General features: G+C 35.9%; 3 protein-coding genes across 5 annotated transcripts; 1 reads left to right on the forward strand and 2 right to left on the reverse strand.

The window, feature by feature from the left end:
• Positions 1 to 9,447: 9,447 nt before the first annotated feature.
• LOC116164609 (muscle M-line assembly protein unc-89-like) lies at positions 9,448 to 25,615 on the reverse strand. 2 transcript variants are annotated; one of them, XM_031478802.1, is made up of 2 exons: positions 24,263 to 25,615; positions 9,448 to 9,502 (listed from the first exon to the last, which is right to left on the reverse strand). In XM_031478802.1, the coding sequence occupies exons 1-2, from the start codon at positions 25,531 to 25,533 to the stop codon at positions 9,463 to 9,465; spliced, it is 1,311 nt and encodes a 436-aa protein (XP_031334662.1). In that variant the 5' UTR covers positions 25,534 to 25,615; the 3' UTR covers positions 9,448 to 9,462. The 2 variants fall into 2 exon arrangements, with proteins under 2 accessions (XP_031334662.1, XP_031334663.1); XM_031478803.1 differs by lacking the exon at positions 9,448 to 9,502 and adding an exon at positions 17,673 to 18,602.
• Positions 25,616 to 29,555: 3,940 nt separating this feature from the next.
• Positions 29,556 to 33,579, forward strand: LOC116163477 (snurportin-1). 2 transcript variants are annotated; one of them, XM_031477414.1, is made up of 6 exons: positions 29,556 to 29,711; positions 29,766 to 29,879; positions 29,928 to 30,177; positions 30,227 to 30,415; positions 33,053 to 33,433; positions 33,483 to 33,579. In XM_031477414.1, the coding sequence occupies exons 1-6, from the start codon at positions 29,662 to 29,664 to the stop codon at positions 33,492 to 33,494; spliced, it is 996 nt and encodes a 331-aa protein (XP_031333274.1). In that variant the 5' UTR covers positions 29,556 to 29,661; the 3' UTR covers positions 33,495 to 33,579. The 2 variants fall into 2 exon arrangements, with proteins under 2 accessions (XP_031333274.1, XP_031333275.1); XM_031477415.1 differs by having other exon boundaries at positions 29,931 to 30,177.
• On the reverse strand, positions 33,562 to 52,164 carry LOC116163478 (muscle-specific protein 20). The gene is made up of 4 exons (XM_031477416.1): positions 51,960 to 52,164; positions 34,281 to 34,417; positions 34,024 to 34,228; positions 33,562 to 33,975 (listed from the first exon to the last, which is right to left on the reverse strand). The coding sequence occupies exons 1-4, from the start codon at positions 52,011 to 52,013 to the stop codon at positions 33,805 to 33,807; spliced, it is 567 nt and encodes a 188-aa protein (XP_031333276.1). The 5' UTR covers positions 52,014 to 52,164; the 3' UTR covers positions 33,562 to 33,804.
• Between the last annotated feature and the right edge of the window lie 19,925 nt (positions 52,165 to 72,089).

Raw genomic sequence — 72,089 nt, forward strand, 5'->3', positions numbered from 1 at the left:
TTTTAGAACTGCCATGTGTTCCATGCTCTCCAACGTATGATATTCTGAAAATTTCCACGAATTTATGTAATTATTGGCAATCACTGCACATCCCTTCGCTTTCTGGTCACTCCATGTCGCTACAAACAAATTATTTGTTTTCCCTTCTGCTTTTAGTTGTTCTTCTGAGGGCTTTAGCACGTCTGGTAATGTAAGTTCCCATGGCATTTTGTCCGGCACTAATTCCCAAAGTTCTAGTTCCATAAGATTCTCATTTCTCATTTCAGTGTGCATTTGTACTATCGATGGAATGGTCCTCGTCTGGTGCCAATCGTATTTGGTATGCCAGGTAGGGTTCATAATGTGATCAGGAAGTGATTTGGCTTAGCACATCGTTTCACCCCATGTTTAAATTTTTGTTGCTCAAATCTCAGTCGTAAAGGCAAAGAATTGCTTTCAACATTCAGACTGGGTATCGGAGATGTTCGGAAAGCCCCAGTGACTATGCGAAGTGCACTGTTCCACACGGACTCTATCTTGTTCATATAGGTTTTACTAGCGTTGGTATAGACTTCCGCTCCATATTGTAATCTACTTCCTATGAACGCGTTAATGACTTTAGATAGGGTTTCTCTATCTGCTCCCCATGTATAACTACCTATAACCCTAATTCTGTTAATTATAATCTTACATTTCGTTATCAAGTGGTTGATGTGTTTGGCCCATGTTAGCTTGCTGTCCAGAATTATGCCTAAAAACTTTATCTCTTGCGTGTTTGGTATTGGCGTTTCATTTAGATATAGGGTTGGAACTTCATGTTTATGCCTAAGTCGACAAAAGTGAAGACATCGGGTTTTCATGCCGGAAAAGGTAAAGCCTCGGGATTCTGCCTCTTCGGTTACCTTGTTTATGTCGTTTTGAAGGGTTTCTGTAATTTCATGCAAGTTTCTTCCTGCACGAATTATGCATAGGTCATCCACGTAAAGTAAAGCTTTAGTGTTTTCTGTAATACTGTCTGCTATGTTGTTCATAGAAATGGCAAATAGTGTCACGCTCAGCACGGAGCCCTGAGGGATTCCGTTCTGTTGAGAGACTATCCTAGATTTTGTTTTTCCCACTTTCACCTGCATTGTTCGATCATTAAGGAAACTATTAATAAATTTAGGTAGGTATCCTTTATAGTTCCACTTGTGCAGTTTTTCAAGTACTCCGTATCTCCAAACTGTATCATATGCCTTCTTTATGTCAAAGAAGATTGCTGTTGCATGTTGTACTTTTGTGAAAGCTTCTTTTATTATATAATCCAAGAACAATAACTGATCAGTTGTTGAATGGTTCTTTCTAAAACCTGCTTGATATTTGCTGAGGTGATTTTCTTTCTCTAGGACAGCGACTAGTCTACGGTTTACCATGGATTCTAGTACCTTTGACATACACGATGTAAGTGAGATTGGTCGGTAATTTTCAGGCTTGTTATGATCTTTGCCATCTTTAGGTAACGGTATTATTGTTGCTAACTTCCATGACGATGGATATGTGCTAGAGGTCCATATTAGATTATAAAGCTTTAGTAATACGATTTTTATGTGGAGTGGTAGATGTTTAAGCATGTCATAAGTTATTCTGTCATGTCCAGGGCTTGTATCTTTGGTTTTTCCTAAGACGTTTTCCATTTCATGCATTGTGAACGGGGCGTTGTAGATTTCGTTATCGTTGCTGTGAAAGTTTATGGGAGTGGCTTCTTTTACTTGTTTAATGCTCAAGAATGATTGTGAATAGGAACTGTCTGCTGATACACTTTGGAAATATTCAGCCAGACAGTTTCCAACCTTGATCGGGTCTGACGTTATTTGCCCATCTACGGTTAAAGTTGGTTGTTTTGGTGGATTACTCGTCCCTACGATGTTTTTTATTTTCCTCCACATTTCTGTTTGTTGGCTATACCTCGTAAGTGTGGACGTATATTCTTGCCACGACAACTTCTGAGCTTTCTTCTTTTCTACTTTCTCCTTTGCCCTGGCTCTTTTAAAAGCAATGAAGGTTTCTTCACTTCGGATTCTTCTGTAGCGATTTAAGAGTTTCTTCTTTGTAATATTTAGTTTTTTAATCTGTTCGTTCCACCAGGGGACGGGGGGTCGTTTAATGTTTCCTCCTTTACGAGGGATTGCTTTAGAGGCGGCTTCATTTATTGCATTAGTGAAATTGCATACAGCTTGGTTGATATCTGTATCTATGTTTGGAGTTTGAACTACTTCGGAAAATCTGTTCCAGTCGGCTTTTTTTGTATTATATTTCCAGTCCGCTTCATATTTATCTCTCTTCACGCCTAGTTCTATTGTTATTGGGAAATGATCACTACGGTGAGGATCTTCCATTACCTCCCAGTTGGTGATAAGGGTTATCCCCGGGGAAGCGAGCGATAGATCTATTGCACTGAAGTTTCCATTTGCTTCGTTAATATGTGTTGGTGTGCCGCTATTCAGAACGTGTAAGCCTTTTTCATTAATTACGTTTTCTAATAAGTCCCCTTTTGCGCTAGTATATGTACATCCCCATAGCGTACTATGGCAGTTATTATTATTATTATTATTGTCTGTGTTCTTGTGAAACCTCAGTGCTAGCCTGGTTACTAATCGCACGAGATTAAAACAAGTAACGATTAGTGTCTGTGTCTGTGTCTGGTGAATCTATGGTAGGGTTCTTAAAAAGAAAATAAAATAAAATAAATTCACACACCTCACATTGTAAATCTAGAGAATTATTAATTCATACTTACCAACATAGCTATTAATGCCCCAATAGTCAACGCTATCAGGAAAAAAAACAAACAAAAATATCATTATAATAATTCCTTAATTTTATAAATTAGAGCTTATGTTTAAAGTGTTCTTTGTCTATTGCGTTTGGGTTAATACGAGGGTTTGAACAATGTGTTGTTATGTTAATAAGGAGTTTTGTGTTTTTTAATGTATTATGTGTTCTTTGTTCCTGAGGTCGTATTTTGAGGTTGTTGGTTTGTGAGATATGCCGTATTGTGAGCCTGTTCGTGCTGTTAAGGTTTTTGCTCTTCGGTTGTATACGAGTGGTGTTGTGACAACTGTGTGGTTCTGTGAAGAAGAGTTATTATATTATTATTATTATTATTATTATTATTATTATAAATACAAACACGTAAATGGACGTAAAATTCTCTGTGAATAAAAACATGTTGCATCCAAAATTACATTTTTGAGAACATTCTTGCAATACCAAAATTCAAATGAAAATATAACATTCGTGTATCTGGACGAAACTTGGATTTTTCAAAATGGATCCAGCGTCCGAAAATGGGTACACGATTCTGAAATTAAAAGTAATCCGTCTAAAATTAAATCAGAAGGGAAGCGTTTTACTGTTTTGCATGCGGGGTCTCATTTTGGATCTTTGGAAGGGTGTAATCTATTACAAACTTCAAATAGTAACGATATGGATTATCACAAAACTATGAACGGGGAGATTTTTCAAAATTGGGTGGTTAATCAATTACTTCCATCGGGCAGCTGCTCTAAGACTAAAAGGTTCCTCAAAGAATAGTAAGCTACCCGCCGGAAATAAGATTAACAGAAATGTACTAATCATCAAACAGCACAGACGGAAAACAAAAGACCCAAGGAAGAACATTCGAATGGCACCGTGGAAGCAAGAACTACACTCAAGCACAGTTAGGTATCAATGCGGTCGTTGAGGGCATCTAGGGTATGATGGTACCAGGGATGGTACTGACTTTATCGAGCAGTGGTTATCTTCTGAGAATCTACACCACACATCTCCCAAAGCTGATCCGGCCCCAGACTAAAACTTCTCGAAGTTTAGACCAGCATATCGGCATTTAAATGTGGAAGTGTTTAGTTCATAAAGACCACCACCAGCATCCTGCTATTACTAAGCATATAATTGTAAATATATAACAGCCTTTTGAAATTAATAATGTTCATTAGAGCCATTTGCCTACTCAATAAAGTATGAAACGTATTGAGCAAGTTGTTTCTCATGAAATTTATACGTATTAACCTATAACAAAAGTACCACAAAATCCAAAACTAAATCTGGCGGCAACTAGGTTTTGCACATTGATAGGAAATTATCATTTTGAATAAAATGGGCATAACCTAATGAGTGATAGCACATATACACAGTGAATTTCATTTCATCACCCTAACATGGCCTACTACTGGGACAATAACTATTGAACGGAGTAGGTATACAGTTCAATAACAATTAGATGTACTTCAAACTAATTACATTTGTGCGGCAAAATGAGAAAGGTTACAGGCCCAAGAAAGCTTTCCATGAGTAGTACCTACAAATTAATGATTTTCTAAATATGCTTCCAATGAAGTTTATTTAATGGCCAGGGCCCGATTAACATATTGTAGGCCAGGGGCTAAACATATTAGAGAGGCCCTATTCCTATACAAAATAGGTTATAATTTCAACAAACCAAATTTAACGATATCTATTAATTTTTATTGTTGAACATTTATGCTGTGCAAAGTGCAATGCGTAATTCAATCCAACTTACTTTTAAAATATTAAGAATGTGTTTGTCTACAGTCCAGTCTTAAGCATTCGCTGGCATTCGCATTAATTTCGGGAATGCTGTTTAAAAGGAATTTATGTCGCACTTAACAATACATAGCCTGATACATACTTATATACTAATACTAACTAAAGTAAAGGTTAAGCTTATCGGATACGAATGCCTACACATTTTTCAGAATAGCAAAACAGACATTAATATATTATGAGTTATGACATACTAGAAAACCGCTTTAAAAAAAGGAGAGGCAAAATCTGTGTAAATCATAAATAGTACATCCTTAGACTGGGGCCCTTAAGGAGCGGGGCCTGGGGCTCTAGCCTCCAAAGCCCCCTCAACCCTTAATCCTGGGCTCTTAATGGCCAAGGTTATGGTAGTATTTGGAATTTGTGACATCAGCCAAGTAAAATTAGATGATATTGAAGATTGGAGAACGAATTGTACTTTTGATATAAAGAGGAAGTGTAACTTTTGTAAAATAAAATAATCTATAATTAAATATCTATAGTGTATACCTTTACTTCATGTACCTATATGCGAGTAGATTTTTTCTGCGACGGGAAAAACGTTTTACATTTTATCTCTGTTGACAGGTTACTTTTTTCCCGGATATATTCGCATATACACATAGTAAGTAAAGATAGATATTAAATTTTTATGACGCAACTTTCATTGCTTCTACTAACTCATGTGAAGTCAGAGAAAATTCAGAATCAGACATTTTTAACTTTATATCATTCAATATAACTACAAAAAAATCATTAAATTCGAAATGTTTAAATAAAATGACAAAACTGAATTGACAGACATTTGAGTAAAGGTTTCCTTAGCAACGCAGTTCGTATTGTCACGAGAAGTACAACAGCCTATCTGCAGTTTAAAACTTCAAATTTCTATAAATCGATACGACTTCAATATATCGTTTTCCCCGTCATAGAAAACAAGTTAAAAAGTAATCGTAAACGATTTACATAATGCGCATTTCCACTTGCATTCATTTCCCATTTGTAAGATGCAACTTCTGTTAAAATCGTAAAAATCCGGCCACAAATATGAAAGATAGCGTTGCACATGGGCAATCCATTTTTGACGTGCTACTTCAATTTCAGTTTATGAGAAGAATTTCATTTCAATGCTTTTCTAAATAAGAAAGTTGGAACTGCGCATGCGCAAACCTAAATTTTGAAACTAATGTTAGATTTTCCTTTGTTCCAAGCGCCTAAGTATCAAATTTCACTTAAATGCTTCCATAGATAAAAAAGTTGGCACTGCGCATGCGCAAAATAAAATTTTGAAACTGGCGCTAGATTTTCCTTTATTCCAAGTGCCTATGTATCACATTTCATTTAAATTCTTCCATAAATAAAAAAGTTGGCACTGCGCATGCGCAAAACCAAATTTTGAAATTGGCGTTTGATTTTCCTTTATCCCAAGTGCCTATGTATCAAAATTCGTTTAAATTCTTCCATAAATAAAAAAGTTGGCACTGCGCATGCGCAAAACCAAATTTTGAAATTGGCGTTTGATTTTCTTTTATTCCAAGTGCCTATGTATCAAATTTCATTCAAATACTTTTATAAGTAAAAAAGTTTGCAATTCGGTTTATAAATGGTCGAGATGCGAAAAGGGCACTGTGAATTTGGAATCGATTCGATTCAACTTTTGGCATTGCGTATTATATGGCTAAAGCTATGCCCATATTGAATTTCATGCAATTCAGTTCATAACTAACGGAAATGTAAAAGCGATCGAACATTTCTAAACAAAGTTATCGTTCACACGGACAGATAGATGGACAGACAGACAAAGGAACAGACGGACAGACCAACCGGCAGGCGACAGATAGCAATGCAAAATTATAAACGATCTCTAGGATCGTTAATAAACGGCAAAAGTGTAAAATTATGGAACATGTAAAAACGGTTTTTTGTTTTTTTTTACAATAACTTTTTTTGTAAGCGGTACAGAAAAAATTCCTTCCTTGGTACAAGACTCGACACCATAACGAACCAAATAGCGAAAAAAGTAGAACAATAGCTCCTAAGATAAAGAACTAGTAGCGTCGCAAAAACAGCGGACGGACGGACGGACGGACAAAGTGGCCACAATAGCGCGTTTTTTTTTATTTTTGTGGAAATGCGCTAAAAATTGGGTATTATACACGAGAAAAATGTTAGATTTTAGCTCTCGAGCTAAAATCGACTACGTTTTTCCCTTGTATAATAAATAACTATTTTTTACCCTAGAAAAAGGTACTTTACTATAACAATTACCTTACCTTGGTACGTAAACAAATTTTCAAATTATAATGTAATTAAAATGTAATTATCGTTGTATAAACAACAGAATAAAACCAACAAATCGATTATTTAATGTTCGAAGGATATTAAGAGTCAAAAAGCTTTTATGGTGTGGCAGGTGTGGTCGTGCTTAGTTTGTAGTAATGGTATTACCAAAGGTCTGTTTGTTATTGCACCTATTTTTCGGCGTAGTAGCAGGTGGTATGAAATTGCAAGAAAATCAAAGTATATCAAACAAAATATGCGCCGAAAAGATTATTAATAACATTTTCTATGACTCTGAAGCAACGACCATCTTGACAGATGATAGTGAATTATGCGACAGCGTGTGGGGATCTACAATTCCTAAAACAGTTTTAAATATGAAACAAAGTATTAGTAGCCGCTATCACATTTATAATACAGATCACGTGATTATGTGTGTAAACGATATGGACATGCACACGGAACAAGTAAAGCAACTCGTCACGTTGAGATTCAGAGCACACCGAAAGGGCTTTGGAAATTTAAGGTTACTAATAATTATCTCCGCCTACTTGAAACAAGAAATAAATCAACTGTTCCAACGTTTATGGGAGTTTGGTGTTTCAAATGTTTTTATTTACGTATACGAAGAAGAAATTTTGTATACAGGGAACCGTTTTGAGGTAGGGAATGAGTGTGGAAGATTGGCAACTGTAATCCATAACCACAGATGCTATGATGAAGTGGAAACAAAATATACCAACATTCCGATAAACCTAAATGGATGCCCGATTACGTTGAAAAACATTCAGCGAGAAACAGGAGTATTAGACGAAAATGAGAAACAGTCGGTTAATACCGCTTACAAACGTTACTTCCTTAAATTATTGACGTATTATTTCAATGGAAAGCTCAATGGGATATCCCAAGATACCACAGTAGAAAGCAACGCTTCCACCCCACCCAGCGTTCCTGTGAAATTTATCGATGCGAAACTTACCTTTATGTATGTTCATCAATGTTCATCAGAAATACATAGAGAGAACATATATTGGATGGTACCTCGTGCTAATGTCCTACCACCGATGGAGGTAATTTTCGTTACTTTTGAAAAAACAGTTTGGATTTTAATCGGCTTCACCTTCATCACTGTCACCATCGCGTGGTGGGTTATTTTGTCGTGCAAAAAAAGGAGCTGGACTGTTGGAAACATGGCGGATGCGGTGACAAACGTGACATCGGTTACAATTCTGGGTTCAATTGGTACAGTTCCAAAATCGCATATTCTACGTTGCGTCTTAATCACGTATTTAATATACGTCATCCACATAAGTTGTGGCTTCACATCCAATTTAATTAATATCTTAACCCAACCGCAATACGAGTTCCAGATCAGCAATTTACAGCAACTGGCAGAGTCTAATTTACCTATATACATTCCACATAAATTTATAAGGGAGCAATTTAATCTTAACGACACCGGCTGCAGATTGTACACAAAATTGAAGAATATGACCGTTCCCGTGATAAACTTAAATCAATATGTCGACGCTTTCATTAATCTGCACGATTATCGTAATTGTGCAGTTATAATCTTAGAAGACGACTTCCCTATCATAAAGAGAATGAATCCCTTTAAACATAACGCATACGGATTTTCAGACAACACTATATTCGGCCAAGTAATTATGCGACTGGAGTATTTTCCCAACCATTACTCTAGCGTGTACATAGAGCGCTTTATTGCAGCATTTACAGAATCTGGGATAAGGAATAAGATCTCGAACGACTTGAAGGAGACGTATCTGAAGATGCCAAGACCTGTAGATGAGGAGAATGTACCTCTAAACTTAGGCCACCTGTGTTTCACGTTCGCTCTGCTGGGATTTGGATTGGCGCTGTCCATGACGGTATTCTTTATTGAACTCGGAATGAGTTGGTACCAAAACAAGCAAGTAGTTATTTAAAACGTGCTTTACTTCGTACTGCATCAGAATGACGAACGTGCGTTATCATTCTCTTTATTGAAAGCGTTTTTCAACAGTAAATCCCAACACTCACTTTTTGAATTTGTACCAAAAAATATTTTATTCACATACAAAACATGGCCACACTTAACTCAATTCTTACCACATAACGCGAGAACGATTCACTATAATTCCACCACAATTGAATTCGATTGAGATGGTACATCGACATTTTGTTGTGATTGTATAGATTAGTAGCAACACTGCTTTGTTTAATATTTCGTGTAGATCAGTTTGATGTTTTCTGGTTGTTTAATGTAAGTTTGTCAATGTAGGTTTATGACAAATAAAAGGAAAAACTATTTCATTTTATCTCATTTCTACTACATTGTCGCACGTAGTCTACAAAAATTACTAGTGTTGAGGTCAGTGAAGGTCACGCGGGTTGTGTCCTGAACTAAAGTGGTTCTGAGCTAACGCGTTCTCAAAGTCAAACACTTCTGAACTGGGGTTTGTCAAGCACGGTTCTTGTCGATGTGGTTCTGAGCTGTGATCGCTGTCTTCAAGATCATTTTGTGTGGACGAGGCGATATACTCCCAATAGTTGACCTGGAAACAATATTCCGACGTTTTCATTAATCTGCACGATTATCGTAATTGTGCAGTTCTACTCTCAGAAGACGGCTCCTCTCTCTTGTATCGAATATATGGCTCTAAACAGGCATACGGATTTTTAGACAACACCATAACAGGCCAACTAATTACGCGACTACAATATTTTCCCAACCATTACTCTAGTGTGTACATAGAGCGCTTTATTGCAGCATTTACAGAATCTGGGATTAAGAGTAAGATCGTGGCCGATTTGAGAGACATTTACCTGAAGATGCCAAGACCTGTAGATAAGGAGAGGGTGCCGCTGAACTTACGCCACCTGTGCTTCGCGTTCGTTCTACTGGGATTTGGATTGGCGCTGTCAATGACGATATTCTTTATTGAACTCGTAATGGGATGGTACCGCAACAAGCAGGTAGTTACGTAATTGCATCGCTAACAAAACAATTCGAAGCCCACATGTGAGAGATAACAATATCTCTTTTTTATTTTCTTAAATTGACTAGAGTATTTGAATTGATTTCCAACTTTATTTTATCTGGAACCATCAACCATGTAGTAGCTGGTGGCTGTATATTTCTGGCTGGCATATACCTATACTATCTCCGTCTTATGGCTTTTGTTTATTAGCACATATTCTCATATTGATTTCCTTTTCTTAAAAAATGTGTTAATCAGACATCACAAATAGTTCATTTTTCACACAAACGCTAGGGCCTCTAATACTTCATTGTTGTTTTTCCAACCGTACCTACTAAGTATTTGTATCACCTTATTATTAGACATCAACATTTTGTCTTTTATTGCCAAATTGCTTAATTCTTCCTACTATTTCTCTCTTATTTTGCCCTCATTTGGACCGTACGTGACTATTGTTGTTAGTTCGTCGTCTTTTCATTGAATTTCTACCTTTTTTAACAGTTTTCCTTCTCTGCTAGTTTTTTTGTTTACTGTTATGTTACGTTGATATAAACTACTGGGTATCGGCACGAATTGAAATATAATTCCTTTTTTACAGGTCAAATTTTCGTGAATGTTTATTCACTTCCTCATGACACGAAAATTGAATTATATGTTGATTTTTTGATAGGATGATATACCGGTTGAATACTTTCAAGCCGAACATTGGGAATTAACATGGGAAGAGAGTTTTTCGCAGATTGTTGCTCCCCAAATTAACTTAGAGAGTTCATAAAGCCACCATTGGAAAGCAGATTTTTTTAGCGTTTTATGATATGCAAATTATTAATGTCTAGTTGTACGTTCAATTATTATTTTGCGAAATTAGGTAGGTAGTCAAAATGTGTACTTGGTTTAAAAAATCACGGTAGTCATGAAAACAAGGTACGGTAACTGTCAATATATTTAATTTGTACTTACTACAAAACTTACGATGTATTCCATTGAGAAAATAGTACATTTATATATCAAGGTAGAGAAGTACAGTATTATTGCCTGAGCACCAAGATTACATCTCGAGGCGCTTGCGCCGAGGGGTGTAAGGTGCGAAGGCAATAATAGACTTCTCTACCGTGGTATATATACTATTTTTTTCACTACTAGCACTTGAAGTCCTCTAAATTAACATATTATATTGATAAGAAAGTGAACGGTTGGACAGAATTTTTTTTTAATTAATTTAACATGTCAATCAAGTGCGCGGAAGTACAAGTCAAACAGGCCGTATTTTGTTCTGTCATTGAGATATTTTCAAAGAGTAATTTCGTTCGAATTTTTTCAAAATGTGTAATTTTAGGTATGTAATTTCTCTGGAAATGGCGGATGGTGGCAATTATTCATTTTAGAGAACTTGTCTAAACGTTTATTGAGCGAAATTTCGGGTTGTGTTTTCTAAAAGTGACAGCGTGACAGTTCTCATTATTGACTACTATACTCTGTTTTTTAACTAGGAAGACGGATTTAAAAACCTGATTTACACTGAAAATGTCACTAGAATCTAGTAACAAAAATAATAGACTCATTTTATACAGACATGTATTGTGGGTTGCGTGGTGTGCTTTTCTTTCACATTTGGATAGATTTCATTATTTATGCTTTTGGGTTATTTGGTAGGAACTTTTTTATATTATGCATACATCATACTTTTAAAAGGGAATTATAATAAATAGGTAATACATTGATAATAGGTAATAATCCTGCATACATTTTTTGACCTTTGAAACATTATTTTGCATTGTAGTTTTAAATGTTTTATCAGTTGTAATACTACACAATCCCCATAACAATTTACAACAAATGTTAAGTTATTAAACAAATTCAGAACAATGGAATTATACTCATATTATTAAACAGCACAGTTCACTGCTTTATGTATAAGCGATTTAGTCACTGTCTTCCGAAAATTCACTAAAACTGCCACTGTCCTCCGATCCGAGTGAAATAATTAATGGTTCTATAACTGTATCCATTAGGCCATCCAATCTAGACATCTTACTTTCTTCCTGCACCTTCTTTGCACACAATTCCGCCAATTGTCAGAGCTCGCATTTGCAACAGGGTTATGACCACCGGAACGTTTCGAAGGGGTAACAATCCCAGTACTTCGATATTCTTTAATTATCCGGTATACTGTAGATCTTGCAACTCCTAATATGTGTCATACTTTAATAACCAAAGATACGAGTATACCTACATCATTACGTTACCTGTGGTAGATGCAATCTTCAACACAAGCGTAGCAAAATTCATATCCGGAGTATCAGGCAACATTTGTTTATAAGTGTTTATAATAAACTGCTTCTCGGAGACTGATAAATGACCTAAAAGCGATTACGTTTTTCCAAAGGAGACAAGCTTGCTTTACTGGTACTTGGAGTTGAATCTATCACTAATTCCAGTACACTTAGGATGCGAAATATCAACTTTAGTTCTCTTGTTAAAATTTATGCAAATGGACTAAGAACGCACAAAAACGCAAAAATAAGTCAAACAGTTAAGGACGAGAATCGCGATTGAATTTGACAGTTAAATCATGTCAATAGCAATTTTACCTGGGTGTAAAACGGGCGCAGCGCAAGCCAATAGAAACTAAGATTTTTTGCGGGAACTTTTAAATCCGTCTTCCTAGTTAAAAAACAGAGTATAGTTAATAATAAAAAATTATTAACCACTTTGAACAACTGCCGAGAAAGCCTACTTTACAGGTGGAAAAAAGGTTAATAATCATGTCATCAGACGCTAGTAATGAAAAAGTGTTTATTGTAAAAAAACGTTTACGGCGGTAATAGTTACCGCAGAGTGCGAGAAAAAATCTTCTTTCCAGTGGTGGCTGGTGCTTGGCTACCTTCTTAAAATGAATACAGTATAAGTTAATTTGGGGAGCAACAAGCTGCGAAAAACTGTTTTCCGATGTTAATTCCCTATGTTCGGTTTGAAAGTATTCACCTGGTATGTTATGTTATTCCGCACGAGGTACTGACTCGCTGACCTTGTTCAGTTTTCGCCTTATCTTCCTTATTATTTGTCTTAATATTTTCCCATCAGGTGTATGTTTTCGAATTTCTCTCAACTCAACTCTCAACCCTTCCCTATAAAAATAAATTTTGATCCGTAACCATCTTCATGGTTGCTGAGGGTGTCAAAAGAGCCATGACGGCTTGAAAATTTTTTTTTTCATTTTTTCGTATACCCTAGGATCTGGTTCTCGAAAAGTAAGCATCAGAGTGAAAAATGTTGATTACAAAAACGATATGTCTTAATGAGATCTACAAAAAAGTCTCATCCACTTTTTGCGTCGAGTTCATAATAAAGGCCCCAGAGGGAATTTTCTAAATGCTATACTGTGACCAAAGATGACTATATTAAAAGTAGTCGGATAGTCAAGTTAGGAATTTACCCGACAACTAGTTTAAACTCGAGTTTAAATCAAAATCGAAGCGAGTTTTCACGATTTTTATGAACTTTTCTGAGCAAATGTTGTCACTTCATTACATGCCGCAATTTTGTATTGTTTATGTCTGGACGTTATTGTCAGGAAGTGTGAGCGAAAATTAAACTCAGCATACATAGCTTGACTTCTGAAAAATTGAATTTTTAGATATTAAGAAACATGCCACCTTAACGATGGAATTATTAACTCCGATTCCTAAAATGATCCATGTTGTGGCCTTTCTTTTCGAGTGTACTTGCAGTTAGTTTATCTTTTTTCGTACTTCCGAGACTAAAGTGACAACTTCACTCCATTATGACAAGTACTAAAGTGTCACTTTTTGTCCCGCAGGGATTAAATTTGGACGAAAATCCCGGAAGGATGAAATTACTAACAAGGCAATTTCAGTAGGTTGTTCCACATTTTGTATACCGCACTACTTCTTAAACGCATCGTACTGCTGCTCATATAGTTTTTTGGATTTCAGTGGTATCAATTCTTTACCTAATTTGGCTGCTTTTTATCAATATCAAATACACCTTTGTCACCCACCACCAAAATCATGACACTAGCAATGACAGTTTCCAAATTATTTTTGTTACCATAGCGTAGGGTTTGTCGTACCAACGCAACGTTCCTATGGTAACTTGTAGTTAAGCAGCGATTTTTTGAAAGAACGCGTTCTCTAACTCCACACATATTAAGTGTTTCAGTTTCGGAAGTACGAAAAATATCGTATATACCTTGCGACTGAAGTAGTGGTCTTAATCCCTCAGGTAAATTATGGCCCTCCCTTCGGTCGGGCCATCAACTTTACCTTCGGGATTAAAAGTACTACTTCAGTCCCGCGGTATATAATGTACTATTTTTAAGATACGTCCCTCTTGACTATTCTGTATTATGACAAATGTAATTAATTAGGGTGAATCTATGTGACTTACTGTTATCTTTTGGTGGTAAATTGTGGGTAAGTATATTATGGATGAGTGAGTACCAGTCCAATTATCACATATCAAAATCTGAGGTTTTTGGTGTTTGTGGAACAAAAAACCCTGTTTCCTCTCATGCATAACACGGTGGTATGGTATACTTACCAGCACTTTTTAGAAATAACTAAATCATACTCTTATTTAACCAAGTAGGTTTGTATACAATGTTGCACTTGCATGGGTGATGCTGTTTGAAAGATGCACGTCCACTTTTCTTTCATACCCCCATCAGATTGACACGTCTGCGAGTTCAGACAACAATTTGGAGGATTTCCAAGAATCTGCCAGAGAGATTGTAGCACTACGGTTTGCATAAAGCATAATTAATGTACTCACACCGATTTTAAGATCAGCTCAAGTTATGACTGTGAGAATTCACCAGACCCTTACTCCTTCAGGAGAAAATGTAGAAAATTAGCCGCTATGCTCTATTTTAACATGTTTTTAACTACAAACCCACATTATAGGAAAAAAATTGAAAATTATGCAATTATTTTTAGGGTTCTTGGGCTGGGTAGAAATGTACAAATCTTTACACTGTAACTAGTAATAACACTGGGTGCTCATATTTTGTGGTAAGGGTCGCATCTAGTCCATTCACGAATTTGTTAGAAGTTCATTGTTACAATTTAAATTATGTATCGCACTTGAAATGGTGAATAAATTTTTATTTTTGGACATTAGACTACTATTAGACCATATAATAAAAATCATAACTGAAAACAAAAATATTTGATGCACCACATAAGTTACACCCTTAGCAATAAATAACCGCAAAAAATAGAAAAAATTTAATTATTTCCAAAACGGCGTGGGGTTACATTTTTATTTTTGGACAGTAGACTACTATTACACCATATAATAAAAATCATAACTGAAAACAAAAATATTTGATGCACACACAAATTACACCCCTAGCAATAAATAACCGCAAAAAACCGAAAAAATCAATTATTTCCAAAACGGCGCGGGGTTACATTTTTATTTTTGGACATTAGACTACTATTAGACCATATAATAAAAATCATAACTGAAAACAAAAATATTTGATGCACCACACAAATTACACCCTTAGCAATAATAACCGCAAAAAATAGAAAAAATTTAATTATTTCCAAAACGGCGTGGGGTTACATTTTTATTTTTGGACAGTAGACTACTATTACACCATATAATAAAAATCATAACTGAAAACAAAAATATTTGATGCACCACACAAATTACACCCCTAGCAATAAATAACCGCAAAAAACCGAAAAAATCAATTATTTCCAAAACGGCGCGGGGTTACATTTTTATTTTTGGACATTAGACTACTATTAGACCATATAATAAAAATCATAACTGAAAACAAAAATATTTGATGCACCACACAAATTACACCCCTAGCAATAGATGACCGCAAAAAACAGAAAAAATTAATTATTTCCAAAACGGCGCGGGGTTACATTTTTATTTTTGGGCATTAGACTACTATTAGACCATATAATAAAAATCATAACTGAAAACAAAAATATTTGATGCACCACACAAATTACACCCCTAGCAATAAATAACCGCAAAAAACCGAAAAAATTAATTATTTCCAAAACGGCGCGGGGTTACATTTTGAAATTTTGACAATTATAGTGCTTGCACTTTAAGTTTATTGTACTGTACCTGTACCAACAAAGTTACCCTTATTTTTTAACCCCCTTTCAACCCCTAATATTATTAATAAAAATTTTTTTTATAAAAACTTTTAACTTCATGTGTGCAAGTCCATTTGAGGTGACTTCAAACTTTATTTTATTATTTTATATGAAATAAGGTCTATTGCTGGAATCTATTGCTAACTTGATGTAGGTAACTACGGGCTACGTGAATTGTGATCAAAGATGTCCAAATAGTTATTTATTGATCAATTTCGTTCGAAAAACGTCAAAATGCATTGTATAGATTCTTACTGACCGCGCAAGGATACTGATCTGTCACATGGAAAAAGTCTAGCGATAGCACACCTCATTAGACTTGAATGAAAGTGTAAAGGGTATGTAAACATGTTAATCTATTATAGACAATTTTTGAAAATAAAGCATACACTGTAATAAACTAAACAAATATAGAAAACGAGCTCCTGGGTATGCATGTGCAAAACCAAATTTTAAACCTGATGTTAGTTTTGCTTTTATTTAAAGTGTATATGTATGAAATTTCATTTGAATGCCTCCATAAATAAGAAAGTTGGCACTGCACATGCGCAAAACCAAATTTTGAAACTGGCGTTAAATTTGGTTTTATTCCAAGTGGTTATGTATCAAATTTCATTTAAATCCCTTCATAAATAAAAAAGTTTACAATTCGGTTTATAAATGGTCGAGATGCGAAAAGGGCACTGTGAATGTTGAGCGATTAGGCTCAGTTTTTGGAATTGCGTTTTATATGGCTAAAGCAATACGCATATTGAATTTCATGCAATTCGGTTCATAACTCGCGGAGATGTCAAAAGGGCCTTCCTTATTTTTTGGGCTACATTGCCAATTCACGAACTCCGATCTACAAATTTGATAAAGAATCCATCTATTAAATTTTATCGTAATCGGTCCATTCGTTATCGAGATATCGTGCTAACGGACGGACAGACACCGCAAAATTATAAACTCGCTAGGAGCTCGTTAATAATGTGTAGAAGTGTAATATATTGTTGTTATTTTATTAATGCCTATCGGCCCTCGGGCTTTTTAACTCGTCGCCCTCGAGAATATAAACATCACTAGTATGCCCTTAATACATAAATAACTATTAATCTACTTTATAATCATTACATACCTTTTGAATAGTCTTCAAAAAGACTATTTTGTTCCAATAAATGAAATTAACAGCAAATTGGGATAATGACAGGTTTGAGGTTATAGCAAAGAGTAAGTTATAGGTTAATTCAGATACGTCACCTACAAGTTATACCTACTACATATACCACAGCTGACTCGCTCATAAGCTCGTCCGCCATTTTGGAGCCCACTGACAATTAATAAGGATAAAGATACAAGGTAAATTTCCATTAGAAAAAAGTGCACAACGAAAATCAGATAATCCAGTCAAATGCCGTTAAACCAATTGATAAAAACGCGACATAATAAATGCGACTGGAAAACAAGAGCAATTTAGTGCAAAAAAAACTGTAAAATGATAAATTGCCTGTACGTAAAAATGGGATTGGCTTTGTTCCGTCATCGTCTATCATTAAATGCACACGGAAATTACAACTGAGAATGCCAGCAGTAGGTATTCAAATTAAAGTAGATTATCTCACATACAAACCCGCATTTTAAACAGAAGAAAAGTTAATTAGAGTCCCCCCCCTCCTTCTCGTATTGCTTACGCGTCGCCCGGCGAAAATGAAAGATACAGTAAAAAATTAAACTTTTTTTATTATTTTCGGCAGAAATAAATGGTTAAACAGACATTCAGGGCAATACAATCATGATACTAATCTAGGTACTTCCAAGTAAAAAAGTAATAATAAATGTTGCGTCCCCAAACTAGAATTATTCACGACTCATATTAACAGCGAGACCTCTGGTGGCGGCACATTGTAATTACTATTGGTGGGACAAGACCGCCATTTTGTTTATTTACAATGGCCAAAAGTAATAAATATTGTAGTTTTATGACTGTAAAAGTAAATACACTTGCAAAATAGTATATTGTGCAGAAAGTGCGTGAAGCACATTTCACACACTGTACTTTTTCTACGACCGTAACTTTTTATTGAACCAACATTTTAATCACAGAAACGAGTTGTTAACTTCTACGTTTGATTTTTCCATGACATTGTTTTTAGTAGTAGTGTTACGAATCGTATTTTGAACTGAGAATATTAAAATGGAAACTCCAATTTTCTTGTTCGATAAATTTTCTACATAACTGTCTGCGACGATCTAAAATTTCCATCCTCCGTGCTTTTTTTGAGTATTTAAGTAAATCTCCTCCGCCTTATAAAAGTAGTGTAGCAGCAAACCTCTTGAAAGAGTAACCGGTGTACTCTTTAGACTTCACAAGGTTCTTTGCCAATTTAGTTTAATCCAATATACTTTTATTTTAATTTAAAACACATTTCACAAATAATTTCAACACTAACAATATTCAGAGTAAATAAAAAATTTCTTTTAGCTTGAAGGAGTTGAAAGTTCCCATACCTAATACAACTTGCATTCCCTCTTTGAATAGCGATACTAATCTTCTGTTTTAAGAACAATGTTGAACGACTGTTGTAGGTTTTAAGTTTAATTAACGCTCCAATAGCTTCAATGAATGATATCGCTTCTTCACACCATGGTCCTAGAGTTTCGACAGCAAAGGGAACGAATAAGTAATCATCTGTGACGAGGTCCTAATATTTGTTTTCTTTTAGCAGCTTGTTTTGCAATGGTACCAATGACCTGACAAGTACATTTTCCCTTTTCGAAATTAATAAACGTGTAAACAAATATAAAAAACGAGCTCCTGAGTATGGCTATAGCATGTGCAAATTTTGAACCTGGTGATAGTTTTGCTTTTATTTAAAGTGTTATGTATGAAATATCATTTAATTGCTTCCATAAATAAAAAAGTTGGCACTGTACATCATGCACAAAACCAAATTTGGAAACTGGCGCTACATTTGCTCTTATTCCAAGTGGCTATGTATCAAATTTCATTTAAATCCCTCCATAAATAAGAAAGTTGGCACTGCGCATGCGCAAAACCAAATTTTGAAACTGGCGTTTGATTTTCCTTTATTCCAAGTACATATGTATCAAATTTCATTTAAATACCTTCATAAATAAGAAAGTTCCGACTTCGACTTATAATTGGTCGAGATACTAAGAGGACACTGTGAATGATGATCGATTAGGCTGAACTTTTGGAATTGCGTTTTGTATGGCTAAAGCTATGCGTAATTTTCATGTAATTCGGTTCATAACTAACCCACCAGCCAATCCAAATACTAAAATGACCTAGGCGCAAAATTACAATTAAGTACACATCTTAATATTCATACTTCTTATTCCAGTTCTCATTAGTATTATTTTGATGTCTCCCTGTTGAAGATTTTTTGCAAAATTGTAATGTGTACACTTTAAACTTTTGAAGTAGGTATCGCGCAGGAAGCATTTATTGGTCCTTCATTGGCACACACTATACGTGATTTACTTTTTAATTTGACGGTTGGTAAGATTGAAAACATATGATTTGACTGTTTGGGTCCAGCCGTTCTCGAGTTATAAGTGGTGTAACATCGAGGGGTTAATCACTGTGTGCAATAGGTGGGCGGGTAGTAATGCAATGTTTGTGCAATGTGTGCAATGCGTGCAATATTTGTGCAATGTGTGCAATGTTTATGCAATGCGTGCAATACTTGTGCAATGTGTGCAATACTTGTGCAATGTGTGCAATATTTGTGCAATGCGTGCAATATTTGTGCAATACGTATAATAATACCTCGTAAAATACAATATGAGCTTTACTGCTCGGAGTAGGCGCAATATGCAGCCGCCTCGGCGCCCACAATTAGGAACCTAACCGGTATAAAACGAAGTATGAAACAAATGCAACGATGGTTTTTGTCTTTCGAGTGAGTAATATTTATAACTGCGCTGTGCGGTGTTGAGTGCGAAGTGTTATAGATCGCGGTATACAGTGTGTCCCAGATCGGGTGGGATTGCATGGGTAACTTTGTTATTATTAAGGATAGAGAATTGGTTAAATGGGCAATGTTTTGCAGTTTTAGATGCTTATTTAAAATTTCCTTTGGGAAATTCAAAATGTCGCATAGGTTCGACGTAAATTCAAAAAAACTAAAATTGGTCATTTCCTTGAATGTCTTATATCATCGAAAGTATAAGAGATATAAAAAAAGTTTTTTATTATACCTGAATCACAATCTCCGTTTTAAACACTCAAATGCGTGCGAAAAAGGGCCTTTTTCGTCGACCTCTCGATAACAATATAAATTACTCCTTAGTGACGAGTACAATGATGAAGCTTATTAATCGTTAGCAACCATTAATGGTTAGCAACCAACCATTATACGTTAGCAACCATTAATCGTTAGCAACCACTTATACATAACAACCATTTTATTAAAGGGAAATGACAATTATACAACAATTCACTTTCGGCAACAGCTGAGAACTCCCATCCACCTAACCATTTTAATCTCGGTTTTAATGTAGTGAGATCAGCAGCCAGTACGGTCGCCAAACGATCTCAGCAAAGCATATCCTGTGTATATCTTCTCGGATAAGGTATTGTTAAGGTATTCAGTTACTTTACCTTCAACATTGAGTACGTCGACCACAGGGACGAACATTTCCATATCTTTCACTGTTAATACACGTACTTTAGTACAGTTGCAAAAGAATTAATTACATTCTAATTTCACGTAGGTACCTTTTCAAGGTAAAATGTCAACGTGACATTTTCGGAAATATCTCCTTTCAAATTCATTGTATTCCATCAATTGCCGAACTGATCGAAACCGTTCCAATAAGTTTCTTTTGATTTGAGTGGATATAATGTTAAAATCGTCTCCGCAGCAGAGCAAGCAACATAATCTTCCACTGCGATTATGAGGACTGCCGGTACAGCATAGCAACGACAATCGCTGTAATTTAGTGAAAAATCGTCGGAGCTCATAATTTCGTTTGTAATTTCTTGTAGTTGAATTTAAAATTACCTACCCCAGTGAAGTCGACGAAAAAACGTTGTATGCAATTCATGTATAAATCGGCGATTATTGGTTCGTTCGAATTTATCATCTCACTCACCAATAAAACGCCTCATTTATACACTCATTGCATAAATAACTATTAAAACACACGTGCTTTAAAGTTGCTAAGTAACGATACTTCAAGTATGACTTTTGAAACTGTCATCTGGATGAAATAAAAAATTCTCTTAGGTCGCTTTCTGTAAATGCAGAACATTTCTTTGGCTTTTGTACCTATCCTTTGGTTGAAGCTTTCACACACGCGCGTAATTTAGGGTATGCTTCCAAATCTGTTCCACTTTTTAGTTCCAGCAATAAGTGAAGTTTTGAATGAATGCACCAAAAGATAGAAGATTTAAATACCTTTGACATTTCCTTCATATATGCCAGCATTATGGATGCATTTAAGACTGTTTTCGTAAGTAACTTCCTATTCATCCATGGAAACAACTTTTCATATTCTTTATAATAGGCTTTACTGGAGTTGGATTTTACACCTACCAACGTTTGTTTAGATTTTACAACAATCGATTCAATGGACGGTGTATTATCTTTTTCAACGGAAATCGTTTAATTCACAAAGACGATGATTTTTATAAGCAAACGTCAAGTGACATTTCCATGGCAATCGTGAAATACGAACACCCAGCCCACTTAATTAGACATGTATTCGAGTATACCTAACGTCAATATGACTTCATTGTATTTCCTATTTTTAAATTATACTGCAGGTATAATAAAAAATACTATAAGATACACGTGTATAATTGATCTTTAAAGCACTTGCAACGTTAAAGGCATTCCGCTTTGCGTCGTGCCCTTAAACTCGTTGCGCGTGCTTTAAAGACTTGATTATACACTTGTATCTTAATATACTATTATATAAAAGTTACTGTCTTTGATACGTTTAATTTAGAATTGAGGTAAAAAAAAATTCAAGATGGCTACTTTTGAGGCACATTTAACAACTTCGTAAAGTTAAATAGGCGCCATATGGGATTTTTAGATTACTTGATAGATTTTTTAATTCTCTTTTCAACGAGCCATCATAACATAAGATTGAAAATAAGATACCAGTTATATCAACGGTTTTTATATTTTAATCAAGTAGGCTGTGATGAATTAAAAAAAAACAAAACAAAATCTATTCGAGGCAACAAAACAATGAAAATAATTACATCAGATGTTTAAAAAAATCAGGGACGCACTCATGAGAGGGGGGGGGGGCATTACAACTCCCTCCAAAATTTTACATAAGCATTAGGTCTAGAAAAATTTGATTTTTATAACATCGCCTGAGACGGATACAATCGAGCCTACACTTCCAATTGGAAACTATGTTTTAGTTCAGTTTGCAACAAAGAAAAGCCACAAACATTACATTGGCTTAGTGTTAAGTAAACGACTAAATGATTCCGATAATCGTAATGAGGAAGTATATGAAGTGAAATTTTTTAGAAGACACGGAAATTTTTTTACGTTCCCTGCAACTGACGATGTGGCGGATGTTTCAAACCAAGACATTGTTTTAAAATTAAGTGAACCGTGTATTGACACTCGAATGCGGCACACGTTTTCTGAGGATTTGTCAAAATATAGTGTTTGCTAAAATCGACAAAATAAATGTATATATGTATATTCGTAAATATTACGAAAAGGTGGTTTTCTTGTTTAAATTTCGTTTTTGCGGCCATGCCATGGTGCTTTAAAACATTGCTTGATAGCTTTTAACGAGAACTTTAACCATATTTTAATTTTTAAGGTCCACAGGGACATTAGTTAGGGAGTAGTTGAATATAGTTATGAATATGTTTATCTTCAGAAAGAACATTAATTTGCCTTAAAGTCGACTTTAGCTAAAGGAGACTTTAGCGTAATTATGAAAATGGTCCTAAGACATGCAACTTAAAGGAAGATAAAACACGTAATGTAGGTACCCGGATTACGTGAAATGTCTGCAATATTGTAATAGCACCACAATACATAGTTACGCTTAAGCAGTCAATTATAATTGTGTAATACGCGCAATAGTGGTGCAACGTGTGCAATATTTGTGCAATGGGCGCAATGTTTGTGAAATGTGTGCAATAATGGTGCAATTGTGCAATAATCGTGCAATGTGTGCAATAATCGTGCAATGTGTGCAATAATCGCGCAATGTGTGCAATAATCGTGCAATGTCTGCAATAATCGTGCAATGTGTGCAATATTGCACAGGTGGAACCTATGTTTTTGGAGTGATCAACCCCTCGTGTAACATATGCGACTATGCTTATACAGTGATATTTATTTAGAAGTAGACATAGGGATTTATGCTCGGATTTATGTATATTGTTTTTCCCTATGTCTACTTTCCAAACACTAAATCTCTTCTCAAGGGCGCCTAATTTTATGCATCCAGAATAACTTTTTAAAACAAATAAACATCTGGTTGTCATATTAATTAGTTTGAATCGAGGTTTGAATGTTGTTCCTTTGACTTAAAAGAAGTTTCCTAAGCTCCTTAAACTGTGACTGGCACTATAAGTACCAATCGACAATAACAACTTTTTCTTCCGACGAATACATCGCACACAAACGAAAATGAAAATAGGGAAAGCGGGAAGCAAAAGCAACAATATTCAAATTAATTAATGTGATAGCCAGATCTTTATTTTTTTGTTTTAAGAAGTTATTTTGGTTACATACTTCAGAAGAACTTTCATTTAAAAGTAGACATAGGGAAAATAATACACATACCTAAATCACTATGTCTACTTCTTAATAAATAGCACTCTACATAAAAATTAATGCATTTTTGTATACCTAATACAATTGAAATTTACCCTCTCATCATACCAACTGTAGGATTTAAAATGTGCCCAGTGTAATTGTGCACTAATAATAAATTCAGTTTAAAAATCATCAAACTCGAAAGATTTCATGTGCCCAATACAACTATATGTGACCAATATTAAAATTTAAAAGAATATGACCTCTTTTATTAAGCAACCAACAAATAGATCCAGTTTAATAGATATAGGCTAAAATATAAATGTCAAAAGATATAAAATGTGTCCAGTGTGATTATGCAACCAACAATACGTCCGCCTTTAAAAAACACAGCAAATCACAAGGACTCCAAGGTCCACTGTGATTATTCTACAAATCGTACTCGTCGTACGGTTACCCTCAGACGACATTTCTTAACGCATCATTGTTTCAATGGTATTAAATATACGCTTGTCTAACCCATAAAACCACTTACTTGTAAGATTCATTTAAGAGGAAGGTCTCCTCGTGCTGTCTCTGCTTAAGCATCTCGATCATGTCCTCGTAGAGCTTCGCATTCTGTTCGGAATTTGCTTTTCTCAACTGATGTATTTCATCTTCTTGTTCGGCACTCACGTTTCCAATTATTGTCGGTTGGGATAGCAACAACTGGATGTTGTTGTTAATTCTCTCCTGCTGCATTCGCATATTATTCTCCATCACTTGTTGTTTGGCAAATTGCTTTCCGAGCATTTCACTAAATTGCTGTTCTTGTTTCATTAAAATATCCAACTGCTTCTTTTGGGTTTGAGCAAAGTATTCCTCGCACTTTTTCAGTTGTAATGCCATTAATACTTGTGACTCTTGCTGTTGGAGAGCCGAAGAGGTGTTCTGGTAACCGAGGTGGGCAGAAAGCAATCCTTGCTGTGCCAGTAAAGTAGAAAAGGTCGAGCCACCAGGAAGGTCCTGAGTTTCTTCGGGCCGGTCAACGCTGGGTGTTTCTGTTTTTTGTTCGGTCATTTGTGGAGTGCTCTTCGGGCGGGATGTGACTGTATCGGATTTGTGAACTTTAACAGGTGACCCTTCGAGCCAATCGGGAAAACTTTGTATGTTAGGTGCGCTGTGTGGCTTGGTCGGTTGAATTTTTACTTCAGACTTTGTAGCTTTCTCCTGCTTTGGCATAATTGAGTTCTCCCGATCAGTGTCCGTTGCAAATAAACCTAAGGGGTCGAGAGATTTTGTACCTCCAGAGGTATGACGAGAACGGCGGCCTTCACGTGATGCACTACCAGCATCGTACCCGGTACTTGGTGGCTTTGGGACTGCTTTTACAGGACTAGAGTCTGTTTTTGCCGGAGTCTTAAGTAAATCTAAGGAGTCTTTCTGGGGAGATTTCGGTGGCCCAAATATGCTTTCCATTAAGGAACTTTTCTTCGTAGCACTAGTGGGATTCTTGTCTTTAGATACATCGACAACTTGTTTCTTATCGATTCCCAAATCATTCAGTATATCGTCTTCATCGTCGAAACTAATTTTCTTCTTTTCCCTCGAAGTTTTAGGATGGTCACTTTCGTCGGCTTCGAGCCCCAGCCAATCGGCCTTTTTGTTCTTTGGTTTATCATCGTTTAACCCAAAGAGATTCGTAAGTACTTTTTTATCGGGAGTTTTCGTAACACTTGACATTGGTTTTGGTTCTTCGAAAAAGCTATCGTTACTATCATCCGAATTCAAGTCGCCCAATAAATCCTGCTCGGAAAAATGTGCCATTTTTTTAAGAGTTTAGTGTGCACATGCACGCTGCTGTTCCTTAGCAACCACAACAGTTTTAAATAAATGCAGAGAGGAATGCTCTGAAATTATGCACAAGAAAATCAAGTTTACTATGGCCGCGTTCGTTTATAACATATACAGGGTGTCCCTAAAAGGTCTGTACAACGCGCTACCAGGGGTTCTTGGTATCAAAATAGGACGATTTAACCCAACTTACCTCTATCCAAAAGTGCCTCGGTAAGGCGCTATCTACCGCCAAAGATTTAAAAAAAAATATCGTTATTTTTATTTTATCGGAAAATGGTTTTGCCGATTAAAATGAAATTCGGGATGTGAATGTCTAATGTAAAAAGGGTCTTTGTGATATCATCGTTTTGATTGTAGTTGCTATGTAGGTGGTAAAATACTGACCATCCACATCTGAAGAGGTCTAAAACTTTTTAACTAACTACTATTTTGACGGTTCTGAATTTTTAGACACTGATAGACAGTTTACTTGCAAGCATTTTTTGTCTCTTGATGAATATCGCTATCTGTGATGGTTTACGAAAAAAAAAAATTTAGGCATGATGAAGGGACACTAAAATAATATAATAGAGGTAAGTTGGGTTAAATCGTCCTATTTTGATACCAAGAACCCATGGTAGCGCGTTGTACAGACCTTTTAGGGACACCCTGTATATGGTTTATAATACGAGATCATACAGGGTGGCCCACTAAAAACAGTGACAGTTGCGCCAGAAAAGTTGAAAAACTTTAACTTTAGTTCTGAAGAGGAGCATCTAAATTAAATAATACTATTTACGTAACTTCAACCCTGAAAAGGGGGTGATTTACACCACAAAACGGAAAGGGGTGGTAAACAGATAGTTCAAAAGAATTATTCATTCTGTTTTCAGCACTGAGAGATTATACCCTATATATACAACTGACGACAATGCCCACATTTTTGAGAGCTGACAACTACGTAACAATTTTTAGAAGGGGAAAGCTCTCGGTGCCATCTGGAGAGCACCAACGCGGACGTTTGGCATCATGTTTTTAATTGCCATCGCCCATCACGAAAGCATCGCTTCGTAAATGTTTGTGGTTATTTTGTATTATTTAGTGCAGGTAGTAATCTTTGCATTTCTTTATAATCTATTTGGGTTTTATACGTCTTTCGCTATAAAAAGCGGTGCACGTCATTGATTTATGAATCAATTTCAGACAAGTTTTCTATAGATTTCGCACACTACTTGTTTTTTTTGTACATGTTGCAGTGTTGCAGCATATGTCTGAAATTGATACACAAATCAATGACGTGCAACGGTTTTTATAGCGAAAGACGTATATATGCCGTATTCTATACTTTTTGTGAGTTTCAATCTTTCCTTTTGAAGTTGACTTGATTAGACCTTGAAATCGCATTCATTTTTGGTGTAATGTTTGCTAAATTTTTGTTTATTTCGATTACACGGTCTCGGCCCCAACTTAAATGTATATTTTTGATCATTCAACATGTGGAAATTATCTAATTGTTTGATGTGTGTCACTGACTCGTTGTTTGTAAACTGACATTTTCGCCTTAAAGAGACGTTCACGGGGGGTGGCAAAACCTATAACCAAATGAGTTACGACACTCAATACCGATGCTGACCACGAAAATCAACTGTAGGCTCGAAACTCCGAACTAGGGGCGAGTTACATATCACGGGGGCGAGATTCTGCTTCGGTTTCGAATCTATGTGCGATATACAGGGTGTCTTAAATTGAGTAGGATAGCATGGCTATCTTCGTTATTTTTATACTTACAGATTCGGTTAAATTGGCAAAGTTGTGTAGTTTTTGATGCTGATGGATATTCCGATGAGATATTTGGAAAAAATAATTCGTTTCGTAGATAATTGGAAAAAAGTGAAAATCGACATTTTTAAAAAGTTAAAATATTTTAGTAACAAAGAGCTATCAAAAAAAGTTTTAAATAAAAGTTCGATGGGATAAATGCAATGAATGTAGGAAAACAATTTTTTTTGGCGGTTTCCGAGATATTGACATCAACTTCCTTATTTTAAATAGATGGCATATTGGATTTTTACGTCACTCGATAGAAAAAAAAATTACAAAATCAGTGATACTAAACATTTAGTATTTTATTTGGAAATCAACTTTACATTTTTGCCTCGAAGTTTACAATGTATTTCTTATGGCTGATTATGATTGAAACCAAATTCGTTCGTTTATTGTCTCGCATAGTCACCATCGACACAGCCATAGAATTGTTGTCATAAGAAATACATTGTAAACTTCGAGGCAAAAATGCAAGACCCATCCATTAGAATCAAAAACTACACAACTTTGTCAATGTAACCGAATCTGTAAGTATAATAATAACAAAGATAGCCACGTGATCATACTCAATTTAAAACACCCTGTTAGTCAGTTCCGATTCACTGATTTCCATATATTTTGTCGCGCCATTGAATTTGCCCTACAAGGCCATGTAATTTTCCATGCTCTTAACAGAAAGATTTTATTGCACCAAAAGGTCACATCCTGTGTATTTCTCCCATTTACCCCTATTTCAGGTACTGTAGAAATCCCATGCATTACCACTGTGCCGGTTGCCCTTAATAACCCTATTTCGAGAGCATTTAGTGCTTTATTCTCCCGTGCTTTCTTGCGAGTTTGTGATTTCCACTCAGTGAACACCTGTAGTCAGAAAATATAATTAACAATTGTATATTAAAGTAGGTAAAATACCTTCTTCCATCCTTCAACTTCTCTAGTGGGTCCATCTCCACATGCATTTAGCTCCTCTGCTAGTTGCAGCCACAAAGAATTAAGATCCTCTGGGCCCAAGTTAGGAGAAAGTTTTCCAGTTCTTAACAAACAATTTTTTTCTAAGTACTCTACATAAATAGTATATTGCGATTTCGATGTCCTTGCTTTTTTTAAAAACATTGTCAACTACACGTAACACCCATATATATGTATATATGGTAACACCACGTCTTAAATCAACTTGTATTTATACCAAACAGCTGATTAATTGTACTTACGCACGCGCACATTATTCACATTTGTGGGTTGGCTACACTGTGTTACAACTTCATGGTTGCTAACTTTTCAATCTTGTAAAACGTAAACATACGATTACAAGGTGAGCACGAGAATACAAATAATTTTCAATATTGTAAAAGTCACTTGAAAAGTTTCTTGAAACGGTTTCAATATTGAAAAGTTTTCAAGATACACGAGAATAGGACTGAATGGTTCAAAGATCATAGAGTATGATCTTTTAATGGTTTTAAAGCCGCTTTACATTAGGCAATTTTACTGCAATGCAAGGCTTGTGCTATGCAATCTAAAATTGCCTTGCATTGCTTTTACGGTTTTACATTTATGCAATTGTGTTGCAACTTTTGTGCAAGTTTAGAAAAGTGTTGCAGTACTGACAACATATTTTTCAAAAATTGAAACTTTTCAGTTTGTTTACACAGAAGGTTATTCATGAAACTTAATAAAATTGACCATTATAGGTATGAGCAAACAAAAGGAAATTAAGCTGGCTACAGCTTGTTATGTGGTGGCGCTTGCTATTAAAAAAACACACACAAAATAACACACGCGAAACCAAATAAATTGTGGTATTGACAAAATTACTAGAAAAGTTACTAGAACTTGCGCCAAACTTGCAAGTGAAATAGAACTTTCTCTATTTATTTTCTTGCACCTGAATTGCGTATGAACATGCGCAGTAACGTATCTCTAACTTGCATTGCTCTTGCATTGCACGAAAATTGCCTAATGTAAAAGCCGCTTTACACATTTCGCGTTTTGTTTGTAAAACATTTAGTTTAATAGCTGGGGGTGCGGGAATGAATTAAAATACGGTACACCTTCCATGAAACTTCCTCTTAAGAACTATCTACATGGAGTTACCCTTTTTTAAATTTTATCAAAAAATTATAATCGGTGGTTTGTTTTGAAATGAACATCCTGTATGTTCTCTTTTGCGTTGGCACATATGGTTGGCAACACTGTAAAATGGTTTGTTGATTTTATAAACTAACCCAACTTTTGTCATGTCGTGTTGTTTGTATGGTCCTGTATTCCTTAGAGACTTAAATTGTAAATTAAAACATGGATTCATTGATTACGAGCAACAGTGAGCAATACACAAATAATGAATTGTAAGTTGATAGATTAGGATGGAAAGAAATTGTTTTCGTTAATAACTCTAATAGACATGAAGAAGGAGCACCTTTAAAAAGCCAGTTCGCCGACTTGTACAAGGCAAACACCTTAAAAACCCTTAGCCAGTCCCAACGTAGAGAAAACCAATTACAGTTGTTAAAAGAGTACGTATAACTAACCCTGCGATTTATCCGTTTAGTGTTTACTTCCAGAAGGCGTCATCAATCTGTTGATGAAAAACGAAACCTTACAGATTTGTTTCACGATTTCAAGGAAAATGACCACGAAGAGCAAATGGATGTCGTTATTCCTTGCAAAACAAACTCTAAGATGCGTTACCGACACTTAAAGAATAAGTTGATGTTATCTGAATGGTTCTCAGACATTCCGAACGACTTGGAACTAAATTGGCTATTTAAACTGTGTCCAAGTGGGGTACGGAATTTGGTTATTGCTTACAGGGTAAGATGTAGAAATGACGGCTGAAAACTATTGTTACATTTTATTGTAGCACAAAACTATGGCTTTCAGTATTGAGGGGAAACGACAGGCAAAGTTTATATCACATTTGCCTGGAGGCGGCCCGCATAGTACTTTTAACAAATTTACAGTTCTTGATTGTGTATATAATGTTGCACAGAAGTGTTATTATGTTCTCGATGTTCTAGCTTGGAATGGTTTCGTGTTAAAAAATAGTAATGTAAGTAACTTTCTATGTACCTTTCTTTCCTGGTTAATACTTAAACTAGTGGCAGTATCCTACATGCACACCTTGTTCCCAATAACATTGATTAGTTTTGTTTACTGTAAATTCTAATAGGGAGGGAACAGCTCTTGTGTGCTGTAACCATTAAGTTAGAAAACTAATGGAGGGAATCACATGCTTGGCCAGACGTAGACCACGGGAACCAAAAGCGGCCTCTGGCTGTGATTAAATTACCACACCATTTCCGTTATCATTAACGTCTCACTTCAGTGGCGTAGAGATATAATTTTCTTTCCACTAATAGCAATAATAACAAAAAAAAACGTATAGAAGGAGTAAAATACATGCTCGTGGTAAAGTAAACAAAATAGACAAGGATGGGAAAGTATGCAGATTTAATATAATCATTGATTACAAATCTAAATATACATCGATGTGTTCCAGTAGCATAATTAAGGTCACTACAACTTGACAACTCCCATTAAACTCACTGTGTTGATCAATAGCTACAATTGACTGATTGGTCTCAGGTTCATTACAACGGCAGAAAGATTCAATCATAATTTATTGTTTATTGGTCTCAAAATGTATCCGCACTTGTGAAAAAACTTACACCTGATATCCATATTATAAAACTCACACGTTTATTGAGCTGTAAAAACAAGTTTTGGTAGTACTTTTATGCCGCAAATTTCTGAACATTGACCAAAAAAAATTCCTGGCTGATTTATGAAAAATCTTGTTTGATTTAAACGTCCGGGGGTTGCATCAACTTTAACGCCAGCTGACGGAATTGTCCAAGAATGAATTACATCTGTTGATGAAATAATTATTCGAATAATTGAATTATAGGGAAGAATTAATTGGTTATCTACATCTAGTAATCGAAAAGAATGAGGGCTTAGATTAGGAAAGAGTATGGATACCGCGTATGCCGTACAGCCCGTGTATGAATCGTGTTACCTTTTTAAACAAGTCCGCCATTTTATATGTGGCACATATGTCATTAAAGTAACATCGTTTTTTATGAGTTTTTGCGCTTAAATTGAGAGGAAATACACAAACAACAACTTAAAATCATGGTGAAATGTGCATATTGTGGATGCAAAAGCCGGAGTGAGAAGGAGGAACCGGGAATTTCATTTCAAACGTAAATATTGAAAATGTGCCTAATGCCGTTACCACGTATTTTCCTATTTTTCCTCATAAAGCTTTTTCTTTGAATATTCTTTTTTTAATATGTTAAAATCCATAGCTTAATGAGCGAGTTGACTTAATTTCTTACAACAGAACCAATCCCATGCATTCAAAATTTGATAACAAACTTCTTCAAGGATGGAATTATTCAATAAACTCCATAGGCGTAGTCATTAGCACTCCGCGTTTTTCAAAGAGAAAATTGGTACGGAAACGGCTTTACGTGAAAAATCAAACAGAAAGTAATGAAGATTCTTATTTTATCACAATCTTTAGCTGGAGGGACAGTTAGTTTTGAAGGCATTTCCGAAAAAAGATGAGAGGAAGTTTCGTTTATACCCGTGTCTGATTAATAAATAGCGCAACGCACGAATTTCATTCGTATGTTCAACTTCAACGTGATTTATTAGCTATAATAGGTGCTTCTGCCACTATTCGCATTTACGGATGCTACGACACTGGCCAATGTCAATATGTGGCAGCTGGTAACACTACCGCTAGTGAATTATGCGTCCATATTCTTTCCTTGTCTAAGAATGAGGGCTTTGTTCATTAATTGGGGTTATGTATGTGTACCTACTGCATATTTGATGAACATTTTCTGGTGCAATCTTTGGTCGAAATCACAGTCAATGAAGCGTTGTGAGCACAAAAGCAAATTTCGAGAGCTGTTCTTGAGATATATTTACAAAAGGTAACCATTTTGCTAGAAGTACTGGTTCGTTTGGAAAACTAAGAAACATAAACTAGGTACCTAAGTACAACCTCGCCTACAACATAATAAATGACATGTCTTACCGATGAAAGGAAATGTCCTGTTTCTTCCCTTTATGAATTTTGTATAATACGCAGCTAATCATTCTCAATTCACAAAATTGCGTGTGATAAAAACACTATGCGGCAGTTAGTTATTTATATAAACCAGAGCACAAACCGATCCGAAATTATTAGGTACTTTAAAATGGCAAATTTAATAAAATTTGAATTTGGTGGAAAACTGACAGTGACAGGACCCGCGTTTCCATATGTCAAATAATGTCCGCCAAAATGTACCTTCACGGGAACCTATCCACGCGAGCGGCCTCTGTCTGTGGCAACTTCCGTCTACAAAAATTCTTACCCCCTCTACCATTATATTCCCTCCATTAGTTTTCTAACTCAATGGCTGCAGAGACTTTGGCTGTAACTGGAAAATTATGCAGTAAATCATGTTCTTTTTGGAAAGAGCATGAGCATGACAATTAAATTTTTTTTGGAAAAGTAGGTGTAAATTGTGTACAGTTTCTTAATTTTCCTGTGGATAAAATAGTTTTTCCAATGGGGACAGAGTTGGCTAGAAATAAGCTGCTTCTTGGCACTAGTCATAATGTGTGATATTATATGTGTATTATTTGTATGATAAATATTATAATAAACTGCAATTGTAATTTTTAGACAGAATTGAGATTCTATTGGATAAAATCAAAGTTAAATGAAACACCTGAATTAAAAGAAGCGACACGGGGAAATCCCTTTACATTTGTCGAAGTTAATTTCCTTCCTGCAGAGTTGCCACTACTTGAAGAGAAGCTTTCGCAAGTACATGATGATGAACAAGTTTCTCTCGATGGGATCATATTTTATCACAGAGAAGTTACATATATCGAGAACAGAACACCTCTTGTCGGCTGGTTGAAACCTTATATGGTTCCTGAAATGCTCCACATACCTGTTCATCCCAGTTTTATGAAACACAAACCCAGAGACTACATCTGTTTAGCGCATTATTTGCAAGAGAAACACGCAAAGAAAAAACGTCCTAAGTCTTCAGAGCAGGTATGGTTTAGTACACTTTGGGAGTTAATCTAATCGAAGTCTGTTTTAGATGGAGCGTTAATTGTGCACCTCCGATTTTAAAATGTTGTGTAAATGTCGATTAATTTTATTATTAAAATAAAATGCAGTTTAACTGCTAATAGCTATTTATTGGTCTTATCTGGAAGATCACATCGAAAAATTGAACGGAGAAAATGTTTCAAAAAATACTTCTCTTTTCTATTCTTAACGCTACCTCTAGTCATCTAGGAATGTAAATCTGCCGATAACAATTTTGAACAAATATTTTATAAACCAAAACTTAAACAATGTCATTTTGTTAAATAAGAGTATTAAATAAGATTCTGTATATTATAGTACAACGACGCAAATTACATATGGCGAGTGTTCCCCATGATAATCCCGGATTGGGTGGCGCCCTTATTGCTACCCATTTGTAATCCAATGATGGTCTGGCCTGCTTTAAGTTTCTCCTCCGAGAAGTGACGTTCGTTCTTGTCAGCTTCTTTAGGTCCTATGCTAGGTTTTCCGTAATTACCGGCCTAAAATGAAATAAAAACAATAAAAAAATATAGCAAACTTGCTGGTACCTTGCGCCCAAGAGACTGTAGACAAATGACGACAGAATTAAGGTTTTGTCTTTCCCATAGATCGACAGTTTGGAAGGTTTCTTGAGCAGGTACACCGAGATCTTTTACAGCTTCAAGGAAGGCGTTTATGTTTTCCATACATTTAAAAGCCATCTGACTGTTGTTTACTTTTTTTACTACGCCCGGTTTGAGGTTATTTACCAGTCTGAAAAGGTCAATCAAGAAATTTTTGTTCTTGTCAGTAATAGAGATTTTACCTGCACAATACTTGGCCATCTCTTAAAACTTCGTAAAAATTGTCCATATCGCCGGAGACGTCGAATTCTTCGCCGAGGATGATTTTGACCCATTCTAAACTCTCTTGAGCAAGTTCATCACTATATTTGGCGTTGATCTGAAAGAAAAGTTAATTATTGTAACTTGCAAGATCAGAGGAGGTATAATTTTAAATTTAAGAGTTTTGGATGTTTGTTATAAGTATCATTTGCATAAAATGTCTTTGTTTAATGATGAGTTGTGATACAAACTTTAGTTTTATTTGTTTCCCACTGGAGGATAGCGACCCTGTTCCACCAAAGTTAAAGATTTACCATGAAAGCCTTGAGCCAAATATTTAGTTGAACTTATTTGACAGGTGCAAATTTATTTGTAATTTAACAATGAACTACTTATTTTTGTTGGTGTTTGTAATGACGGATCTTTTTTTTCTTCTAAAAGTGAACTAATGGCCGTTTGCAACGACAAATTTAAGCGGAGCTTAGCTTAAAATCCATGGCAACGATTATTGAGACAATGGTTGTCTTGGATTTTAAGGTACGCTTAAGCTAAGCTCCGCTTAAATTTGTCGGTGCAAAGGGGCACGTATGAAAAACTGGCTATATTTTTTACATACTTATAATCAGCCCTGTGATGTGTCAAACTTAACGTGCATGTTATCTGCCTGCCAAATAAACGTTACTTTGCGTTATTTATTACCGTTTGTACCGACAAATTTAAGAGGAGCTTAGCTTAAGATCCATGGATAACATTGTCTCAATAATCGTTGTTATGGATTTTAAGCTAAGCTCCACTTAAATTGGTCGTGCAAACGGCCATTAGTATACGAAAAATAACGTTTTCTATAGATAACCTTTAATGATACATCACAGGGGCGGGCTAATTGTAAAGCTGCGGTTAGTGTCGGCTTGTTGAAACACACTGTATATTCCATACTACCAAAACGGTTTTATATGATACATATCTCTTTCTAATAAAATAAAAAAATACTTGGTATGGGTGGACCAGAAATTAAAATTTATTTCATGTTTGTATTCTCGTTATTAAGGCATGAAATGTCCATAAGGGCTATTAAAACGGAAAAAAACCAAAAATATTCGCCTCTTGCTCACAAGCGGCTTAGGACTGGGATTGCCTGAAAAGAGAAGTACCCATAGTAAAGGACAAAGTTTTTTTCATTAGAATGTGCTGGTACCTAATAATGAATAGCGTAACTACATCAGTTTTCTATACAAATATTTAAATCATTATACTCTCTTAAGTGGGCCCCAAACAACACAGAGGGAGCTTTAAAAAAAATGCAATTTGATTTGCATAACCACACGACAAGAAAATACAAAACACAAACGCAAGGTCGTTCACGGCTCCTTACAGACTGCTAGGTTAACAAAATTATAATTAGCGCTCTACCACACATAACTTGAGGAGAATAATGAATCGCTTGTAACGTAACGTATGAAGTAAAAATCGCGTAATTATTGGCATGGGGGACTTTCAAAATTAAGATCGTAAAATTGGTTCACAAGTGGCGACAGGGGCTTTTTGTTTGGAAGGGCCCTCAGTAAAATTCTTGATTTCTTCACTTAACGGTAAAACGCCAACATTTTAAAGAAAACACCTTTGGAAATTCAATTCTTTTTCATTGTTGAATAAAGAGGTTTTTATTCAATGTCATTACGAAGTGTGTTATACTTATAACGATCCTAGTGCCTATTCAAATAACAGGTAACGAAGACTTTGTAACTAACGAAATGTTATTACAGTAGAGACGCGTTTTGACTTTTAGGACTTGGAAAAAGTTCAACCATACTTTCGTTTTTTTTTGTATTTTTCTCTGAAACGGTAGGGAAATTTCGAATTAGAACAAGCAAAAGCTTTTATGGAGAATGCATTTTTGTCAAAAAGTATAGTAAAAGTTTTTCTTCTTGTAAAGGTCAATCCGGGGACATACAATACGGTATACCGATTTTTTTTTAATTTTTTAGCCGTTTATACCTAAATATACATTTGTTCCCCATGTCTTACATTCGAGGAGTCTTTTGTAAATTAGTAATATACAGGCTGATTCAAATTGCCCACAGCGGCAAAATTGTAAGGGCGGCAAATTTGGAGGAAAACAGAAAAATTAAAATGCGTTCAAATTTTTTAGATAAACGGTGAATCGGTAAATGAAATGAAGCAAAAATGAAATCTGTTAGTACATTCATTGCATTGCAAATATAGCCAATGAATGCCTTACTTTTCCCACCTTGTAATAAATAATAATGGTGATATAGTGATATGTCAAGGGCGGCAAAAAATGTTTGCCCACAGCGGCAGAAACCCTAAATCCGGCACTGCACCATGGGTATCTCGGGAACTGTAAGAGGAAGTGATAATAGATGGCGCTACCACAAAACAAAATGGGCGGTGTAAACGGGGTTAAATTGTGTTTTGTATGTATCGTGCATACGTATTACCATTGAGTATTACTTTGTTTTGCCGTGTTTTAATTGCAATGATTACTTTGGCGGATCTATTAGTGTATTTAGACGGGGCACAAAGACCACTAATTGAAGGCGAGTGCCTTGTTAAAGCAGGGCATATTATTTTATGTGGCACTACCAGCGAAAACGAAAGTGAGGTTATTGCACTGTGTTTACAAACGTCGAATTTAACAGGTGTCCCTCACTCTGTACGTATTGTTTTAAATCCAAGTAAGTATTTAATTGTGATTCACTTTTCATAATATACCTATATAACATACAGGTGGACCTAAAGATTGGCAGTGTTTTTTTATTCCGTTTAGGTTAGTTACATATTTCTCCGCCACGTGTCGCGTCGATCTCTCCCCTTCTCGAATAGGTAGGTGGTAAATTTGGCAAAGTTGTGTATTTTGATGCTTAACAAAAATAGTTTTGAAACTGAACATTCTGACTACTTTCGGAGATATCCGGAAAAAACGAGATTTTGAAAATCATTTTTGTTTTTTACTGAAGTTAATAGTTGTTTACAAAGATATTTAATAATAAATGACACACTATTATGGCCACTTTTTTCCCTCTACAAGATGCTACTTTTAAATTTGAAGTTTGACGTTTCGTCTCCGGTTAACTATTAGTGATAGAACGATATCACTTTTTTTTGCCGATACGATATATCGGCTGATACCGATATTTACGTGCCGATGTATCGTATCGTATCGTATCGGCAAACAATAGATGGCGTTACTATTTAGATTTGCAGTAGCTGAAGTGGATCCAGAATCTTTGGAAGATGAAGATGATAAAATTCCCTTAAGCCATTTACAAAATAAACAAAATACGTTTTGGGGAACTTTTGAGATCATTACCTCTACTTCAGCTTCCGAAACCAGTACTACAAAAAAGCAAGGTTGGGAAAATGAAATAATATTATATTTGGCATCTTCAACTATTAAAAGATAAATCCCCTTTTGAGTGGTGGGAGGCAGAAAAAAACAAATTGCCTATTCTGTACAACGCAGCTTCAGTCTACCTTTCAGCACCCGCTGCCAGTGTGTCAAGTGAACAACTTTTTAGTGAATTGGGTAATATTTACGAGCCTAAAAGAAATAGACTAAATGCAGATAGGGCTGAAATGTTAGTGTTTTTGCATCATAATATCAAAAAGTTAAATTTTAAGTATTAAGTATATGTATGTATATACTGTATTTAGAACCTGCTATATTAGGTATATTTTTTGTTGTTTTTTTTTAACTTTTTTAGTAAAAATGTTAACTTTAGAATAAAACATTTTATTTTCTTTAATAAAGTATTTCATTTATGCACTGAAGAGTTAAAACAGCTCAAAAAATTGTTTGCCGATATATCGGCGCAATTACCTTGCCGATACGATACGATACCGATAATTGGCAACAATTGCCGATATACCGATATCAATATCGGTATCGTTCTACCACTATTAACTATCATCAACTTTGTTTCTTATGGAAGTAATTTTTACTTTTTGTGTCATTTGATAGAGAATTTTTTTTGATTTCAAAAATGTACACAACAATTTTTTTAATGCTTGTAAAATATCTTTTTTTGCCTTTGTCTTAAGTAACGTACGTAAGTAGTATCTTGCGTTTTTACGAATTAACGTTATTTCTTATTAAAAATAGATGATGTTACCATCAAGGGTAACTTTGTCAAATGTAAACTACCTCTACCTATCTCTTACAGTTTCCGAGATCCCCATGGTGGTCTTTGAATTTGAATCACCCTGTATAGGTCAATTATTACACATTACACTAAACTAATACTAATATGTAATAGGTACTATCATTGAATAAAGAGCTTTATTCATGGAACTATTGAAGTTCAAAAAATTTAATTTGCAACAAGGTATGGATTATAAATTACGGTATTTTAATCTGCAATCAGCAAAGATAAAGAATAGGGAAGACGGTCAAACAAATCGCATTACAAATAAACACCCACACAAGGTCGCATCTTGCCAGACATCAACAACAATATACAACAGCCCTTTGTTCTAAAAATTACGTAAAATTTTGATATTTGTTGTAAAGGAATGTTACCTATCCCCATTTCTATTATTTATTTCATAAAACGATAGGTAGAGGAGGTACCTTTTGCAATGAATAGGAAAGAGAAACCAAATAAATTTCCAAGCAAGTAGTTGACAAAATAATAATATACCAGTGAACGATCTTTTTCTTGCTGTCAGCAAATTCTATTACACGCACGCTCTGTTCAACCTTGAAAGAGAATCGCTAAATGATTTAACATAGGCAACTTACATAGCCTGCTAGTTTTTTTTTGCTCGTAAATTTTTGGTCTTTTATTATCCCCATTACACAGTACTAGTACTAGCCTAGTTATAAAGTAAGAGCAACTCCATCGCAAGATAAAAGCGCTTACCTATTTCATATCTTTATCGTATTTTTTACTGATTTCATAAAACTCTTGGTGGCACCCTCTGTGAGAAAGAAGCTACACTGTTGACCGCGATATTAGTCACAGCAAAGATCATACTACACTAGATAGCCAGCGTATATGCAAGAGTTGTTTCGCGTTTAAGTAGTTCCATAAAAATATTTATAGGGGGCCTTCGAAGTTAAGAACGTAACTGATTCATCCGAAGCCGTCTTCGTACGAGTTCGAATCATATCATAAATACAAAGAGTGATTATTGTCTAAACACGAGACACATAAACATGACCTACTCAACACTCCTCACTATCATTGGGATAAAATTACATTTGTAGTACGTGGGTGTCATTCCAGACAAGGTAGATTCTATTACAGACAGGACGTTACAATGAAAGAAATAATTTAAAAGTTGTACACAATATTCCCTTTGCTTTTTTTTAACCAGCGCTAACCAATACATTTTCCAGATTTTCGGATTTAATTAATAATTGCAAAAGCGTCTTTTTTCTTAGCATAATTTCTGAAAACGATACTTTAGCAAATCTTCAAATATAATATGCACCACACATTTATCTAATTTAGATTTGTTTGTAATTAAGCATTTTATGATTGGGATAAACGAGATATCCCGCTTAGCCTCCTACATAATAAAATTGTGTCCAGCAAAAGTGAGTCGGAACTAGATGCGTCTGTGGTTAACATTTCAAAGAAATATCTCCATAAATATGAAAGTTGGCATTCCGCCGTGTGCGCAAAATATGGAAAATACGAAACTGATCGAAATGGGCAAATATAGACCATAGCGGCTATCAATTAGCGAAAACCCGAAGTCTCTAAGTGGCCCAGGGGCCGAGATCTCGATGGAACCGATGGACGGACGGACGGACAGACGGAAACACGAGCACATAAGCTTTACCTCAACTTCGTTGTGTTACAATAAAAAATTTAATTTAAAACAAGATGTGAATATTCGGAATTTTAATTTACAGTAAGGTAACCAGATAAAAACATCTATAACACCCACGCAAGGTTGCGCTTAAGAATGACACCGATATCCCATACAATAGCCCTTTATTCTAAAAATAACTGTGCTTTGCCATTTCGCGCGTCTTCTTACCCCGCCATGTAGTTTGTACTATTCTCATAAAAACATAGCCGCTGGAGGACGCAGTCGACTTATGTGGCGGGACGAATTATGAGAGTCTAAAATTTATACAGCGCTGTCTATCTAGTGTAGTATGATCTTTGGTCACAGCTGCGTAGTTTATTTCCATTTCTCCAGTTTACATGCCCATTTTTCAGAACTTCATTCACCACTTTTTTTATGAAAACTTTTGAGCTTCACATGAATTGCCAAAATATAGATAAGTATTCACGCTACCGATCCTATACACTCGTATTGCTTAAAATGCTCCCTAATTTTTGCAATTAATTCCTAAACTATGAACTCTTTTGACGCATGTTTTCTGGATTTTTTAAACATATTAATTAATTAATGGACAAAATATCAGTTTATATTGTATGGAAACTATGCTCTGTACATCTATCTACCTAATGCATATTTTTCCGATCATATACACCCCTTGCTTATCGAATGGTGAATGAAGTTCAGAGGCAATGCACGCCCCATTGAATTACATGTGCATCACCAGTTGCCTATACTCTCTAAATCCAAACCTTAAAAGAATGTTTTAAATCGTCTCCTCCTGATGAACTTTCTGAAACAATGTGTTTGCTGTTCCGTTTTTCTCTTTTACCTTTCGTTATTAGGATTCTCTCTCAACTAGTAGGTACGATCACCGACTAAAGTAATGATAATCGGAAGCTTGCTACCACTTCGACAACCAACCCCACACTATCTAAAATGGGAACGTTGAAGTGTAACTTTTCCGGCGGGAATTCGTGTGGGATGGGCCGCACGGCGTTGTGCATTCAGCATTGTCGTCGTTGTATGGTTGGTTGCCTAAGTAGCAGTATATCCTTATTTTTGTCGCTGATGTACATGAAAATATGGAAAATACCGCTCAAAACGTAAATGTTCCACCAAAATTCTTCGACACACCAGAAAAACCTCGAAATTCTTAATAATAGCATTAAATAAAAACCACATTGAATGATAATAGTAAAAATACCATACCAGAATGTTCCCTAAAGGGGAAGCAACACCCTCGCCACATGCGCTTTCCGACTTTTTCTGATAGCTTCTATTTGTTAAATACATATTTTGTTACCTACTCATTGATGTTGAAATAAACGAAAAGTGGGTCGAACAAATATTCCATAAAAGGTTCGAAATGCACACGTAAAATGATTCCATTACGAGGAGGTTGAATGAAAGCATGTTGTATTACATCATCCTGACTCATATCAAGTAACATACGGTTTTTATTTCCCTTTTTATTTAAATTTTAATTAACGTCCTCGGTCGCAAAGTCCAATCTTGCAACAAAAAGTAGAAGTTGCGTCCAGACGAAACGAAAGCATTACATTTCGGCGAAGTATCTTCACGTGAACAGTTACGGCGTGGTCATAAATTCTAGATTTATTTTTCGAAAGTACTGTTAAATATTTATTGTATTGGGGTCAAGTAGAAAATAAACCATCTCCGGAAATTGTGAGGCCGACTATATTTTAACTGAGATAAAAAGTCACGTAATAGGTCTTCCGCTGTACGTTTTTTAACGGAAATTTTCCGGTGCGATTCTGATATCTCTATGACGAAAATTTGATAAAATTCGTACCCGTTTGCCGGTAACGGCGAAATGAAAGCATGAAATATCATATGAGCTGAATACAGAAAATCGTGCCGATCTGACCATGACAATGTTGCCCATGACCTTGTCCTTGGCACGGGACAGGGGGCGTTGTTACTAGTAAAAAATCGCGGACAAGAGCAAGGATTGTGGTTAAAACTACCACATCCTTAATTTATTGTAGATAATTGCATTGCAATGAGACCTTTTCCCTCGCCTTTCTACATCGTTCAAGTGGAGTCTACTTGAGATGATAAATGACAATTATAGGTATTCTTTTTAATTCCCGAGATGTGGTCACTTTCAGAAGCATAATAATTATGTACTGTACGTATTAACGTGTTAATAGGTACCGGGTGATTCATTAGAAGTGAGGACAATTTGAATTTCCCGCAAATCAAATAAATTATGAAGTTGGTACTAACTGATCATTTATTTAATTGTATAACTATGTATAAAGGATGCATAAAGTGAAGAAATATTTGCTAGCCTAGAGAACATGGGGATAGACATCAGACTAACAGACGGGCCCAATATATTTTCGCTGGTTGCACAAGCAGATCAAATAAGCTGACGAAAGTTTGAATTTCATGTACCGAGAAATGGGTTTTAGAGCGCGGGTTGAAGAATACAATAGTGAGATAAAGACGATTAAAGTGGAAGAACTTACGTGTTGTAGGAGTTCTGTGTTTTTTGACAAAATCCACAGGTAACTGGACAGTGGACACAAAAACCATTCTAACGATATACCATAGTTAGACATTTGTTGTCCATAATTACCCACTACTTTAAGATTTGAGAATGAGGGACCCATTTTCAATAGGCTTATTACATGTGTCATATAGGTCAACTGTGCAAAGTTTGAACTAAATAGGTTTAAGCCTCGGTTCAAGCGTTTGGCAGAGACAGATAGGCGTGACCCCTTGGGGTCATTAGATTTGACCTCGGGTATGATCCATTTTCCAGAGGCTTATTACTTGTAACATATAGGTCAACTGTGCCAAGTTTGAACCAAATCGGTCCAAGCGTTTGACAGTTATCGTGTTCACGGACAGACGGACTCCCCTATAAAGTTTGCATCGCTTTGCTTAAATGGTTCAAACAATTTTAAACCTAGTCGCGCTACAGATTAACAGTGAGACCTCTGGTGGTAGCACATTGTAATTAATATTGGTGGGATAAGACCGCCATTTTGTTTATTTACAACGGCCAAAAATAACCAATATTGTAGTTTTTACCTCGGTTTTTACGGCAGTCAAAGTAAATACACGTTAAAGAGAAATGATATTTAAACGTCACATTTTATCACGTTACTTTCAAGAATTTTAAATGTGATCAGTGCAAGTTTGCAACCAACAATAAGGATAATTTAAGACTGTTGCTCTTTAATTAACTTTTCTTCTCTTTAGTTAGTGATCATAGAGTTTAAGATGAATACTGCTTGCGTTGCCACCTGTACTTTTTCGTTTTTAGTATTATGGAAATGCTTATGTTTTGTAGGGGTATGACCTAGATCTAGGGTATGATGTTATCAATTTTCGTTTAAGCAGAAAAGATACGGTGTCGCATCAAGTGATGATTGTACCGTACTCGACCGCAATCGGTAGATTCAATAAAAGTCGCGGATACTGTCGATACGGTACTTAGAAGTGGGCAAGGGTTTTGTTAATTCCAATTAAAATTCAGCCATTTCTTAAAGTAACGTAAAATATTTAGACGATTCTAAAATGCCTACCCGTTTTAAAAATTTGGAACTACTTACTCCTGATTTCCATTCTGAAAAATTTCTGAAGCATTTTCTGAAACGCTTCTACAATTTGTTAAACCTATTCAATTATTCTCATTTTTTGCACATCGTTTCATGAATTTCAATAAGTCTACACGCTTCCGATATCTATATAGGTGCAAATTTAATCCAGTAAAACATACGAACCAGGTTATCTGAAACAGTAATTGGCTTGTATCCACACTAGTTTTTCCGTGACAAGTGGAAAACCGTTTCCCTATGGAAATGTACGTCTCTAATTTAATTATTTATCAATTCAATAGCGAAGCAATTTAAATCCAATATAGCAGACAAAGTGGAATAACTATCCCTCGAACTATCCGAAACAGTGTCCTGTGTTCACGTTATTTTTTTCGATCCATCGTTCGCTGCTAAACCCAGTGGTAAAGCGAGATGACCAGAAAATCTAAGGAAACTCGAAAATTTTTATTATAAGTTTTGACAGTATTAATATCTCCCTAAACTGAAAGGTTCAAAATGATATGTAAGAGACAGAAAGTTTTGAATTAATTGTTTCTATCGAACTATAAAATTAAACTCAAAATTTGTCTCGAAATTTGTTTATAAGTTCTAAAACGCATTTCAAATATCTTCCTAAGATTAAAACCTCAAAATTTTACAAGTTCTGAAGAAATGGTACAAGACGTATACTCATTTAATTTCTACTTACTTTAAATCTTCCTCTATCAAATTTTTTTTGTTGTATTTTGAGATGAATAGTATAAAATTAAACTCGAAAATTTTTACCAAAAAACTATGCATGCATGCAATCATGCGGCCCTTGTTCGCCGGAGAAATCCCAGGACACGACCTTTCACCATAAGAGAAGGTCACTCCTTAGTTACGTGACCAGAGAGAATTCCCCTCACCACGAACACCAAACCGTGAGGGGGGGCCTGGTATCCCGCCGGGAGGGGGGGGGGAGCAATAGCGGCGACACACTACTAACAAATTAACGACCATTATAGAAATTTTGCTTCGAGAAAGAAGCGAACACTTGAGTACTGGGATAAACTGGGTTATAAAGTAAAGGATTCAGATATTTTAGTGATCCAGTTTAACTCTGGCACATACTCGGGACTTATCACAAGATCTTCAAACTTCTAAAACTGATTTCTTTAACCTGGTGTCTCATACCTGCTAGTCTAGCTAGTTACTTAATTATCTAGAGTACGGAGTGTCGGAAAAAGGCACTCAGATGTGTCTATATAGAGTCAAGACGAGTAAGTGTTGCAGTGATTAGTCACATAATTTAAGGGTGGATTGAAAGGAAAAACCATTGGACTATTGAAAATCTATAAAACTGAGACCTTATTGGGCCAACAGTTATTTTCCGAATTATTTTCCTCATGAAACGTGATTAAGTGGTTATGTTTGTGCCGAAAATCAACATGCTGCGTGTCATCCCATGAAGGTAAACGAATCGTGAGCAATTCGGGAAAGCGAAAATTTGTCTTTGACATAATGGTAATGATAAGGTTATCGGGTGATTTATAAGTGATTATTATCAATTAATATTACAATGACGATCTGCAATATGGTTAAGGTAACCACATTTCGTGCGTCTTTAGGGGAGGTCACTTCGAACCTTTATTGCAATCGACCACTGTTCTCGCTTTTCAAAAGAAATTGAAATTGACCTATTAAATCCTAGGTTATGTTTGCAATTGGTAACTTAACATCATGCTTTACAGGGGGGGGGGGGAGCTCACTTATTCATGGACACATTGTAAGTATATTTTGAAAATGTGCTAAATTAAACATTACGAAAATGACAAGCAACCTAAAACAACACGTACCTACCTAAGTAAAATGTAAACAATTAAAGTGTCTTAATTGAAACTGCTTGTTTGTAAATAACTATACACATACATACCTAATTGAAAGCAAAATCACGATAGTTCAAGTCAAGTAGTGGTCTAAATTGCTTTTATTAAATTTGTAGACTCTAAATCATTTAAAAGCTGCGTCAATTAAAGCAATTGTTGACGTTGTTGCGTTAAAAGGACTAGTTCGTCTTCCACGGCGTAAAACTTATTCAATGATGGGGGTATAGGTATAGCTTACAAAACAAAAACCGCAAAAAACCGTTTATTTGAAGTGTTAAAAATGTTAATTACCGCTACTGGCGGATGTGACGTAAATTCAATATGTCATCTTCATAAATACGCTCTATTGGTCAATGAGTCAAATCCACACTCGCAGGGTACAAGTGGCCACTTGTAATTAATTATTGCAATGCAATTTGTCTCTCGTCTATGACGAAGCAATAAAAGGAAGTTACTGGTACGTGACACGAAAAATGCATACGTTCTAAGAAAAATACCAACTGATTTTTGCAATTTGGCGGATTCCGAAGTTACTCCCAACTCAAATATTAGTTGCAGGAAGTCGACCAACATTTTCGACTCGATTTTAGAACAAAGTCCAAAGAAAGATCTCTGCTAACTTATCGCTTGCATTGTGACGATTATGTGTACATATTTGTTCGCACATATAATGAATAATATTAATTATTCCACAAAATCGAAGCGCTTTCCAGAATTGTTCAGTTTTTGTAATCTTTAAAGGCTCACCTAGCCCTGGAGATGTCCAGTCCAGTGTCAAGTGTTTCTAGAGTGCTGCTTACCACCTCTGATCAAGTCAATTCAACAAAATTATGTACAACGCTCTGGAGAGATTGGAATGCTTTAGAAAGAACTAGAAAATTTTCGAATCATAAACTTTTTCATAAATCACTTTTTTTATGTTGACACTTGGCAGTAAGTCCAAGGTTACGAGTAATTATTTTGTAGTCGTATCAAATTATGAGCCGTCTTAATAGGAGCGGCGTAAATCTCTCTTTCTATTTCTCTCTCTCTCTCTCTTTCTCTCTCCCCTCTCTCTTTCACTCTCTTCAATTTTTACAGTTAGATTCGCAACTGTGAACTTCACCAACAGTCCAATAGTCACTAATATCGAGCGTCTATGCACAGTTCTTGCATTAGAAGTACAATACATAGAGCAGAACACGTGTTACCCCCCCCCCCCCCCCAAAGTGATACATGTGACCATTACTTGCATACGTATGCAAAATCTGAGACAGTCGCCGCATGTAAAAGTTATGCACGTTTTACTTTCGAAAACAGCGTAAAACATTGGGGGAGGGGGAGGGGCGTCTAGCACACCCTAAACATTAGTTGAAAATCCCAGCAGTGAAGTGAACACCACGCAATTTTGAAACAAGAGGGGGAGCAAACGTTATCTCTAGTTTTCGCATTTCACATCGTTAGTTTTCCTAATAAATGTTTATTTGAATACAATACAAACAAATCTGTCATCTCCATATGATGCATACATTTTCCCATACACAAATAAATATAGAAGTGAGATCATCTAGCAATAAACAAACACATAACATCTTATAGAGCAGCTTTTTGGCCGTTTTTGAAAATTCTGTAAGCCGTTTTGATTAACAGACTGCTGTTTTTTTTATTATCCTTATTTTATTTATTTTACTTTTGGGCCAATTTGAGAAATTTAAAAAAGATAAACGTGGTCTATTTGTTTCATTGTTACAATTTACTCGAAATGATATAGCCTATTCCGTAAATTGCGTTTCAATTGAATGTAAAACAACAATTCGTAGTTGCAGTAATAAAAAGGTAAAGCTGCAAGGTATTTTTAATTCTTGCCGTTTACAAACTTCTCCTAGCGGTAGATGCGAGCTATGAAATGGGGAAGACAACCAACAATTATTATCATGCTTTAAACATTAAAGAAAACCAAAAAATTCAAATTACTACCGAAGATAGGCCATAAAAGCCGAAATTTACCGATTTCGTTTTTATTTTTTTCTGGTGATATTTGAACAGATACAAAACAATAAAAAACCATTTCTCATTGTCCCTTTTTAGCGCATTTCCCCAAAAATAAAAAAAAATGCGCTATTGTGGCCACTTTGTCCGTCCGTCCGTCCGTCCGCTCGTTTTGCGACGCTACTAGTTTTTTATCTTAAGAGCTATTGTTCTACTTTTTTCGCTATTTGGTTCGTTATGGTGTCGAGTCTTGTACCAAGGAAGGAATTTTTTCTGTACCGCTTAAAAAAAAAGTTATTGTAAAAAAAAAACAAAAAACCGTTTTTACATGTTCCATAATTTTACACTTTTGCCGTTTATTAACGATCCTAGAGATCGTTTATAATTTTGCATTGCTATCTGTCGCCTGCCGGTTGGTCTCTCCGTCTGTTCCTTTGTCTGTCTGTCCATCTATCTGTCCGTGTGAACGATAACTTTGTTTAGAAATGTTCGATCGCTTTTACATCTCCGTTAGTTATGAACTGAATTGCATGAAATTCAATATGGGCATAGCTTTAGCCATATAATACGCAATGCCAAAAGTTGAATCGAATCGATTCAAAATTCACAGTGCCCTTTTCGCATCTCGACCATTTATAAACCGAATTGCAAACTTTTTTACTTATAAAAGTATTTGAATGAAATTTGATACATAGGCACTTGGAATAAAGGAAAATCAAACGCCAATTTCAAAATTTGGTTTTGCGCATGCGCAGTGCCAACTTTTTTATTTATAGAAGAATTTAAACGAAATTTGATACATAGGCACTTGGGATAAAGGAAAATCAAACGCCAGTTTCAAAATTTGGCTTTGCGCATGCGCAGTGCCAACTTTTTTATTTATGGAAGAATTTAAATGAAATGTGATACATAGGCACTTGGAATAAAGGAAAATCTAGCGCCAGTTTCAAAATTTTATTTTGCGCATGCGCAGTGCCAACTTTTTTATCTATGGAACCATTTAAGTGAAATTTGATACTTAGGCGCTTGGGACAAAGGGAAATCTAACATTAGTTTTAAAATTTAGGTTTGCGCATGCGCAGTTCCAACTTTCTTATTTAGAAAAGCATTGAAATGAAAACTGAAATTGAAGTAGCACGTCAAAAATGGATTGCCCATGTGCAACGCTATCTTTCATATTTGTGGCCGGATTTTTACGATTTTAACAGAAGTTGGATCTTACAAATGGGAAATGAATGCAAGTGGAAATGCGCTTTATGTAAATCGTTTACGATTACTTTTTAACTTGTTGAGTTTCACAGGCATTTTTTATCAATAATAGAACCTCGCATACAACGGTGTACGACACACAAAAAAAACATAAGTTAGAAACTGTTGGTTTCAACAGAATGGTGCACCCGCGCAACACGCCCTAATCGTGTGAGAATATGTATCGGGCAAATTTCCTGGAAAATGGAAAATTTGACTGATAGGTATTCTCGCGGCGTCTTGTAGAGGTCAAAAAGTGGAAAAGAGAAGGTTTTTTTATTTTTAGTGTTTAGGAATAATGTGTGAACAGCGCTAAACGCGAAATGGATACCTACGTAAAAAGCAGATATGGACCATGGAACTCATGCACTTAGAGAATTCAAAAACGGTTAAAAATACGCATATCCCTTCGCAGATTTATTTTGTATAAAATTTGGTGCTCTACAATTCATCTTCTCCATCTTGTTCTCCATTACCTTTGTGTACAAGATACTGAATAATCACCTAAATGCCCCAGAATTGCTTCAGGAAATTAAACTCAAAGTGCCACATGTTAAATTAAGGAAAAAAGATATCATCTTTTTAGTGACCACTCCGTCATCGCCACTATCGAGGAGCCTGTTGGCTTTAAATAAGAAGTGCCGTGAGAGAGACATCGATGTATTTCACGGCTCTTTGAATGAATTAATTAGTCATATAAGATCGTAATTACTATGTCGTTTTAGTTTTAAGTACAGCATCCCAGTGCCAGGTAATTGGAATAATTGTATTCTGTATGGTATCTGGCTAAACAAATAAATAAATAAATAAATAAATAAATAAAAGTCAGAGATTTCTTCGTATCTCTTTCGGTTTGCTCTGCGTTTTAAAATATGTAAATGTACGCGATCATGATTTTCGTAAGGAAACTCCATATGCTCAACCAGTAAAAGTGGGATCGACAGCCTAAATTTTCCTTTTTCCGTACATTGCATTGACTATAAACCAGACTTTGTGATTATACTAAAGGTAGAGGTACGTTGTTCATACACCCCTTATTATTTTACGCCGTGGTTTTTCCTATCGGACATCGTGCCACCCTCAAAAAAGTGGTAGAATTTTTTCTTTATTTTATCAGCTATAGTTTTTGTTACAGACTGGTGGCACGTCTTTGAATATAGGTTTTGGAGTGCGCTTTCCTATTTTGTAATTTTAAGTTCCTACCACGAAACATGCAAGGACGCAACCCCTAAATGGCGGCGCGAAAAGATTCCGATTTTGACGAAATTTGGTATCAGAGGGTTTTTGAACATGAAAATCACGAATTTGAAATTTTTGACATTTCGAAAAGAAATTTCACCATTTGCGATTGCTTTTGAACTTGTTATTTTTCTCAGGAACTAGGTACAGTGCATATAGATAAAAGATGAAATCGAAGATGAAACTAACTCATTTCCGAGCTCATTTCGGACGCTCAGTTTATTTGGCAAATAAGTTTGTTATGGAGGCTCGGATCGAGGGATCGATCACGAGGGAAATTCTTGTCCCGCACAAACGAAATCTCGCGAAAATATCTGAGAAATATGTAATTGGAAATGGACGAAATTAGGGGAAACTCTGGGGAAATATTAGCAATTTGAGGAAATTTCAAAGATATGAGGAAATATTGGAAACTTTTGACCTAATTAGAGAGAATTATGAGGAAATTTTAAGAAAATAAACTATAGGGAAGTAACGTTACTCATTTCACGTTCATTTTGTGTAAATCTGGGGAAATTGAAGGCAATGCTAGAAATGTTGGGTAATTAAGGGAAATAGTGGCAATTTTTAGGCAATGAATGAAGTCCCAGAAAATAAGACCAACCCCTCGGGACCAACTTGAAACTGACGGAATCTATGGAGGTACCTGACGGGTGCCAGCACTGAATATTTTCGAATATTTCGTCACTTTAAATCATTGCCGTATTAGATCATAGCATAGAGAAGGTCATGATTAGACCTGTGAGGTAAGTAAGGAATTATGTCTACATATAAGGATAAAAATGAGCTAAGTGGACATGTTCGGAAATAAGGTAGTTATTTCGTACAATCCTGGTTGACCTGAATTGATCGAAATTCTCCAAATCGAACAGTCATCCGCGGCATTCCTAGATTAATTTGGTTACCGGTTCTCCAAATTGGTGTTTTTTGATACACGTTTATATTTATAGGTGGTATTTTCTACAGTAAGAACCTTCTTTTACCAAAGTTTTCCTTATTTGGCATAAAATCTCGAATGTCCTTTGAATCGAACAAAATTCACTGTATTGTTTGCGTTGGTACACATTACCAAATTTCTATTTTTAAAGTTATAATTAACCAAAAAATGAATAGGTATTAACTATTAAGTAATTAAGTCGTGGGGGTGAAATCGAAGAATAATTTTAAGCAGAAGTACTTCCCTCTGACAAAAAAATTAAGTTTACCATTAGTCCATTACCATATAAAGCCGCATACCTACTTGAACACGAACACGAAACAATGGTACCTACCTTCGATTTACGAGTTCTATTTTTAGAACACTTAAAACTAGTCAAGCAGCAGGCAATTTAGGATTGTAAATATCTACTTTTTTAAGTACCCAGTCTCTTTGAACCAACGACAAAAAAGGGCGCAGGTAAATTTCCCGCGAAATAAATACGTTAGTCACCTGTGACGACAAAAAAATCGCGAGGGGTAGGTGAGCGTTCCAATACCTGCTGCGCGTAGTGACGATGGTTGGGCGACAAAGTACTGCCAGATGTTTGATGAATAATCCACTAAAATTGTTGATAAGATTAGAAATTACTGTTAATACCGTTTATGAAATCATCGCGCAAAAATAAATGTGCGACAATTAATCAATAAAATTCGCACAAAGGGATTCGCAGCAAAAATTACGTTCGGAATTTCAGGCGAATAAAAAATTGAAATGAGACACGTGGAATGCGACTTTTTATCAGCATTTAGCAACTAGCAAAGTTCAACGCAAAAATCCTGGACGCGACCGTTCCCCAAACTTATCGATTCAAGCACTCCTTCCTTGACCTATTTTATGCGATAACGCTAATGCCCCAGAAAAGGGAGTCGAATCGAAATTAAGAGAGAATAATCGCCGCCCGACCACCTGCGTTAGAGCCGCCTTAAAACTACTACTACTTGACAAAGAAAATGGAATAATTACTTTTCTTTGGGCCTCGGCTGCAAATCCACTTTTCGTTGCTCTGTTATTTGCCATTTCGCACTGAATCACGTTTTGCACTTTTTGTTAGAAAAATAAGCGTACAGTACTCGCTACCTACACGAACACAACACCGGTTTTCTTCCTTCTACGAGGATTGAAACAACGTTCGTCGAGTGTTTGGTCTTGACTGAGTATGCGTTGGAAGAACCCTTTGCCCCCCTTTTAAAATACACCTTGATATCCGACACAACGGCTAAATATTTAAACATCTTACCTCTATTTAAATTGAACGGATAATTTCTTATCTTATCGGCTCTTAATAAACAAAAAAGGAAATGGGTAAAGATTGTAGAAATTTGCTATTTGCAAATTTGAAATTTAAACCGTTCCAGTCTCCGACTGCTGGTATTGCAGCATTGCACAATATACACATCTCATTCTCAATGCTAATAACCATATCAATTACGAATTACCATAAATTAATATTATTCTAATAAATGTCGATAAAACAAAAATATGCGGTCAACGAGGTCATATTTAAGTTAAGATAAAATTGAATGTTTGCACATACCTATCGTCTATTTGCTTGTATTCCAGTCTAATCGAACCTACAAAGCTATTTTTAGCGCATTTTTGCAAAAAATTTTTTTTGTAAAAAGTAGCTTTTAATCTCACTGGCTGGCTGGCTGGCTGGCTGGCTGGCAGCAAATGTGGGCGCGTAGAAGAACTCTTGTAGAAAGGCAACGGGTGTACGTGTATCTACAGGGCCGTGAAATTTGTCAACCTTAGGGACATGGCTACATGATGTGGGGTTGGCGACATCTGGGCGTCATCCTCGAGCGTAGTATACTAACGTGAAGGTTTTTCAGTTTTTTCCTATCTTCTACTACAGTTTTGGTCCGATTCTTTTGAAATTGGTGTCGTCGGAAAGATGTTGTAAACGCGCACAACTCCTGCGTGGCGGAATTTTGTTTTTTGTCATAGGGGCGAAATTAACGACCTTTTGCGAGGCGGCGCGCGCGTCTTCGAGAAGTAGTCAGGCGCCTTTTACCTTCCGTTGCGAACTCACGCGGTTTAACGTTTCGTGAATCTCGAATCGCTGTCTCTCTTTCTCGTGTCGCCAATAGAAGTGAATTGCGAGTGAACGGGACGTCGGAAGTGGGTACCGTAAAAGAGAATGTGGTAGCCCGCGACACGATCTCACTGATGGTGGAGTCAAATCTTCAAACGCGAATTGCGAGTGAACGGGACGTCGGAAGGGGGTACCGTCAACGGGAATGTGGTAGCCCCCGACACGATCTTCCTGATGGTGGAGTCAAATCTTCAAACGCGAATTGCGGGTGAACGGGACGTCGGAAGTGGGTACCGTAAAAGGGAATGTGGTAGCCCGCGACACGATCTCACTGATGGTGGAGTCAAATCTTCAATCGCGAATTGCGGGTGAACGGGACGTCGGAAGTGGGTACCGTAAAAGGGAATGTGGTAGCCCGCGACACGATCTCACTGATGGTGGAGTCAAATCTTCAATCGCGAATTGCGGGTGAACGGGACGTCGGAAGGGGGTACCGTCAAAGGAAATGTGGTAGCCCCCGACACGATCTTCCTGATGGTGGAGTCAAATCTTCAAACGCGAATTGCGGGTGAACGGGACGTCGGAAGGGGTACCGTCAAAGGGAATGTGGTAGCCCCCGACACGATCTTCCTGATGGTGGAGTCAAATCTTCAAACGCGAATTGCGGGTGAACGGGACGTCGGAAGTGGGTACCGTAAAAGGAGAATGTGGTAGCCCGCGACACGATCTCACTGATGGTGGAGTCAAATCTTCAAACGCGAATTGCGGGTGAACGGGACGTCGGAAGGGGTACCGTCAAAGGGAATGTGGTAGCCCCCGACACGATCTTCCTGATGGTGGAGTCAAATCTTCAAACGCGAATTGCTGGTGAACGGGACGTCGGAAGGAGGTACCGTCAAAGGGAATGTGGTAGCCCCCGACACGATCTTCCTGATGGTGGAGTCAAATCTTCAAACGCGAATTGCGGGTGAACGGGACGTCGGAAGTGGGTACCGTAAAAGGGAATGTGGTAGCCCGCGACACGATCTCACTGATGGTGGAGTCAAATCTTCAATCGCGAATTGCGGGTGAACGGGACGTCGGAAGGGGGATACCGTCAAAGGAAATGTGGTAGCCCCCGACACGATCTTCCTGATGGTGGAGTCAAATCTTCAAACGCGAATTGCGGGTGAACGGGACGTCGGAAGGGGGTACCGTCAAAGGAAATGTGGTAGCCCCCGACACGATCTTCCTGATGGTGGAGTCAAATCTTCAAACGCGAATTGCTGGTGAACGGGACGTCGGAAGGAGGTACCGTCAAAGGGAATGTGGTAGCCCCCGACACGATCTTCCTGATGGTGGAGTCAAATCTTCAAACGCGAATTGCGGGTGAACGGGACGTCGGAAGTGGGTACCGTAAAAGGGAATGTGGTAGCCCGCGACACGATCTCACTGATGGTGGAGTCAAATCTTCAACGCGAATTGCGGGTGAACGGGACGTCGGAAGGAGGTACCGTCAAAGGGAATGTGGTAGCCCCCGACACGATCTTCCTGATGGTGGAGTCAAATCTTCAAACGCGAATTGCGGGTGAACGGGACGTCGGAAGTGGGTACCGTAAAAGGGAATGTGGTAGCCCGCGACACGATCTCACTGATGGTGGAGTCAAATCTTCAATCGCGAATTGCGGGCGAACGGGACGTCGGAAGGGGGTACCGTCAAAGGAAATGTGGTAGCCCCCGACACGATCTTCCTGATGGTGGAGTCAAATCTTCAAACGCGAATTGCGGGTGAACCGAACGTCGGAAGTGGGTACCGTCAAAGGGAATGTGGTAGCCCCCGACACGATCTTCCTGATGGTGGAGTCAAATCTTTAAAAGCGAATTGCGGGTGCACGAGGAAAGTGGGAAGCGGTTAGTGAATGTAGTAGCCTTCGACAAGATCTGTTATTGATGGTTGAATCGAAAGTGGCTAATAGAATACTGATCTGCCACACAAAAATGCGCTGAAGTCCCTTCGATCTCAAACGAGGACTTTGATAATTTTTTTCCTTTTATTTCTTAAAATTTAATTGAAACTGAACTATAAGAAGTCGTGATAAAGGCGTTGAAGTCCAAAAGACTAGCTAAGACGTATACGCGGTATAACTTCACCAAATAAGAAGAAGAAACATTAGAACATACAACATATAAAGAGGTTATCTGTAAAATCCCAAAACCACAAGCCACATATTTACTCATAGTGACGAGATATTATAATAAATCTAGGAACAACCTTTAAATTCAATAGAATTTTTCAGTTCAGCAGATGAATGGAAAAGCAGCGAGCAGGGTTGCAAGAATGAATTTTTTTGTTTTTGGTTTTTCGTCAAAAGATTTATTTAGCCGGGTTTTAGGGTGAATCATCGAGACACCATGTAGAGAATCAGTTTTCAACCGAAACCGAAGATATTCCGTGTGTTATTCTTATGTGTAAAATAGAATTCCAGAATAATTAAAATAAAATATATCAAATATAGAAAACGAGCTCCTGCGTATGGCTATAGCATGCGCAAAACCAAATTTTTTAACTGGGGGGACCTTTGCTTTTATTCCAAGTGCCTATGTATCAAATTTCATTCAAATACCTTCATAAATAAAAAAAGGGCATTCTGAATGTTGAATCGATTAGACTCAAGTTTTGGAATTGCCTATTATATGCCTTGAGCTATGCCCATATTGAATTTCATGCAATTCGGTTTACAACTAACAATTGAATTCGCAATGTAGGTAAAAAAATAAAGAACGCCCTTTTGACATCTCTGTTAGTTGTAAACCAACAGAGATGTCAAAAGAGCGTTCTTTATTTTTTTATCTACATTGCGAATTCACGAACTTCGATCTACAAATTTGATGAAGAATCCACCTAGAAAATTTCGTCGTAATCGGTCTATTCGTTACCGAAATATCGTGCTAACGGGCGGACGGACAGACCTACAGACGGACAGGCAGACAGACACCGCAAAATTATAAACTCGGTAGAAGCTCATTAATAAAAATGAAAGGGTATAAAATTTTCTTTGGCTTAAATTTTTGGTTAGGAACAAGATGTTGAGTTGCAGTTTTCGCGAGCTTGTTTAGGAATCATTGAGCTACTTTTTCATGAAAAAAAATCATACCAATGCGTTTAATTTTTTTGATAAAATTAACCATTTCTGTCGGAATGTCGAAAAAAGCCCTCTGCGTCTCTCTCTCTCTCTCTCTTCCTTTCTTTCTCTCTTTCTTTCTTTCTCTACCTTCTCCTAGAGGCGACATTTGAAACTAAAAAACTTCAAATATTATAATATTATAATATCCCAAGTTTGTTAAATTGGGTGCAGCCGTTTCGAAGATACAGGGTGTTTTTTTTAAAGAAACCTTTGAACACCGCCCACCATTTTATTTTTAGAGATCCAGCAAAAATTGTCAAACAAAAAAGGTTCAGATTATTCGCAGCTTTAAAGACCAGGTATTTTTTTGTTAGGTTAATATAGCGGAATACATAGACACGTCACTCTGTTATTTACAAGATTGCAGTTACTTATCAACTTTGAGTTACAACGCAGTTACTAAAAGGACTAGAACTGACAGCATTGATTTCACGTTAAAAAGTGCCTAATAATGCTAAAGTCATTTTGTTCTAGCTTCAGAAATAAAGGAGTTACAACAAATTGGAGGAATCGGCCATTTTTCAGTTTTTCTCTCTAGTGAAAAAACAAAAGACGGGAGCATATCTCTGGCAACGGTAATGAAATAAGCATGAAAAAATAAGTCACGAGTATTTAAACCGTTTATCTGCGCCAATAAGAAATTTACCCATTTAATCCCATCGAAATTGGACCACACTGTACAAGAGAAATTCAGAAATAAACATTTCGCAATCGTAGGTATATTAAAATTATAGAAATTTCATAATTGAAACCCATGGTTTAAAATTATACACGCATTCATTAATCTCTGCCATAATCCAATTATATTCAAAATTTATGTTATTCCTCACATTTAAATTGTTATTTATCACAATAATTGTACAATTTATGAGACTCGTGTGTTTGCGAACGCAGGATGCGTAATATTTTTATCAAATTTACTACATCACTTTTTCATTTTTACAGATTCAGACCATGAATATCAATTTTGTGTACGCAATCACATTATTACACTGATCACTGACTACTAGAATAAAGAAACGGGAAAAAATCTGGTTGCCAGTTTTGAATAAAATGTCTCGTTTTAGACCCCAAGTGCTGGTAATAAATTATGACTGCAGACAAAAGGAAATAAATAATTTTATCGCCGTACGAAATATTTTTCTGTGCACCACACCCCCAAAAGTTCCTTTTTTGCAGGCATAATTTCTTTTCGTCGAAATGAATTGCTGGTACATTTGAAAATGAATTTAAAAGTTGTGCGTGAAGACGCAAACCGCCGCCAGTGATTTGTTGCTTGTCGGGTAAAGAATGAGCTGCAAAACATTTCTGACAAATAAATTGATGTTGTGTTTAAGAGACAGAGAAGTATGTACACCTAGTTCACGGTTGGACATTAAAATAGATAGGTGCGAATTTTTGCAAGTGCCTTGGCGCTAAACAATGCTAGACAAGTTCTCACATCTGGCCGACCACTGTATAAATAAAATTAATCACATGGTCAAATTTTATTGCCACCGAGCACGTGACTTGAATTAACGCGTTGTATGACAATAGATAATTCCTTATATCTTTATAGGCCGCTTATTTATCAATTTTAAAGTTCTCCGACAAAAGAATGGTACGAGAATGACAATAACTTGTGGCGCCACCCTTATTTTATTACCCATTGCATACTGGTGTTTTGTCTTATTTTACTTTGGCGCTAGGTATTTACAAGAGACGGAACGAAAACACGGGGATCGTAAAATATGTTTGGCATTCTCTCAATTTTGCACTAAATGTTTTAGTATAATAATTTTTTAGGTGTACATTTGTTCGCAATACCATATTCCTATCTTTAACCAGGTAGGTAGAAGCATAGTGTGTTCTTACACTATGGTAGAAGCAATTAGACTTAAATGACCAAAATCCGTTCTAGTTTTTCTCTAAACGTACAACAGTGATTGTGACACGCAGCGTGAAGTTGTCATTATCAAAGAAGAAAAAGCTAGTCAAACAAAAGACTAGTCTCCTTTTCCGTTATTTGTGTATAAACTTACCCATAGCCATAACGACGTATAAATATTTGCCTGAAGCCAAAGCAGACAATGGGTATAATATAAATATAAATGTAGAACAATTTTGGGATAGAAACTTGTGTTCAATAGCGTAACGTCTGCGAAATAAAGCAAATTAAATGGCAACTTGTTTGCATCAAATAAGAGTTTTTTCGTTTTATTGAATGATCTTTTGGAAAGTATGAAATTGGGTATTATTAAAAGTTTGAAATCAAGCTAATTTTTGTTTTATTACACTAATAAACCATCATAGTTCATTTGTGTTTAATGCTATTAATTATTATTAACAATTCAGCGAATAATTAAACAAATAAATTTGAAAATACGAAAGGGAGGTTAAACGACTGCTTATAGCAGCGGTTCCTAACCTGGGAGTAATTATCCCCGTGGGGGTAAAACTGCAATTTTTAAGGGGTAGGTAACAAACATTGTTCATATCTAGTAAAAAATTAATTAAAGCAATGAAAAACAACGGCCAGAAACGTCTTAATATGGAGGACGACATGAGGTGCGCATTAAATGTTACCAAACCCAATATTAAAAGACTTGTCAATTTAAAACAATATCAATCTTCACACTAGTTTTAATTTATTAATTACTTTTAAGTTAAATAACTTTCTGTCTAAGAATTAAAATTTTTAAGATTTTTTGACTAATAAAAATTTGCATTTGCTTATATTGTTTGTATGAAATCATTTTTTCATGGATTTTAAGTTGGGGGAGGGGGTTAAAGTTCATCCCCCTACGTAAGACATATGGGTAACAATATTCGAAAAGTTAGGAACCACTGGCTTATAGGCTGTCAGCAAAGTGACGTAATCGCTCTCATAGCAACGCGTATGTCCTTAGTTACACGTTTAAAAATTCAAAGGTTACAATCATCCCGCTTGCAAACACCATCGATAGCTAAATTGTGCACGTTTCAGATGTTGCATTAAGGCCAATTCTCACCTTACATAAGCGACGCATAGCAGGGCAATTTCTAGGTTCAATTTTCACATAAACAGCGCAGCGCGATTCAACAAATGGGATCGGAGCAGGGATCGCAGGGAACAAACCCCTCGGTTCAGTTCAGTGAGAACATTGCCTCTTCGAGTAGTTCATCTAGTGATCATGAAATGTTTGCTTTGGCAATTACGGTGGATGTTGAAGAAGAAAGGAAAGGAGAGGACAGGACATACTGAGTGCACACAATTTATGAGGCTCATTTTTCTGAAGGCGAATTCTATTTATTGTACGAGTGTTTACTGGATGTGGACTATGCGTCCCCTATGTGAGAATTGGCCTTTATTCGGTTCGGGTACCTACGTGTGCTCCACATTTTAATTTTATAAAGTGTGACCATCAGTGCTTATTCTTGTATTCTCTTTCACGCGTTATAACACAGGGAAACGTATAACATGGCATCACAAGGATTTGTGAAGGCATCCTCCAATAACCTGCCATCCATAGACATTTTTAGGATAAACGATTTTGTTAAGCACCACTCGAAATTTAGTTCCACCGAAAGATGGTGCAGGTACTTGCATCTCTTGTTCTATCAAGCTGACAGTCAAAAATAACTACGTTTGGGTTCATTTTTATTATTCCGCCCATTTGTTTAAATCTCGTATAATTCGCCATATCCTCTTGTAACTGTAAAATGTGACAATAAGAAGTAAATATAAAACTTATCTACATTAATAGATTTTCGCAACAGAAAAACAGTGATTTTGATTTAGACGCATCGTGCCTGGCAGCTTCAAACCATTTCGTGTCTTTTCCCAGTCACTGGAAACTGTTACGAATATTTTGTTGAGTAGGTACTAACGCTGGTGCTTTCACATCATGGTACAACAAATGTTTTATTAAGTGGCAGAGCAAAGCGATGCAAGCTTTATAGGGGAGTCGATGGTGTTCTATTGGAGGTAAGACTAAAACGAAAGACAATGTTTTTATACCGGACTAGTGTCATTTATAGTATACCATGTGTTAACTGCGAGACCAATTATGTAGGCCAAACTTCCCATTGGTTGGAAAGTAGGATGTCCCAACATAAAAGCAACTGCAAATCTACCTCGGCTCAACAATGTGAATTGCCCCAACATGCTAGGACTAATAACCATGAATTTGATTTAAAAATGTAAAAATTTTAGATTCGGAAAAGAATTATTTTAACCGTATCTTTTTAGAAATGTTTTATATAAAAACTGAACCCAATACGATAAATCATAAAACTGACACTCAAAATTTGAGTGCTAGCTACGCCTACATAATTGACTTGGCAGTGAATAAGAATAGAAACAAGAAAAAGTAGTTACTTCCTTATACATTAATAGCTGGCTTTTTATTTATAGTTTGCTTTTATTATTGTTTCAACCTGTATATTGTTATAGTTTATTTATATCCTGCTTTCATTACTGTTTCAACCTGTTATTGTTATAATTTATTTGTTATTTGCTTTCATTATTGTTTCAACTCTGTATATATTATTGTTATAAGTTAGATAACTGTATAACCGTCAAATATTGGTTTTACACCTAATACCATGACAGTCGTTATGCCAAAAAATGATTACATCTTAGCGGCGGTTTACACGTGTTAATCTTAAGTTTAATTGCGCCGGTTTCAATTGTTGTTTTGCATTACTCCCGATGTACTCGTTTTATATAGTCTTCCTTCACCTATTTCATGTATGTTTTTGCTAGTCATTGTACAACTGTCAGTTTTTGTGCTTATCCTCTTTGATTTCTTTTTAATTGTTTGACTTGTAGCAAAATTATGACTCTCAAATCGTTACGAAATATTAACTCATAATAAATGTAGTAAAATTCACTTATTGAATCACATTGATCTCCTTACCTGATTAATTCACACTAATTGGTTCATGATTGAGATCGCAGAATTTTAAATCGTTTCAAACTCATTTTATGCCACACTTTGAAATATAACCTGCATGGAATGAATTGTGGTGACACAAAGCTACTGCTTCAGACCCGAGCAAAATTATGATCGAAAGCGATATAATCTTAGACAGTTGAACAATCACTACTATAGGGGGTTGAAATAATAATTTATAATAGTATTCGAAAGCCCCATAATCACACAATGATTCAAATACCTACTACGACCAAGGGGTTGAAGGGATGGGGCACAGGGTACGGAAATTAATAGCACCATAACTTTATAATCGAGGTATTTTCTCATATGAATCTTATGATTATAGAGATAACATACAATTTCGTTGGAATATGTACATACATAGAAATTCCGGAATCTTCAAAATACAGACAAATTTGAAGCTCTATATCTTTTGAAATAAAAATTTTACGAAAAATAAGTATATAACAAATTTTTGTAAAATGTGATGGTCTATAATTTCTAATAACAATATTTTTTTATATAGTGCACCTATAAAAAGATATGATTGAAAAACTAAAAAACCAACCAAATTTCTTTGGTTTTAGGGGTGGTTCGGGGGAATCACAAGGAGTGGGAGGTCGAAACTTGGATTCTTAACCATCAGATATTCCCCCATGACATGCAAAAAAATTGGAACTACTTTTCGTTTTGCAGGAAATGGTCCATTCCGGACTATGTTGTTAATTCAAAATATAACCCGATCAGCCATCATACTTATTGGTTAACTTCCTCCAACAAGTCATCGGATTACCCCTGTTATGCGTTAAGCATAAGTGAGTTAAAAGCTGTCAGCTCTTGTAAACGAGTTGTGTTTGTGATAAAAAAAGGCGTTGTTATCCTTAATTTTTTTCTTACAGGTTTTTGTCATGGCGTGTCTGGGAAGAATTTCTTGTTATTAATCAATTGTGTGTCAATTTGAATCCCTATTGAAGATCCAGGCAAAGTTAATTTTCACTGTTTGATTCTACAAATTTCTTTTAATCTGAAATATTCAATGCATAATTTGAGTAGTTGGTATCAAGGAAACTTAGGGATTTTGATTCAGGCCTTTTTCAAACTTATAAAAGTTTTAAGGTCAATGTTAAGATTTTTGTTTGTGTCGGAACCCGGTCATAAGAGTAATTTTAAAAAGAGAGAAGAAAATAATGGTAATTTGAGCTAGATAGGGTAGGTGCAGTCTGTTGGGTGGTATTTTGACCGCGTACCATTTCACACACCAGTATTTTTCTTTGCTAAGATAAGAGTTTTTATACCCGCCAGTGTCTGAGGATTCGCAAAGGTTGTATTCTTGTATTTTTATTTACTTTTTGTCGTGACTTGTTCACACCTGGCACCCAAAATTATATCAAACTTGTCAAACCTCGGTGGCTGTTTCACTGGAGGACATGTTTCCCCTGGCTAGCTGTGGCCAATTCCCTTTTCCTTCTTCTCGAGGTTCTCTGCAACGATTCTTTTCCATGTCTACTCGCAAAATCACTTTTTTTTCACTATGGGCAGTTTCGCATTTCATCTGTACTTGTTGCCCCATCAGACATTGGTTACTTAGCATGTTATTTTACAGATGGATATTTCACCTTTGATGTGTAGAGGTGAAAAGCAGCCGGATGTTCTAATCCGCCGACCCGTCTCACTCGAATGACTCATACACTACCCGACTTCACCCGCAAATCTGTCATCATACTAATTCTTTACCGGACCACAAAAATGGTGTATACACTCCTTTTTTATAATAAGAACAAAATATGTTCTCCCTGTTAAAAAGTGATCTTGCGTTGAGTTGAGTTGGTACTTGTTACAGCTTTAACAGTGCAGCCGTAAAGTATCTATTTTCTTACTGTGACAGCAATGAAATTTCGTATAAGAATATTTTGGATTCGATTCGAAAATGTAGGGATTTTTGTCGCACCCCCCTATTTTTGCACGTATTGGAGGCCGTATTCCAATACGAACCCATGCAAATCTTACTTCTAAAGTGCAATTTTGCAAATACCCTCCAAACAGCAAATCCGAAACTTGTCCCATTTGTGACATTAGTAGATGAAGAAAGGGAAATAAATTACTAATTTGTGAAACCGAGACCTCATTCTGCCGTCAAACCTCTCCTTCATTAATCAAAAGCTAATTTCTGTAGATAACCTACACTACATTTAATATGAAAAATGTTTCCAAATTTACTACACATTTACATAATCTTTCTAATATAATGATTTTCGTGACATCACGCCAGGTGCTCATGTTAATAAATTCGAAACAAGAAGCTCGGTTTAACTACTTGCTTCAAACTAAATGGACCAAACGAACTATTTCCGCAAAGTTTGATAAATCGCGTCCAATTAGACGGACATTTAAAATCGTCCACTTACACAATTTCTAATGTGTGAAAACCAGCCTAATACATATTTAGAATGATTTAACGACAACTACAGTAATTTATTACCATTTCTCACGCCGCGAACGCTGATACATGGTTGAGAAATAAGTTGTATTTAAAGTAAGAGAATTTGTTAGACATTGAAAATGAGAAGGAAATTTTTGTGGATAATAGTAATGTGGAGATCAAACAATAGTTCAGCCGTACACTTTACTCTGTCACCCCACGGAACGGGAATAGTAATAAATTCCCCTTGAATTCATTGTGTTTTCAGAAAACTTTGAATACGGAAATGGCACTAGCTAAATGTGGGCAGTTTAATGTCTGTCGTGCAATGCACATCAATAAATGTAGGTGTTCACACAACTAAGATATGCTGTTATTCAAAGCCTTCTGTCACATATTTTAAAGGATTAAATATTGACAAATGAAAGGACTTTCATGCGTGCACATTTAAGTTAGTGGGTCTTACACACATTCGTAACTGAAACTGACGAAAAGTGGTTTATGTCAGGAATAACTGAAATTAATTAAATGGGAGGTTTTAATAAACGTTTATTATTATTTTTTTATTATTATTTTAGTCTTTCTAGTAAGCTACATAAATTAAAGTAAATAAAAAAAAATGTACGCAATCACCGCCGGCATGTTTCTAAAATATTTTTGAACGCTAGGGGCGTGCTGTATTACAGTGGTGTATCAAACTTGCATTTTTTTTAATGGAATGCCCCATATTTTATCACTGATTTGAAACGTACTGAGAAAATATTAAAGTAGCTTTACTCGAACTTACAGCTTGCTATAAAAACAAAATTATTGAGTTACGAAGAAACATTTTAATTTACAAATGTAACTGGTAACACTGTAAACATTTTTCAAAATTTTCACCGCCATTTGGAAATTCTTGATTTAAATAGTTTGTTACATTTACTGAATTGTGCGCAGAGGCACCATCTTGTTGAAATATCATTCCGCGCCCATCTGCTAATGGTATATCATCAAAAAAATTCCTTAGTTCATTTTATAAAGAAATCAAACACTTTTGAGAAGTTAAAGTGCCGCCATAAAAATATGGAACCACAATAATAATATTAACAATTCCGCACCATCGCACATTGCCCGTGATAGTATTACAAGTATGTTACGACACTTAATATTCAGAAAGTTTACGTTTGCGATACGAGCCAGCTTGCGAGTGGAGCAAGTGATTCCGTGTGAATAAGGGTTATTTGTGTTTTAGATATGATGTTATACGGTTATCAGCTTATCACTTCCCATGTCACCGATGGTTGCAAGGATTGCGAAATCTGTGAATTTTTTTCTAATTTGAAAAAGTATGTTTGACTTGGATGAATGCGATCAGGATATTGTGACCGGTATATAATCGCAGGGATTGTCTTGAATTATTGTTTGAGAAATGTAAACATTTCACCATATCTACCTTCTCGTTAATTGAGTATTCTTCCAATTTTACAACAAATAATAATAATCTATGTTATCAATTCAATAAACTTTTTCATAAAGTTATAACAATAAACTAATACAATTGTCAAATTTTGTTTCCATAACCAGCTAAGCCAGGTTTAATTGCCCGTCTAATTATTTTAATATTTTCTTTAATATCTCTAATTCTATTAAGTTTATAAGGGATAACTTATGAAACTTGTTTAAAGCAAAAAGTATTTCCTACCAAATATACAGGGCAGTGCCATTTAAAAAAAAGTCAAAAATAAGTATATCTCCGAAAATTTAAATATTTTTCTTCTGATTTACATTAATTTATGTAGCTTATCAGAAACACTTTAAAACGTTTGTTGTATCTCTAATAATTTCGAAGAAAAATCGCATTCCCTTGTTCCGTTTACACACTGTATGTATATTATGCATATAACCCTGAAGGGGCACAATAGTTATCAATACGCTGAAGAAGTACGAAAGTTGTCCCATACGAGGATGGATCCTCGATGTTAATATATCATTTCTTATTTTCTTTTTAGTTTAGTTACACCTGTAATTGTTTAGATAATTATTTTTCCACGCAGTAGCCTAAGACATCTACTCCAAATATTTCAGTGGAACGATATACATCCTCGAATAGACTATAAAGACTAAAATACACTATTTAAAAATATATCGCCCCACCCTACATAAACTCATAATTTATTTGATCAACAAAACAAACGAAAATATATCAATAGGATCGAACATAATTGTATATTTAAATTAGTCACTACCTGAAGCTGAACTCCGGAGGTTAGTTACGGTTGCGTGAACAAACGTAATAAAAGTCGAAATAAATCCTGTAATGTTTTGATTTGTATATTCAATATTGTTTCATCCAGACGGGAACCGTATTTTCTTAAATCTATTACACATTAAGGTGTCCAATGTGCCATTGTTCGTTAATGAAAATTGGAGCTGCATTTGCTAGGTACGCCTTACGGGTGACAGTACGCACGTTAAGAGATTGTAATTGGGTTCCCTCCCATATTACATATTGGATCAGTGATTATGTATATATTTATAGTATACCTACTCATGGAATTGATTCACTGATCGTTACATTTTTGTGTTAAAATTGCATCGTATACTAAAACCACCCCTTTTGCCTTTCGGCTCACTGTTGGAATATTGGTACTCGTATTGGTTATCTTATAAGAAATAGTACAAATGAGCCATATAGGAACGCATGGCTTGAGTTGGAAACAAGAGACGATTTTTGCCGTCAACCGTCCATTGTTTCTATGATTATGGCATGCCTCTTTAAATTTAGCAAACTATGATACGCTTAAAGTTTAAATAATAATCAGAATCTTTGTTATTGTTTATTTTGCTTTTTTTTTCGTTTTAATTAATAATAGGTCCATGGTGGGTTTCCACATTCTCTTACCACTCTCTGAAGTATATTTCACTCAAAACAAACTGCAAAAGCCATATTGTGTGGTATACCATTATAATAAACAAACATTTCTATTTAGAAATCGCACAATACAATGTGAGAGCCATCTAGAAAATATATGTCATTCTACCGTCAAATTGAAGACTATACGGTAAAACAATTTAAGCTCGTTTTAAAAATGTTCAAATAATGTCTTAGTGTATTTCGCCCATTTCTACTATACCCTTTTATAAAATGAAAAATTAGAAAAATACAACATTTTATCCAATTCTTACAACTAAAACTTAATTTTATAACCATTAAATCTCTTAACATAACCGAGATTCTGACCCACAAGGAGAGGAGAAAACGCTAATAACAAATCCTAAACACTTGAAGGCACCACTTGCAGAAGTTTTAGTGCGGTAGAATAAACAAAACAGATTGATTGAACTAACTTTACAAAAATGTAGGAAATGTTTTTAATAAAACCAGGTTATGGTATCGCAGTTTGTAACGGTAATCAACCATGATGTATTACAATTGCCAGAATCACCGTGTTCACAAATTATTTCTAAATATCTGTCACGCCGCAACACGTTCAACCGCATGATGAATAATAGTGTGACAAGTCCACTCCTTGAGGCACACCTATCATGTTTCATTTAATCTACATTATCATATTTAACTGAAAATGATTGCCTGTAAGTATTTTTTATACGCCGCGCCGTAAATGCAGATATACTTGTACCGTAATATGTTAATGTGTTGGAGAAGAACCTCCACTAATGGTTCTAAATGTTCTCTTAAGGTTAATGAAAAATGAAACGACATAATTATTTTTATCTACATATATTTCCCATTCGTTCAGGATGAGTTGTAGGGCAGTTCCACGTAACTATTTCAAATTTACGAGCAAATAACAGGATGTTAAGTTTAGAGTAGTCGAGAGTTTGGTTTACGGGTTGATTACAAACGAAAAGTGGTTTTTCGTTAGTTGATAATTGGATATAGGTGACCAAAGTACTATGTTTCGTTTTACCTTCATCGGAAGCTCGATGTACCATTGCGATGGTATTTATATAAATTATAGAATTTCTTATGTGCTATAGGTTACTCAAGGACTGGTTGCAAGTCAGAAACTAATTCATATCTGCCTGAAAGTCAAACTTGATTACCTTTTTACTCAAAAAGCTACTTGTTTCTTACTAACAATTTTTAGACGGTGCAAGTGTAAATGGTGACTATTGTTATAAAAGTTTGAATAATCTAAAATGTTACTACCGATAACCAGAGTGGTATTCGACTACTTTTTACATAAGGGCGTATCAATTCAGCCTTTTTCTATTAGACGGATGTTCGAGAAGGTTAATGTATAATAAACAAATAATTTGACAAGAAGTTTTTTTGGCTTTCGTTGTGATAGAGCTAAAAGGTGGTAGTATATGTAGGCCCAAAGAAAGCAGAACCCAACCTTTTGTATTATGTGTATTATGGGAATGAATAAACAAACAGCTGATGGCAAATTGAAAGAAGGAAGAAGTGTATAACGAAAAATTAGCTGTGGCTAGCACAGATGCCACCCGCACATCTGCGTATGCTCTTTCTGCCCAAAAGCTATTCAGCTCTTCCTTTTTGGTCTAAAAGAATATGTGTACCAAATTTGGTTCCAATCGGTTCAGGCGTTTAGCCCGAAATGACGCTTAGGTCTCGAGCTTGGCGAGTGCATAAGTAAAAATTGGGTGGGAGAAAGGCATTCCTGACCATACATTCGAGGCAAACCTACGTAACGTAAGCGCGGAATTTTATAGATCGCGTAACGTGAAATTCTTCGCCAAGTTTTCAAGGCGAATCTTGTGAATTGTGTACGCCATTTTTGAGAACACGCATAATTTCATTGTTAATTAAAAGTTCAAACCAAAAACCGCATAACCGCTGTATATAAAGGATCGTTAGGCACGCAATCGAAAATTGTATCACCATTTTCCACGAATTATCGTCGTGGGTACTTTATCAATTCAGTGTGAGTTGTCCTTTCGAACAAAACTAATACTAAGAGGGTTTTTTTTGCTCAAAGGAAATTGGTCGTGTAGTGAAAAGTATTGGGCGGCTGATTTATGTTCATCTTTGCTGTGTGCAATGGATACCCACCTAGCTATCTCAAATGACGCCATTTAGTTTCTTTTTCCTTTTTAAACTTTTCTCCGGGCAGAGTAGAAACCCACTCAACAAAAAATCCTAACATTGACTTACTCCAATTTTAAAATGAATAATTAGTATTCGGATAAAGAGAAATTTAAAAAAACTGGCACAGAAAAATAAAACTTTACCTGAATCTCAAATTGGGGATTCAAATTGCTACATCGTTGGTTAATAAAAAAAAACATGACAAGAATTCGTTCTAAAACGGTCAAATCGAAAAAAAAAGAATTCAAGAGATCTCAAAAAAAGATAATGACTCACAGTTTAGTTAATTAGCAAAATTATCTGGCCAGAAACATGGGGAACTCAATGAATGACCAACTAACACTTTACAAAGAAATGCATGCGTAACAACTTGAGACACAAGACCTTAAACTTCTTTATTCGGCGAAACCGGCCGTAAAATTTAGCGCAACAATGAAATACGCTTTTACAATCGACACAAAAGCATTATCGTTTATTTTCTGTTTTTCCCTATTTAAAGGGGAAATCAACTCCGTTCATATATTCCAAATCGTCGTTCCTCGCCGATACTCGAAACTCCACTCCGTCGCCCGAATTGATAACCACATGCGTTGTTTATCTCACACGTGGTATTGTTTTTCACGGAAACACTTTATTTAATAATATTTACTACACACTTGACCAAATTAAACTTTCAACATTACGATTAAAATTCGAATACACGTTTCTTTATTTATGCGTTTTCCTATGAAACAACTTGAATGATTTTACATACAGGATGTCCCCACCAAGGGCGGGTTTGTAAGTCCTCCCTTTTCCGAAGTAAATGACATTGTGTACGCACGTCCCTAGTTAAAGAGATGGCAAATGTATGTATAAAGAAAAAAGACTATCGTTTGTCTGAAAAATTCTTTGCCCCCCCCCCACGCGCTCTGGAAATTGACGTAAGCAATTTCACAGAATGAAACTCCCCCCCCCCCCCGGCCCCTTTTGTAAAAGAGAGATCTGCGCTTGGTCCCAACTGCTATTTCCTATCCTTAACTTGTGATTACGTTAACACCACGCATTTTTCTTCACTACAGGGTGGCTCGCTCTGGATTTTGGTATTGTTTCAACCTACAGAAACGGCACTCTCCTGTAGTTTACACAAAACTATTTGTGGTCTATAACTTATATTTTATTCTACTTGTATTTCTTGTATCATTCTGCAATTTACTTGAAATGGAATGATTTACGACAGAACTTTCATGGATATAGCTCAAAGTAAAGTAATAAAAACGAGCAAAAATATGCAGAAGGAAGGTACCAGGTACCTCCACTGTGCACATAAAGGTTAAAATGAGTTTTACCACGTATTTATTTCTTTCAATCAAAATCGAACTATTCAAAAACGTTGCTAAAAAAAAGGAGCAATAAAAGGAGAAAAAAAGAGAAGCTTTCGCACTAGGTGGACGTGGACTAAAGCTGCCGTATTGCCAAATCAATTGAGTGCACGGTACGTAATGCGAGTGATTAATTCCAACTGTCTTTGTACGAAGAGAAGACTAAATATTCAAATACGACTAAAGTGCAATGAATAGTCAGAAGTTCCTCGAGAAATATTAAATTAGTTTTATGTGGAGTTCTCCATGGTTCAGTTTCTTAGGATTCAAGAGACTAAATTTTAAAGGTTATATTTAGGTGTATCTCAGAATGAGGAGGAAAATTACATTATAATTATTATAGTAAATCAAAATTACCACTCCTCATTCTGAAATAAACTGTACTTAGGCACACATTTTTAATTAAAAAAAAACGCGCTCGAAAGACCCCCATTTATTCGTCTCTCCTTCTCCGCTAGCTTTCGAGGTTCCCGTATTTATCGGTACATCGGTAAAAACTTACTTGGGGTGTGTTGAGTAAAGTAACAGTTAAATTGGTCTCCTAATATTCTCCCATAGTTTTATACTCGCCCTCCTAATAATAGTTATGAAATACCTGACGATGATAACCTCGTTAATTTTACAAGGCGCGTATTACCAGTCTGGTAGGGCTGTCTACTTTTATGCTGTTGAAAGTTGTAACAATCTTATTTTAATTTTATATTTATTAGCGATTCATAAAACATAAACATGGTTGTGCAACTTGATAAACAAGCATAAAAATTGTTTATGAGAAGCATACCAGGAGAAGAAGTGACAACAGCATTAGAAATCTGGATGTAAATAATGATTACATAACAAGAAAACTGTTGTTTCGTTCTTGATTCTTGAGATACCAACGTGTGCGAGAGTGGCCTACAAGAATGTCACTTTCTATAAATTAAATTAAAAAATAAAGAAATATATTTTTCTGATCTGGATTTACTGTTCCATATAATCCAATTCTAATGAATATTCATATACCGCACGGCACATATCTAATAATCCGGGTACTTTCATTAGATCCTTCTTATACACTGCATTTTAACGAAAGTATTATGTTTAAATTAAAAAATAAACTGTCGCTATAAATTTATTATTCAACTAAAGCGTTAGACGTGCGTATAGCGTAATCTTTCCTATAAATGGTTAAAAACTGATTAATGTACAACACCTTATAAATCTTCAACGTGCGTTGCATGTATCAACCGGTATAACACAATTGAGGCATCCGTAAACGATGCGTTTGGTCACGTAGAAGTGAAAAAAAATCTCTGTAATTTCGTTCTAACACCTAATCAACGCATTCGTTTTCAATTTTTCTTGGTCACTAATATAAATTACCCCGTTCGACTATACATATGTAACTACAGCGTATATTCTAAATTTAGACGATTATAGGGATACCTATACGATTTTGTAGACTGACATGAACACAAGCGTATTTGCATAAGGGTTAATGAAAGGATGATTAAAAATACACGTCTCCAATTTGCCATAGGACTATGAATATTAATGTAACAATTTGATTTCTCAATTATTTATTCACTTCGTTTCGCCGTGGCCTTCTTTTGTTTTTAAATCGGAAGATTAATCGTAGACTATTTGTAATTTGTGTAGTAGTTAAGCGAAAAAATTAATCACTGCTGAACATGTATATCGTTATTGAGTGTGTGGGAATGGAAATGAAGGGAAATAATAATGATCTAAAAATTATTGTCAAAATGAATGAAGAATCATTAATGTATGCAGGCTCTTTCCAAAACAAGAATATTAATAGATAACTAGGGCCTAGGGTGATGAAATACATCCGCGCACTAGCCGTCGTCTCTTTACCCGTTTTAGGTGCATTTATTACTATTCTATTACTGTATTACGTACCTACTTCTCCTCCGTCAGGAGCAGACCGTTGGATGTACTGTATATAAAATATGAAAGTTCCTTTTCCTCGTATCCATCTGCGAAAAAATAAAAAGCTTTCAGCGATATTCACTAAATATAACATCCGTTTACATAAGTACCAATTCGATTATCGTGTACCTACATCCGTATTCCGACCAACGAACATATACCGGGTGGTGTCTAACGCGACGCAGCATAGGGATTTCAATGGTAATTTCTTTATAGTCAATTACTAGC

This window comes from Photinus pyralis, unplaced genomic scaffold, assembly GCF_008802855.1.
Source record: "Photinus pyralis isolate 1611_PpyrPB1 unplaced genomic scaffold, Ppyr1.3 Ppyr1.4_LG2, whole genome shotgun sequence".
Classification (NCBI taxonomy): domain Eukaryota; kingdom Metazoa; phylum Arthropoda; class Insecta; order Coleoptera; family Lampyridae; genus Photinus; species Photinus pyralis.

Bases quoted from the DNA above. Each gene is read 5' to 3' on its own strand.
- LOC116164609 (XM_031478802.1), bottom strand. From the start codon at position 25,533: ATGGCACATTTTTCCGAGCAGGATTTATTGGGCGACTTGAATTCGGAT. The intron at 9,503-24,262 runs GTAAGTGGTTTT...ATGCCTGTTTAG, and splicing joins CTCTTAAATGAATCTTACAA to AGCCATATATTCGATACAAG.
- LOC116163477 (XM_031477414.1), top strand. From the start codon at position 29,662: ATGGATTCATTGATTACGAGCAACAGTGAGCAATACACAAATAATGAA. The intron at 29,712-29,765 runs GTAAGTTGATAG...TAACTCTAATAG, and splicing joins CAATACACAAATAATGAATT to ACATGAAGAAGGAGCACCTT. The intron at 30,416-33,052 runs GTAAGTAACTTT...TGTAATTTTTAG, and splicing joins TCGTGTTAAAAAATAGTAAT to ACAGAATTGAGATTCTATTG.
- LOC116163478 (XM_031477416.1), bottom strand. From the start codon at position 52,013: ATGGCAAATAACAGAGCAACGAAAAGTGGATTTGCAGCCGAGGCCCAA. The intron at 34,418-51,959 runs GTAATTATTCCA...CTTTTCTTTCAG, and splicing joins CAGCCGAGGCCCAAAGAAAA to ATCAACGCCAAATATAGTGA. The intron at 34,229-34,280 runs GTAAAATCTCTA...TGACCTTTTCAG, and splicing joins GATGGCCAAGTATTGTGCAG to ACTGGTAAATAACCTCAAAC.